At 40.4% G+C, this 72,089-nt stretch overlaps 1 protein-coding gene and 1 pseudogene across 2 annotated transcripts; one reads left to right on the top strand and one right to left on the bottom strand.

Moving 5' to 3' along the window:
* Positions 1–11,819: 11,819 nt before the first annotated feature.
* Positions 11,820–41,987, bottom strand: ERCC4 (ERCC excision repair 4, endonuclease catalytic subunit). 2 transcript variants are annotated; one of them, XR_004952559.1, is made up of 12 exons: positions 41,753–41,961; positions 40,283–40,463; positions 36,829–37,024; positions 35,709–35,916; positions 33,501–33,681; positions 32,400–32,528; positions 30,857–30,967; positions 28,441–29,038; positions 26,580–26,672; positions 20,214–20,326; positions 16,833–17,832; positions 11,820–12,427 (listed from the first exon to the last, which is right to left on the bottom strand). XR_004952559.1 is itself a non-coding variant. In XM_016129789.2 (11 exons), the coding sequence occupies exons 1-11, from the start codon at positions 41,957–41,959 to the stop codon at positions 17,099–17,101; spliced, it is 2,751 nt and encodes a 916-aa protein (XP_015985275.2). In that variant the 5' UTR covers positions 41,960–41,987; the 3' UTR covers positions 13,554–17,098. The 2 variants fall into 2 exon arrangements, 1 of the variants encoding a protein (XP_015985275.2); XM_016129789.2 differs by lacking the exon at positions 11,820–12,427 and having other exon boundaries at positions 13,554–17,832; positions 41,753–41,987.
* Positions 30,114–30,232, top strand: LOC118607389 (annotated as a pseudogene).
* Positions 41,988–72,089: the final 30,102 nt, after the last annotated feature.

Here is a 72,089-nt window from a genome sequence, read left to right as displayed (position 1 = left end):
ACTCACACAGGAGGGAACGGAGCCTCGGGGGGTCCGATGCTGGAGCCTGTGCCGCCGACCGCTGCGCCGCACCCGGCACTCTGCCGTGGAACGCCACAGCCACCCTCCTTTCGTGGCGCCCGGCCTGCCGGGGGTTATCGGGGTTATCTGCCGCCGTGCCCTAGGCAATAAAAAGGACCTTCTCCCAGTGCTTTTGTTGGTTTCCAATGGCGGACTTGATTTTATCAGACCCAATCACACAGGGCTCTCGGGCTTTGAGTTTTGAGACCAAAAACGTCGTATGTGTAGGGGATGGGCAGAGAAACACAATTTGTAGGAACCAAGGGTCTTCTCTCCCTTTAGGAGACGATCACACGGGCCGCAGTCTACGGCAAGCACCGGCATGCAGAAGCGTTTGGTGACGCGATGACGATCTCTCTAGACCTGTGACCGCTCCACTGTGGGATCAAGCGAAGCCTATGCCCAAGTTTTCGCCTACTCCCCCAATGTGGATGTCTCAAAAATCCATCTATAATCAGTGGTATGCTGACGAAAATGTCAATGTAGTGAGAGTCGGACTGCCTTGGTTCATTTTATTAGCTATAGACCCTTCATTGGGGCACTTGGGCTCTGAGCTTGAGAGTCCGAATCCGCAAAACAGTGACAGTCTATCTTCCTTTTAGTATTTATGAAAGTCGTTAGTCTAGTTACAAATATTTTGATTCCCCTTTCCCTCTATGCATATGATAAATTATTACTATACTTTTCGTCCCCTTGAAAGTTCATCGTGACCATATGACTGGCCAGCGAAATATGAGGAAAAGTGATTTTTTGCTACCAGGTGGAAGCTTTAAGAGTTGGTATGCAAGTTGCCTTTTAAATTCAGGAGTTTCCAGCAGCCTGGGGCTCTGAGTGTCTTTGATAGCCCTCCTCTCTCTCCTGGTTCTAATCCTTGCTGGGCAGGTAGCGTGAGAAATAAACCTGTTTTGTTTTAAGCTAATAAGGTTTAGGGGTTGTGTCTTACCACAGCATAACCTAGCCTTTCCTAATATAAAACTGAGCACAACAAAGATATTTCTATATATGTACAGGAATGGCTACAATCAAAAGGACAGACAATAGCAAGTGTTAGCAAAGAAACTAGAACCCTCGCATATTGTTGGTGGGAATGTAAAATGGTACAGCCACTTTGGAAAACAGTTTGATAGTTTCTTCAAAAGTTAAGCATACGTTTACGATACAACCCGGAAATTCCACTCTTAGGTATTTATCCAAAAGAAATGAAAACATATGTCCACACGAAGACAGGTGAGTGAATGTTCGCAGCAGGGTTATTCATAATAGCTAACAAGCTGAAATGATGCAAACGTCTGTCAGCTGGTCAACAGATACATAAAATGTATATCCATACAATGGAATCCTGACACATGTTACCACATAAACCTCAAAAACGTGATACTAAGTGAAAGAAGCCGGATGCAAAGACTGCACATTGCACAATTCGATTTCTATGAAATGTGCAGAAAAAAAACAAATCTGTAGAAACAGAAAGCAGTTCAGTGAGAATGGGAATGCAGGCTGACTGCCTGAAGGGAGTGTTGGCAAGTAACGGAATATTCTGAAACTGGATTGCGATAATGATGGCTGTGCGGCCCTATTAATTTTCTGAACATCACTGAATCGTACACTCACAACATGTCAAGCCTTTGGAGTGTAAATTCTATCCCTATAAAGTTGTTTTAAAAAAAATAATAAAAACCTAAGCACAATGTCTGGCACATAGGGAAAGCTCAGCCTATTATTACTCATCTTTTAAGGAAGGAAATGCTAGCACTCAGACTCCACAAAGAATTAATTAGGGAGTGAAGATCTGCTTTCAGTGAGGAAGGGAGGTCTGGCAAATTGGGGCTTGGAAGACGGCCCCATTTTTATGCCCTTAAATTTTGTATTTCCTCTGTGCTGACCACCACCTGCAAAAGGCCAGTGGTTATTTACATTGTCCTGCACCAAGTTCTGCTTAGAGACTGGGGATCAGGGGCAGGTATCCTAGCCCTAGGCCATTGCCGAGGTTCCAGGAGGTTCTGGGAGGCCTTCAAACAGCCTTTACAAGGCGTTACAAGGAGACTCAGCCTGGTCTGGCTGACAAGTACGTTTCACTCCTCACTGGATCCTGTCTTTAAACCTATATGGACAACAACAATTCATATTTTCAATCACCTGTCCTCACAGGCTCCCTGTGATCTATATCTCAATGCTTCTCCACAAGTCCTTGCATAAGTCTCTCCAGAGCCAGAAGGAGAGGAGACTGTTAAGAAGGGGAAGGTTGGGGTCGGGGGAGGCTGTCTGTCGTGCAGCCCTAGCCTTCTCGGGCTGGCTGATGCAACTCCAGATGATCCGCACGGAGGCCCCAGGGCCTCCCCCAGATAAGACAAAACTGACTTGGCGAGGCCTTGAATCCCCCGGGATAAAGTCTGAAGGGTCACGGTTACAGCGTCACTGCTGGAGAGATGGAGTCCAGCCCGTCACTGTGGCCCCGTCCTTCCGGGCTGCTACAACAGAACATCACAGGCTGGTGGGCGGCTTACAAGCAATAGGAATGTATTGCTCACAGGTCTGGAGGCTGGAAGTCCAAGACCAAGGAGCTGGCGGATTTGGTGTCTGGTGAGGACACTGCTTCCTGGTTCATAGATGGTCATCTTCTCACTGTCCTCACATGGCAGAAGGGGCAAGGGAGCTCTCTGGGGCCTCTTTTATAAGGACAATCATCTTTGAATCTTTTATAAGGCTCCACCTTCACGACCTCATCACCTCCCAAAGGCCTCATCTCCTAACACCAATGCCTTGAAGGGTAGGTTTCACCATGTGAATTAGGCGGGGGCAGTGGGCGGGGGGGCGGGGGGGGGGTGCACCAACATCCGGTCTCTAGCAACTTAAATGTTCATCCGGAAGACCAAATGCTTGAGGACGGCCAGCTAGCCAATAAAAATTTCATAACAGGGAGGCATCTGTCCAGCAAATTATTAAAATTTATTATAAAATGATCATTAAACTTATAAGATGATTATAGGAACAGTCAAAATAATAGAAACAGAATTGAGAGCACAGAAACCTATCCAAGTATAAACATAAATACAACATAAGACAAAGGCACTAATTCAAACCAATAGGTAAAGAAAATATTTTTTAGTAAATGGTGTTAAGCAACCAGCTAACTGTTTTTGAACAACATCGGCAACATACCTCACATGACAAATTGACATAAGTTTTCAATGGAAGAGAGATTTAAAAAAAAAAAAAGGAAACAAGAATACCAGAAGTAACTTTAGGTGGAATTTATATATTCTCGAACAAAAAAAAAAAAAAGAAAGGATTTTTTAAAATACGGGAAGATTTGACAACATATAAAATTTAAAAAATCCAAAAGGCAAAAGCTTGGGAAAAAGATAAATTTGACAAAAAACAAATTCAGAAAAATGTGATGTTTATAAAACTCGTTAAACCCCTCAACAGATATAATTCTTAAACACAAACAAAAAGTATTTGCTAGATAAAATGGGTAATGATTCCAATAGGCAACACACACACACACACACACACACACACACACACACACACACACACATTTTAAGAGAGAGAGAGAGAGAGAGAGAAACAAGAATGGCCAAGAAAAACAAATGGCCAAGACACATATGAAAAAATTTAATCTCGGTTGTGCCTGAAGAAATACAATTAAAACGGTGAAATGGCATTTGAACTTAGTGTACTAATGACAAAATCCCAACGACCCGCTTCTTAGTAAGGGCAGATAGGCTCTCCTACACCCTGCTAATGGGAATATAAACTGATAAGAACCTTTTTGGAGAGCAATTCAGCTGTATGTATCAAAATTTAAGCCGTGTTTTTACCCTTCGAATAGGAGTTCCCACTTATCAGAATTTACACTGAGAACATTATCATGGATATCCCCGGAGGTTTAGTGTAAAAGACATTCATGCCATCACTGCTTCTAATAAGAAACAATTGGAAACGTAAAGGTCCTCAGTAGAGAAACGGTTTCATAAAGTTCAGGGCTGATATGAGTGTATGACAGCTTGAACCAGCATCCGTTCTGATTGTAGCTGTGATACACACTTATAAATATTTTAGATTTCACCCAGGCAAGGAAGTACTCTCTACCACTCAAATAATAATGGAGAACATTTATCACATTGAAAAAATATACAATGCTAGGCAAAAAAAAAAAAAAAAAAATCTCTTACGAAATAGTATATATAGGAAGATTATTAAACAAAATAAATTATGTACGTAAAGACAGAAAAAAAATGCTAGAAATATACCTCTGGCTAGTACTACTAGATATAGTTTTTTGCCTATTCTTATTTTCTAATAGTTGCATGAGATTCTAAGTATAATTTCTTTACCAGAAGTTCATTGCTTTTTACGGTTATGACCAACGCTGGAAGAGGCTACCCCTGGGTCAGGGAAGGTAATGCCTGGAACATGTCAATGTCCAGAGAACTGGAGGCCAGACGAAGGGTTATGGCCTTTCAGGAGAACGAGATGTGTGCGTACCAGGAGACTTGCATGTGAATAAGAAAAACCTGAATGATGAGACTGTGGTCATTTCCTTTGCTTTTCTACATTCTTCTCCATAATCCAAATATGAGGAGATTATGTTACGGGGGAAAACACAGTATAGTTGACTCTTGAACAACATGGGCTTAAGCTGTGTCAGTCCACTTATACGTGGCTTTTTTTCAATAAATACTGTAAGTATGTTTTTACTCTAGCTTACTTTACTGTAAGAATACAGTATACAATACACATAACATACAAAACATGTATTAATCCACTGTTTATATTATCCGTAGAAGAGCACAAATAATTGCAAAAAAAAAAAAAAAAAAATGAACCAAAAGCACGAACAGACGTCTCTCAGAAGACAGGAGACCGGTCAGGCCAGTCACATACAAGGAGATGCTCGGCATCACAGGTCAAAATGCAAATCAGGACCGTAAGGAGGTGCTCACTTATACACAACCAATCAGCACAAACGAAAAAGTCTGACGTCAGCCAGTGTCGGAGAGTGAGCGGCTGCATCGGTTCTCACACACGGCGCTGATGCCCGTGCGAGCTGGCGCAGCCCCTTTGGAAAACGGTTTGGCGTGGGCCCCTAACGTCAAACATACACGTATACCATCTAACTCAACAATTTCACTCCCGGGTACGCACTCAAGAGGAACGTCTGCACGTGTGTAAGACCAGGTACAAGAATGTTCATAAAAGTGCTGTTTACACTATCAAGAATCTGCGAATGACCTAAATGACTAGTAAAGAGAGGGCTGCTGAATAAACTGTGGTGTGTTCACGTAATAAAATATTAGAGAGAAGCCAAAACGAATGAATGATGGCAACGCGTGGCAATAGATGAATCTAAACAATATTAGTTAACGAGACACACACACTTTTTAGAATATGTGTAATACATTAAAAAACAATGAGACTAGATAAAAAAAAGAAAGCAAGAAAATCATAAATCAGGATGAGGGTTCACCTTGGCTTGGGAGAAGCAGAGAAACAGGACGGGGGTGAATCTATATACTTACATGTAAATTATAATCTTACTGGCAAATCTCTAGCTTTTTCTGTGGGGGTGGTAACTTCATGAGTACTTTCTGGATTATTAAAAATAACAAGCTAAATAAATAAAAACAGGCCATGTGCGGATCAAGTGTGATTGTGTTTCTTAAACCAAGGATTATGATTACTCCAATTCTGTTCACCAGCGGTCCAATAAGAAAAAAAAAAAAACATGTTAAAAGAAAGTTAGAATATGATATGGAAACAAGATAATTAATTAGAGGAAACCTAGGAAGCTTGAATCTAGATGACAGATTGAAGATTCAGTTTGAAGGGACAGATCCAAGGTCTGGAGCTCCAGCTAAAAGCCACATACAAAGGTGTCGCCTAAACAACTCTAAGATAAGAAGCTCAAACAGACCTACCTGGAGAGTGTCTTTCCTCTTAGAAAGATTCTCTTCCGTTTCAAAAGCACTCTCTGACATCACTTAGCGAAACCCGTGAAGAGCCCAAAGACCTTGAACAGCTGAGGATATGGGTTCTGCGGCTTTTCAAGATAACTAAGCTCTCTCATCTGCTCGAGAGACTTCTCTCGTGCTATCTTATTCCTACGAGGCATTAAATGTGAAATAAGGCCTTGCTGGGCAGTTTGCCATGAAGTATACTTTTACAACTTCTGTAACCTATGCTCATAGCACCCCAGAACTCGGTAATGCATATCACAGCTTTGAAGGTCTGGTCATTTCCAGGCAGTGAGTGTCTTTCTTTATTTATTTGTCATTTAAAATATAAGTAATCCTTTCCTGTAATTCCATTATTACAGATACAAAAGCTGGCTCTGCTTTGCAGACTAAGATCTGGATAAAACGACAACCTGTAAACAACGCCAACCTCTGGGCCATGTTCTAACTATCCTGGCACGAAGCGGGCGCTTCATAATGTTTGTTGAGTGAACTGGCATTGTTTTCCAAATCATAATTTTGAAGATCCTAAATTGCAAGAGGAAACACTTGTCCGGTGGTACATCCTTTTCTACAGATTGTGTTTTATATAGCAAAAAGTGACCTAAAATAGCATGAACATTTTTATGGGGGCATGTCGAAAGGATAGCTGGGGGGTATGTCGAAATGATAGCTGAAATTTGGGACTGTCTCTGGAAATCAAGGACTCGGCCATTCTTGCTGTGGCAAGCACATACCTTCCAAGTATTATACAGGTTCCAGGGAATCAGAGAACAACATGCATTCACCCCTCCACCAACCCCCGCTGACACAAAGATTTACCAACAGTGAGTGACCCAGAGATTACGACAAAACCCTCCTACATTGATGACCCTCTCGTTAAGATAACGGTCCAATTCTTCAAATCACTTTGATGTGTACATTGAATCTGTTCATCAAAAGACAGTAGCAGGAACAGACATGTGGAAAAATTAAAGAAATAATTAAGACCTTTCCATAAGGCCAGCAGTCAGAGCGGGTATTAGAGAATTTCTACAGCAAGAGGAAGAGTCACATTTCCTGTCCACTAAGGGCCTATTATCTGAAAGGAGAAAATGCTCACGTACTTTTCAGAAGATCATAAGCAAGTCCATGCTTAAATACATGTTCATGTTCTCACGAGTGAGAGTTTAATTTAAAAAAATCTGGGCCACCCCTACCCTCACAGCTGTTCTTTCTTCGATTAGCCCTACATGCCAAACGACTTCATTCTTTTTGCCATCTAAGCACATATGTGATCATTTCCCTCTAAATCAGCTTGCTTGCTGGGGTGCTGGGTTTTGAGTGTTAACTCATTTCACGTGTGTGGGTTCTGAGGGCACAGCCCATTGGCCCAGCTCTGGAGTGCAGTCCTGCCGTTGGCTTGACCTGACTTGTATTTGCTGCAATACGAAGACACCTGAGGCATAAACAGACTTCTCCAGTCTCCTGGCTGCCGGGGACGGGGCGGGCGCAGGCACAGTGAAGGTGCTTCTTTTGTCCTTTGCTCCCCGATATCTCCTCCAGCTCCACATGTGTTGCCAACCTTTGCCTTATATGCCTGTCCACACTGTCTCCATTTAGTAAAAAATAAACAACGCACTACCAACACACACTCTGGGAGGCTGGGATCAGCATATCAGCGTTAGATGACACGACATCGTGAGCCCTTCGAGCATGCCTCCTTTGTCTGTGTTGGCACCCCAAAACAAAGCAACAGGTATGGGGGTGAGGAGGTGTGCAGAGCTTCATGATAAATCACAACAAAAATGGGCCGGCTGGGTTTCTTCTCCCCACTAAACGGTTAGCTGTGTTTACTTCCTTATTACAAGTCTTTGAGGTATAATCTACTTATAACAAATGACCCGCACTTAAAGTGTACACCTTGGTGACTGGTGGCATCTGTGTGTGTGATGAAATGGTCACTGCACGATTCCTAACATTTCTATCGACTCCAAAAAAGTGACCTTGTGGGGATGGCCGGTTTTTATCTTCAACTTGGAAGTGCTTTGTGAGGCTGTGAGTGAATTGGCCCTCACTCACAAGTCCGGGTCTTACCATGGCTTCGCGGAGAGCATTTAAGAAACCAGAGCGCTCCCCCACCCCCAGCCCACTCCACCTCTTCCGCAGAAGGGGGAGGAAATCCCTGCAACAAAAGACTTGCGACTTGCAGTCTGACTCACCCCGTCCTAGGGCGCACACTCGGGCTCTGATAAGAGGCAGTCACTCTGTCCTCCCTTTGTTTATAATGAGTCACGCTGGAAATCAGACAGCTACTTTTTTTCTCTCCCATGTCATGGTTAGGCAAGAATCAGAGGCAGATACACCCCCATTCAAAGCGCACTCATCCTTAAAGTGTCCGGTGACTCCGCAGCTAGGTTAGGACCGGTGACTCAATGGGGACCCCTACCGGTGAAGACAAGGAGCGCCACGCCTCGGAGTTGAGATCTGCCTTTCTTTTCCACACCTCAAGGACAGATCTCAGAGTCACAGACTTGCAAGAAGAATGAGAAGCAGCAGCTGACTTTTCTGTACATCCTGTCCCCCCTTCCCCCAATTATTAGTGACAGAATGGGGCGTGAGTCACAACTTTCAGACTATGCCCACACTGGAGCAATTAACCACATAATCGCTTCAATAATGAACCTTCTCCCAGCTGCGTCCCGCCCCCGTGGTAGAGCTCTGGGCTGTGAGCCAACAGTCTTCAGTGGCAGAAATTGTGAAGGCCCAGGTTTTAAAAGCCGAAGTTGCAACTCTTTTAGCCAGTACCTTCCTGGCCCCGATCTGAGAGTCCCACACAGAAGTCCTGAGGGGAGCGTGGGGGATGTTTCAACTAGCATTAATGTCATGATCAAGTCAACATAAAGTAGATTCATCTGCTGTTTCAATGTATCGCAGCAAAGGGCTGTTTTGAGAACAAATCACCATAGCAACTCAGCTGCCCCAGTTACAGTAAGCTCGGTAGGACCAAAATAAAAATCATTATTACCAAGTCTTGGGATTGGCTAGTGAGAGCGGTGGACAGAGACTTTCAGTTTCCAGATATTAGTCGGCACATATTTTGGTTTTATAAAGTACTGAGGGGGATGCTTTAAATAATAAATAAAACTATACAGCGAGGTTACAAACCTGGGGATCATTCCACCTGCCAGTTTAAACGCAAGCAGACCTCACTGCAAAACAGCAGCATTTTGTTGTTAAAATAGAAGGCTTTAGAAAAGGGCTCAGTGTTACTTACTGCGACTTACCGGTTCCATTCCAAGGTGGGGGTACTTGGTACTATAAATGCTGATTTTTAAGAAGAGGCAAATCAAGACGAAAACAGTATTTTTTGCTGGTATGAAGAGGAAAGTAAAACCAGTCTTTTCCCCCTCTACCCCCAGCACCCCCAACACTGGATTTTGGTTTCATAATTATCTGTTCTCTCTCTAGCATCTTCCTTCTCTCTGAGCAGACTCCGTTCCATCCTCTGATAACCAACAAAGTCACCCTCGACGAGCTGGTCCCCTATTCTTTCCCTGCACCCCTCCCTGTCCCATGGCTTCCCCAGCCTCTCAATCGAACGTGTGCTCCTGGGCTTCCTAAACCGTCATCCAGGATGACCAAAGCTCTCTGCATCGCTGTACCCTGAGGCCAGCAGCGTTCACTCTGCTCAACTCCTGACCCTGTGAGTCACTCCCTTAAAATTCTCTCCAGCTCTTGATTCCAGTGGCTGCATGATTCAGAATCTGTTTCCCTTATCTTCTCACCTCCTAAATTTAGGCACTTTCTAAAGTTCTGTCTGTTTCTTATTCCTTTGCTTTAGCCACTTATCTGATGTCTTCAATTCTCACTTCCGTTCAGACACCTGCTACATCTTAAACGGAGACTGTCCGCCTATTGGCTATCCCAAATCGGCTTGATCAAAACTGAATTTAATCTTCCTCCCGACACAATCAGGTCCCTTCCCAGACTGTTTCTGTGAACGGCATCATCATTTCCTGAGCCTAGACTTAAAGGCTCGGCGTTATTTAGACCCTGCCTAGGTATCTGTTTTCTTTGCCACATCCTGTAGGCTGTCCTTTAACGCTTCTTCCATTTATGGTCTCCTTTCCATTTCCAAAGCCGTAATCTTTGTTCTGGCCTATCATTACCTATTGCGTAGAGATCGTTACAAAAGATTCTGTAATGGTCTTTTCACTTCCAGTCCCGCTTCTAGGCAGCAAGGTATGGTAGAAAGAAAGTAGGCTTTGGAGCTTGGACCCCATCTTGGTCATGTACTTCCACGGTGGCTTTAACGTCTTCACCTCTCTGAGTCTCGGTCTCCTCATCTATAAAGCAGGGTTAATCCCCACTTTGGCATGTGAAGATGTAATGAGGGAACTCACATAAAATATAGGGCACACTGTAAGCGCTCGATCAGCATCAGGTCCTTTCCATTTCGAACTCACTACTGCCAGATCGAAGTTTTAAAACAGACTTCTTGATCGTGTCCTTCCCTTTCTCAAACATTCACTTTTCTACTAAAATAAAGCCTTGCACCTGAGACCCCCACCGTATGGCCCAGGGTGCTACCTCAATCCCACCGTTCACGGCCCTTTCTTTAAACACCACCAATCGATTTCCCATTCATTTCTTTGCTGATACTGTGGACGTGGACTGAAGTACCCCGCCTGCATCTCCGATAAAATCCTAGCTGTTCTTTAAGACGCATCTTGAATTCTACCTTCTCCCCAAGGCCATTCAACTGGATATGACATCTTCCTCTGACCTCCAGAGCACTTACACACCTCTCTTGTAGTATATTTATTATTTTAATTGCTCATGTTCTTTGTGCGACTTGTCTTCACTGCAAGACTGAACGCCCCTTGATGGCAGGGACTATTATAGCATCGGTCAAGAGAGAGCCCTCTGGCCTATGCAATAAATTTCTTATGCCCAAAACAAACCTGCCTGGTCACACTTCCCTTAGTCTACTAAACCGTCTTCTTCCTGAAGCTTCTGTTGGGTGTAGCTCTTCCCAGAAACTGAGTTGCACAGGGAAGCAAATCTCTTAGTGAGGGGCCTTCTCTCACTGACACCACAATTTGGAGCTTATAATTACAGAAAAAGTGTCTCTGAATACCATCATCTCAAATATACTGTGCCATCATTTCATTACATCTGGTTTATTTACTATTTTCGAGAATCACAGAAAACTCCCTTGGTTGAAATGACAATTTGGCTTTGTTTACCTGTCTCTAGGCCCTCAGGGAGCAGTGTTCTTTTGATGTAGAAATATCTTCCTTGGGCAAATGGATCCCTGGGAAGGTTTAAATCCCTCTTCTTTCTCATTCATCAGTCTCTTTAACACTGATAGTCATGGCTACACAGAAAAAAAAAACTTCATTAAATATTCAGTGGAGTTTTTGTAAACAAAATGAGAAACAGGGGTCCACTGAGTTAGCTTCTTAAAACGAGTCCATAGTTCTTAAATATTTGATCGATTTATAGCTTTTAATATTATTAAGATCTGAGTATCAAAGTACAGTTCTTAAATATATATACAGACAGATACAGACACACGCAGATAGAGTGTAGTGTTCCTACGAAACTTTTCATGAGCCGAGATGGAGTAAAGCAAAGAAGCAACTGCCCTTAAGTTCTATGGAAACATTGTGTATTGTCTGTCTTCTAGTTAACAGGCTTAACGTGAGGATGAATGAGGCCGGACACATGGTTTCGTCATTATATGAGAACTCATGTCAACACCATTTGCAAAGTACAATTTTCAGAACATCGCAAACATGACTCTTGCACAAATAGAAAAAAAAATCAAAGATTTTATTTGATTCGATAAATGAGGAAACCAGTAATGTGTTAAGACTGATTCGAAAGAAAATTCAGGGACCCAGAGATTGGTAGGTGGTCAGTCAGTCAAAAGAAAGCAGAAAAAAAAAAATGCAAAACTGACTAGTGTCCCACTGGGCCACAACCTTTGCGATGCTACTGGACGAGAATCACCTGCACAGGTTTCCCCCTCCATCTGAAGGTGGTGTTCCTACGAAACCTTTCGTGAGCCGAGATGGCATAAAGCAAAGCAGCAACTGCCCTTACGTTCTATGGAAACATTTTTGAGTGTCCCCAGGTCCACGGACGTCTTTATTTTGTTCCGTGTGAGTTAAACGCTCAATGGCATCCAGTTTTACACTGAGCGGTACACCCTTATGAGCAATCTCGGGCTTTTCCGATACCTTCGGACACATCTTGCTGACGGACGCACAAAACAGATTCCGATGAAGCGCAGGTGCTCACCAAGGGGGTGCAGAGCGATGGCGGCTGGAGGCTGGAGCCTAAGTGCAGTCCCCTGGGAAGCGGCCTGGCGGGGCCCCTCTCGCTGCTCGGGCACCTGCTGCCTCTACGACAGCTCGCTGCAAAACAAACACTGAACGCTATTTTTGCGTTTCGCTTCATTTTTGTAAAAGTGAAAGCCCTCTTTAGATTTCTTTCACTTAACGAAAATAGGTACTAATGTAGGGGCTTTCATAAAAGCGACGTGGCATAAGGTAAACTTTTGAAAATTGGGGTAAACCTGTATTGTTATCAGGTTTCTACTAGTAAACCTGTCTGGTCTAATAAAGTTGCAAAATAGCCTTCCTAATTAGTCAGCAAAAGGTTCACAGCCCTAGAAAATCAGATAATCCCCAGGCAGCACAGGCTACTAGACAATAGCCAACTCTACACGGTACTCTTTGACCTCTTTCCAAGTTTTGCATACTTGCTCTGGACAATTTTAATTAACTCAGAGATGCGTTAGGACAAAACCACTTTGCTGTTTCTGTGACATACCTGAATTGAGATACACGAAGGTAGACACTAACCAGTCCCCCGCTCTCCTCCCCCCGCTCACTACCAGTGTTCCAGACTGCTTAAGTTCAAATTATGGTTCCACCATTTACCACTGGGTGACATGACGCAAATTACTTAACCTCTCTGAGCCTCATTGTCACCACAGTAAAAGAGGATTTTAAATGATAGTGCCTTTATAGCTTCGTTATGAGGATTATATGAGATAATGCACGAGCGAATTAGATCACTACTAGTAAGAAAGAGTTAATTATTCTACTAGTTTTTATCCTGACATTAAAACGTTGTGAAAAATAACCTGCCCTGTGCCTTGTTAAAAAGGGATTTGGTTCTACACTTTAAAGCAGAAGCAAAAATAATTAAGTCATAGAAATGAACCGATTTGTTAATGATTAAACTTGTTTAAGAGATTACAATAAATTCCAGATGTGTCAAAAGGATAAATTCACTTCTTCTAACTTTGACGTTAAAGGAACAAAAATACATGAGTCAGGGGTGGCAGGAAATTAATCTCTGTTAAGATGTCCCAGGCATTGTGCTCACCACGTATTCATTACATGTCAACGAATGAGCATTTTCAGAAGGAAAGTTTTTCCCCTGCTCCTTAAAGAGATATGCTACAAAATAAAAACACTGAAAATATACTGACGCTTCAGAAAGTAGGTTTACCGAGCACGTCAAACACAATAGCAGTTTCTAAGAGCAGTTCAGCTTTAATTGTTTGTTCTATACAACAAAAAATAAACCAAATTAAATATTCTCTGAAGTTTAAATTATATTTACCAACACGCTGGTAAATATAATGCACTGGGAATCTATGCTTGTTCACTATACGCTATTATTTTTACTTTGCCCACGAAATGTTGAGGAAAATACTGAATAAACAATATTTTATTAAAAACAAACACACGAACTCTGTTACAAACTTATGTTCTGTTTCCCTCTTGTCCAAATCTTGGCTTACAAACTCTTAAAAAACAACAGTGGTGTAGGCTATCAAAAACCTGTGGATAAAGATGGCAAATTAAGCACTGAAGTTGAGAATTGAACAGGAAAGAGCCATAAACCAAAATAGAAAGCGAAATAATGAAGAAAAATGACAACTCATGTCGAGGATTGGATAAATTTTCATGTACCCACGTTTGAGAAAAGAATTTTCCTGAAACGTTGGTTTTTAAGAGGACATTTCTAGGTTACGCTGAACACCAAAGAGAAGGGAATTTCCCTAAAGAATTTTCTGAGCCAAAGGAAAATCAAATTATGCTCGAAAAACAAAAGCAAAGACTAATAACGTCTGCGTCCTTCCCCCCAACCACTTCAGTGTAGGTTTTCCTGCCCAAGGCCATTTTTTAATTCCATACTCTGTTATCTCAACACAACCAAACCTAGACTTAACCCTCTGTGTTCCAATAGGTTGATACATAGGACAATTATTTTCAGTCCCTTGTGAGCTGGGACCCTACACTCTGGAAGTATTCAAACATATGGAGATGTAGTCTCCTAAGCCTCAGATTGAAAAAACAGCAACTTATTTCCAAAAGGATATTATTTATGGCCACTATTAAAAATGATTTCTTTTTCTGTAATTTAAGGAAATATCGAGAGGCACTACCATGTAAACAAAACTGAAAATTATTTCTTGCAATATTTCATATGCTCAAATTTATATGCAAAAAAAATGTAAAATAGAATGTTGATCTCAAGTTTTTAAAAAAGATTTTAAAAAAGCTAAGTATGAGTTCATAAGTAAACTGGATATTTACACTCTTGAAAGAAAAAGGCAAAAAAGATGATGCTAGAAAATAAAATGATCTAGTAAATTTGCAACTGTGCACCAAAAGTTCTTTGTCAAAAATTCTTAGATTGCAAAAATGTCCAAAAGAAAATATCTGATAAAAGTAAATATATGATGGTTGTATTGAAGGCTTTCCACAACTGGGGACACACTGGGCTATATTTATTTCATTGGCAGAGGAAGTGGCAGTGAGAGCCTTCCACCTATGATGACCACGTCAGAGCTCGTGATTCCAATACACAGGAGACCACGCGTCTGTCTTCTAATGTCCAGCGTGTCCGACGGCAGTAGCAGCATCTGAGAGTCAGAGGACACTGGCTCTCTAAATGCAATTGACGCTGATCTCTGTTGTACTAGATAATAAGGACTGTCAAAAGGGTTGCTCTAAAAAGAGCCATTTTTGAAAACTTGGAGTGAAACTCTTATCAAAGAATGTGCTATGTTAGGATTTTCCTTTTATGTAATGAAAGAACAATAAAAGGCTGGGGGAATTATACAAGAGAAAAACAGAAATTACACAACTCCAGCAGAAGTGTTAGAATAGCGTGAAGAAAAATTATAATAATCATGACTAGTTGAGGTGGCATGTCTACTTTAATGTACTTTCAACTCTGACTAAACTCTTAAATAACACATATATACAAAAGTGAAAGCTAATATATGTATAGCGGACATTTTTGTTTTTTATCTGCAAAGGTATATTCTTACCCCTGGGACAAAATCATAGCCCAAATCTTTATTCTTCCTTCCTTAAACTAATTTTTATTTCTTCTCCTCTTCTCTACTGTCCAAAATCACTGTAGAGAGTTCTACGATTACCAGTATGGTCCCCTCAATTCATTCTTGTAGCACCCCTTGAATAGAGTTCAAAACCCACATATACTTTAACAGTATTAACATGTTAACATACCAAGAAATCAAGATGTCGGTATGAAAGGTTTAGTTCGGAAAGGATGGTTAAAAGAACATTGGTTAAAGTTGTGTTACACGATCCTCTGAGTTCAAACAGTGTGACAAATAAAAACATGGCTGACATTGATGAAACATTAAACTACGTGATATGGCTAGCAGAACTGATGTCTATATCAGCTCTTGAGGTAGAAAATTTACTACTCATTAGTAAATATGTGAGCAATATCTAATATAATAATGTTTAAATATAAAAGCTTAAAAACGGCACAATGATGCTATGAATGCCCTGTATGTACACCCCAGTAAAAAGCTAAACTAAATCAGAAGGTTTAGAATGAGATCATTTTCCTTACGATTTTTTAACTATATTTCTTTAGACTTTTTATATAATCTCTGCATTGATTTCCATTTACTTACTGTCCTTGTATCTCAACTCAAGGAAGGAAAACCAAATGTTATATTTTGGGCCACTCATTTGCTCGTCCTCACACAGAGATGCAAGGAGGTACTCTGGCACAGGAACGCGAGAAGTAGCGAATCAAAGAGAGGATGAGCTTACTTTGCGTTTCAAGATGATATAGTGCTGGTGGTCTTAGGATGTGTGAAGAGAGTCTGGGGAAAGAGGAAGTCTTAAGACAGGGGTCCTCAACCCTGGGGCCGTGGAACGGTACCATTCTGTGGCCTGTTAGGAACTGGGCTGCAGAGCAGGAGGTGACCAGTACGCAAGCAAGCGAAATGGTCCCTTGTCCCAAAATGTTGGGGACTGCTATCTTAAGAGACTCTGTAACTAGCCATTTGGGCTCCTAGAGATCTCCAGGATTTAAGAGGTTCAGTATCTATCTGTAAAAACAGAATTTTAAGGGTTCCTCACTTACACCATTAAATTCTATAAATATGTAATTCATGTTATGTTTTAAAAATACTAGTTTTGAACAACTGAGATCTACATCTACTCAGGTGGCTAGAAAATTAATCGGCCAGTTTTAGGGGTGGCTGTCTTAAATTGGCAGGCAGAAGTTCCCATGAACTTTTCGTAGAGGCAGACGGGCGGGAGAAGTGTGCGGCTGGGGAAGATGTAGTAAAGACATCTGGTCCGGAAGGGCAGAGCTGTCTCCCCCGTGTTCCAGGGGGCCCCTCCACAGAGAGGGGGTGAACACACAATTGTGTGTGTTATCTGTCTGTGTAGGAAACATAAATTTCAGCTTGTCTCAAACGTGGCCTTCTATAAACACTTGTAGAAACTTTACCTGATCCTGACATACCTCGTTGAAAAATGGAACGCATGAACCCTGGCCGGGGCAGCGCAGGAGAGGAGGAGAGCGGCAGGGGCAAGGTAAAGGGCGCCTGAAAGCAAAGTTCAGGGAGGAATCCTGGCTTCTGGTCCACTGACCTAGGAGACAGATAGCGCGATCATTAAAAACATGGGAAGGGAATGAAATACCGAGCTAGTGATTAATAATGACCTAGTACGGCTGGCAAAGAGCAGCTGAAAAGCGCAGTCATAGGATAAAAAAACAGCCACTGTTGTTCATTTTTTCATTTTCCCTTTGGAGAGAATCTCTGCGTACGAGGTGTGAATGAAGTCGTAGAGCTGCTTAGCGTTTGCGGCGTTCCCCAGAATACTCGCGAGCTTGTCTTGTGACAGGCCCGCTAGTTCTGCAATGTTCTTAACGTGGCTCATCAAGGAGCGGCAGTTTTTGGCGTTGACCCCTGGCATTTTTAACAAGAAGTCTTGGGGACCGGGATTATATTTTTCTGACTCGGGGAGGGTTTCGGAATCTGCTGTCACAGCCATGGCTGTCGCCGCGTCAGGCTGTGGCTTGTTCTGCTTCAGCTCCTCGAACAGCTCGGCGGTCGTGTGAGGAGAGGGGCACCAGAGGATCCGGAGCCGGGGGAAGTGCAGGGTGAGGAGGGTGAGTTTGGAGCTGATGTCGTTGCTGGAGATCTCCGGATGGAAGGCGCCGCGGGCCATGAGAGAGAAGGGCTTGCTGGGGTCAAACTCGATCAGAAGCACCGGCCGCTTGTAGAAGCGGGACATGGAGACGCACTGGCTGTAGAGGCGGCCGTTGTTTAAAGAGCCGATCAAATCACTGACACTCTTGCGCTCCACACACATTTCTGGGGTCAGAATGTAATCTCCAACCTCTAAGGTCACTGGTTCGATGTCGATGCCTCGACGATGGATCAGAGATGGGAGCTCACTTCGAAACTCACGCATATCCACGACTATAGTTTGCTGTGTGCCCTTCTGTTCCTGGCCACCTATTAAGAAAAAGTGGCATTGGAAGTGATGTCACTGAGGACGAACTCTCGGAGATGGAATATAACAATTAAAGTTTAAAATCTGTTTCTGCCGTTAACCTCTGATGTACAGTTGCATAATATTATGTGTTACTGTTCCACATCTTTTCTACATTTTCAAAAAGGTTTATGCACAGAGTACATAAAGGCACAAACTGAGCTCATAGGAAGGTTAGGCTCTATGGGCATTCCTTACTTAGGGTGATTCACAAACACCAGCAGGTGCTCTCGCCCTCCCTCGGCAGTCTCCCCTTTTGTCCCTTGTCACTGCATTGGCCGTAGTCCACTGGTCACTTACTCCCCAATTCGAGGACACAGCCTCACACATAGCAGATGCCTAAGAACGCTTGCTGAATAAGCTGCCTTATGAGCTGTTGTGAACGCTTTTGGAGTTTCGAGCGCTTTTATAGATAAGTCCGGAGATGGGAAAATGGAAGGAAGCGAGGGAAAACAAGAGCGCTTTGGAACGCAGCTCCTCACACTCCAACGTGCATGTCAATCACCTGGGATGATGTCAAAGAGCGAATTCTTCTTTTTCTGTTCCTACCACCCAGATTTACTCTTTTTTTTTTTTTTTAAATAAATTTATTGGGGGGACATTGGTTAATAACATTACATAAGTTTCAGGTGCACAGTCCTATAATACGTCATCTGTATATTGCATTGTGTGCTCACGCCTGAAGCCTAGTCCCCTTCCATCCACAAGTATTCGACCCCCCTTTACCCTTCCTACCTCCCCCTCACCTCCCTTCCCTCTGGTAACCACCCTGCTATTGTCTGTATGAGTTTTTGTTTGTTTGTCTTGTTTGTTTGCGACTTTCAGTTTTATATGCCACACATGAGTGAAATCATGTCGTAAAGAACACTTTCTATATTTGGTCTGGGACAGGGTCTAAGACTCTGCATTTCTAACAAGCTCCCAGGTTATGCTAATAAGCTGGTTTAAGGACTATACAAGGGCTGTTGCAGGCAGAATAATGGGCCCCAAAGATGTCCATTTCCTAATCCCCGGGGCCTATAAATATGTGACTTTAGGTGGCAAAGGGACTTCGCAAGTGTGATTAAATATGGATCTCAAGACTGGGAGGTTATTCTGGATTCTCCAGGAAAGCCAAGGGTCTTATATGTGAAAGAGGGAAGCAGGAGGGTCAGAGCGGGTCTGGTTGTGATGGAGGAGGAGGGGGCCATGAGCCAGGGAACGCAAGTGGCCTCTAGAACCTAGAACGAAAGGGATTCTCCCTTAGAGCCTCCAGGAGGAACACAGCTCTGCTGACACCTTCATTTTGGCCCAGTGAAACCCATTTGGACTTTGGAATTATAAGATAATAAATGTGTATTGTGTCAAGCCACTAAATGTGTGGTAATTTGTTACAGTAGCAATAGGAAACTAACACAGGGCTTAGAGAACTAAACTCGAAAGGACAGACGTCTGTAAATAGCTTTCTGTGTGATACCCATACCTCAAATCTATCTTCCTCACACTGCTTTACATTCTGAAGTTCTGCATGAAATGTCACCGACCTACTTGAATTAGTAAGAATCTTCTTCACACAGACCTATATGCTCTGAGGCAGTGTTTCCTAAAGGATGATCCAAGGACCATTGCCATCAGAAGCCCCTGAGATGCTGATTCTATTTCAGATCCATTGAGTCAGACTGTCTATGGACTGAGGCCTGTGAATCTACAGTTTTAACAAGCATCTGAGGTTATTCTTAAATATTCTGAGACCCACTGCTCTAACTGTGCTTGACCCCACCAAAGGTTAGAATATTGCTTTTCTCATGCTACGTGGCTCATTTCAGCTGCAGTTTCAGGGAAATGGGGACGTGGGGAGTGGGAAATGGTTGTTCCTGGATCGTGGCGCACTCGAATCCAGCAGGTCTAGGTGAACGCCACAGTTCGGACACTGGGCAGCAACGAGAGGACCACACACGTGGGATCTGGAGAAGTGCGAAGAAGCAAGAAACAAATCCAGAAAGAGAAGTAGGGATGCACCTCAAACAATTTCTATTTATCTATGAGTTAAACTGGCTTCTTCCAGTTAAGAACCACTCACCATTTACAAGTTTCTTTGCAAACGTACATTCTGAGCCTCACCAACCACAGTTAAAGGCGACACTCGACCGTAACTAATTTCCAAGCTGGGGTAGACGGAACACAACCCCACTAATGTCACAGATGAGGAGCCTCAGATTCAGGAAGGACACATGGTTAATAAATGGCAGTTCTAAGACCAGGGTATGGAGCAGATATCCATTTTTAAGTTTCTTGAGAAAAAACAAGTTTCTGCAGAAACTGTAGAACCTCACAGGCTCCTTGGCAGGCGGAGGGCGGGACTCACCTGCCTTGCGGGTGTCTGCGGGAACACCTGCAGACTCGGAGCCTCTCATCAGGTCTAGGTTTGTTTCGTTTCTGCCTTCTCTTTCTTCAGGGACAACCATGCTAGCTTTTTCCCTGGGGGAGAAAGACGGTCTAAACATTTTTCTGAACAAATTTCAAAACTCCAGATTTTAATCTTTTCTAAATTACTTACATGACTGCAATGGTAAAAGAGAGTACAAGAAATACATTAGAAGTAATTATACACACGTGATGAGTAAAGGAAGAAAAAAGAATTTCTTGGCTGGGTGTTACTTCTGAGCTCCCAGAGTTAAAAAGCTGTTGGTTATTTTCTATTCTATATGTCCTTTAAACAATTTCAGACATGAAATAAGTATATTAAAATGCCAGAGAGAGATTACTGAGACTTTTAATAAAAACATGCTAATATGTTATTATTACAAATAATTTAAATTACTTATAGTCCTATGTTTTCAGAGTAATCATAAATAGGGATGGTTAAAAAATATCAATGATTAAGAAAATGAAAATACATACGTAGAACTTTGATTTTAAAAGTTCCAGGAGAGAGGCCCCATTAGACATTCTCAATTTTAATACACGAAAACAAATTTCCAACAGAGATTTAAACAAACAAACAGAAATCAACATCTCAGGTCATGCGGTACAGCAGCGTTGATTCACTCACTGGCGCGCTTATTTAAAAACCTTCACAGCGGGCCACTGTGTGCTGTGCCAGGTGCTTTGGATATAAATATGGCTACATGAAAACTCCTGTCTTCAGGTAGTTCAGTACCTTATACCTGGTAGGTGGACAGGACTGTGCTGTCATAACTAAGATTTGTAATCAGGAACTACGATCATGACAAGATCCTCAATAACCAAAGAAAAGTAAGCAGGTTTGCTATTGTCTTATCTTTGCTATTGTCTTATTTTTTAAAACAAGTATAGTATGCTATACTTGGTCTCTTCCTTTGTAGGGCTTGCAACAGAGTTGAGAAAACAAAGCAACCATGAAAAAACAAGTAGAACTGACAAACTGCAACAAAAGAAACTAAGGTAAGGTGAAACAGAAGAGGGATCTTCACTATTAACTAATAATTCCAACAAGGATTAAAACCACAAAGATTTTCCAGTTGAAGGCAATGAAACTAGATGGACGAATTTTCTAATCACTCTGGATGATAAAGGTAGTTTTAGAGAAGGGTACCACCACCAAACTATAACTGCTCAAGAATAGAAATCATAAATTTAAAGGTGATACTATTTGAAACGATAACAAATGCGAAGTCACAACATTTTATACATAGGTTATAAGGGGACACACAATAGTTCCAGCTCCCCTCTTCCTCCTTATTTTCAGTGCCAGTGCCAAGTGTTGTCTGCTGAAGACTTCTTTGCAATGACAATGACTCTGGCAGCCACTCATGACTGCTAGACTCTTTATTTCCATTTACGTTATCGGCTGTACTACATAGCACAAATGGGGCAGCCCAATTTCCTGATTAATTTCTAATCTGTGAGTAGCTATAGAGCACAGCAGGTTGGTTACAACACAGACTCTAGATGTTCCACGCTTCCTGGATTTGAAATCATTTACTGGCTGTGTGGCCTTAGGCAAGACATTTAATTGTTCTGTGCCTCAATTTCATCCATTAAATGGGGATAATAAATCCTAGCTCAAAAGACTGTTATAAGAATTATATAATTTATGTAAGGCTCTCAAAACAGTGCCTGGCATGTAATCAGCACTGCATAAATGTTAGTTGTTATTATAAATGTACTTTTCTTATAATGTGGTGACCTCATCCCCTCATCATCCCTGATTATGCTAAAAACTGAACAGTTATTTTCAAATAATTCTACAACCGTTTCAATGAATATTGTTAAATAAAACTGCTAACTTACCATAAAATGTTATAACTACAAAATGAATCTATAAAAAAAAATAGTCTTGAAATGAAACCACAGCTGTGAAGAAAATATTGTCTTCCTAACCAGCAACTCAAATTATTTAACAGAATTAACCATAATTATAAATATTTGGTCCCTTGTTTTCAACATTTAGCATAATTATTCAAGTAACCCTATGTGAGAGGCACAAAATAATTTTTAAATATTCAGATTCCTATTTCCGCTTAATCCGAAGTACTGAGGTTTCCTATTTCTGCTTTGACATCTTCGATGAGGTCTGAGTGGCTTGTACAACAGGACATTATAGGGAGGAGGCCCTGAACTCAAAGTCTTCTAATGGGCCTTGATTCAAGCCCTGATGCTGATCCATTTTGTGATCGTATTTTCTAACTGTGACATTTCAAATAACCTTCCCCTTCCTTTGAAAAACAGTGAGCTCTCCAAAACTATGTATATTCAGAATGTAATTCTAATTTTTCTACCCAGGTAGCGTTTTATTATCAATACTTAGAAGTGTAATCTTTTTTTCTCTTGTCATTCGTAATCTACTGATCTTTAGTCCCATCAAAAGACCCTTTCACTGCCAGCTAGTTTAATTCATTCTTCTCTATTTAAATAGTCGCATTGTCTTGTTCCTACACCATCACGCAGGGAGGTCCTGGCAAAAGCACCTTATCTTACTCTCAAATTAAATTTTTCTGTAAGTACGGGCTCAGTGCAAATGCTCTCACAGCGATGCACTTCACATATATATTGCTTTTCAAAACAAACACTTTTCAAATTCCCCAGGTTTCCTGGAAAAGGAAATATCTTAACATTCTCAATAATGTAACTATCTCATCTCTGTGTAATATGGGAAGATCTGACTTATAATAAGTAGGCAATTAGCACTGAGAGAGTTTAGAAAATTATGCCAGACCATGAATAAAATCACACTAAAATCTGGTATGGAAATTACTACATAGATTGAAAAGTAGGAGACAGTCCGTGTTCCAGGTTCTGCCGAGTGAGCTTTCCAGTGCAAGCCGGGCTTATCCACACCTCGCAACTGAGCCCTTTGATGTGTAGAATCACTTTGTACAAACCAGGGAGAACATGGTCCCCGACACCTTGCTACAATCTCCTACATGTACTCTTTTGGGGGCTGGGTTCCCTGATGTCCTGGAGAAGAGGCAGCCTTGTCTCCTTTGGGGGCTGGGTTCCCTGATGTCCTGGAGAAGAGGCAGCCTTGTGAAGGAAGGCTGGGGCCTACTCAGCCTTTCAGGTGTCCTCCTCCTCACCTTAGACTAGGTGCCTTCGGCTGGGGTGACTCAGCATGCCTGGGCTGCTCAAACCCTGCACATTGCCCAGAAAGGCCTGTCTCCTCCTGACTGGGCCTTGGCCAGCCTCTGAGAAATGAGCTCTGATCCGCTAGAATATTCTGCCTGATAAGAGGGTTTTTGTGTGCCCGAGGCCTGGGGCCACACAGCACCAGCTGGAGCAGATGCTTTATGCCAACGATGTGATTTATGGTGAATACCTGTTTATGCACGGGGGGGCAGAGGGTGGGGTGGAGCCTGTCATGTAGGTACTCGGTGTCTAAGTGACTGAACCCCATTAAAAACGCTGCACATCATTGCTCGGATGAGCTTCTTTCCCTGTTGACAACACTTCGTGTGTGGTGTCACACACTGCTGCTGGGAAAATAAAGCACATCTGTGACTCCATTAGGAGAGGACCTCCGGAAGCTTATGCCTGGCTTTTCCTGGACTGCCCTTGGCTGATTTTAACCTGTATCCTATTGCTGTAATAAACCGTAACTGTGGGTATACATGTTTTTCTGATTCTCATGGGTCCTTCTAAACTTAGGGTAGTCTTGGGGACCCTCAAGGTGAACACCAATAACAAAATCTGAGTATTTTAGCTGTAGGTGCTCATTTTTAACTGGTGACAATTACTTTAATCAGAGATGCCTTAGGCAGAGGACGTTTTAAAAAGGGTGAGGGAATGATTAGGAGGTTCTGGCCCACATCCAGTATCACCAATTCTTCCATTCCACCTCCTAACTATCTCTTATATCTGTTGCCTCCTCTCCATCGACGGGGTCTTGGCTTCCACATCTTACCAGACAACTGCAACAGCCTCCTTACTAGTTTCGCTGCTCCATCCGTCCATGTTTTGATGCCAGAGAGAGCCTTTACTTTTAAAATTTTTTAATATTTGTATTTATTTCAATTATAGTTGACATACGATCAGAACGAACCTTTAAAAATATACTTATGTCACTTTCCTGCTTAGAACTCTTTGATGCTGTCTTACTGCCTTTATAAGGCCTAAATCCTTCAAAAATTGAAAAAAGTTTTTTCCATTATGCTTGACATTGAATATAGTAGTTTCAGGTGTACAGCTTAGGGATTAGACATTTATATAGCTTGTGAAGTGATCTCCCTGATAAATCTAGTCCCCATCTGACACCATACATAGTTATTACAGTTATTGCTATTATTACATACAGTTATTACATAGTTATTAGTGACTAGATTCTCTGTGCTGTACTTTACGTCCCCAGGATTATTTTGTAACTGCTGATTTGTACATCTTGATCTCTTCACCTTTTCCACCCAGCTTCCCTCCTCCCACTCCTCTCCCACCTGGCATCCCTCAATTTGTCCTTTGTATTTACGAGTTTGTTTCTGTTTTGTTTGTTCGAAGTCCTCAAACCTTCACAGGCCTCTTGCTCTTCTGAGCCTTCACACACACCCTTGTTCAACACAACACCCTTGTCCACCTCGTCTGCCTAGTAACTAGCACACATTCTTCCTTTATCGGCTTAAACATCACCTTTTCAGGGAAGCCGTCCCTGATCCCCACACTGGGTTGGGTCTCTTTGACACACTTTCTTATCACAGTCATCTCTTTTACCTTTGTAGCCAGCAGCCCTCTGCATGTCTACTTATTAGAATATTCACAATCATTTAAGCTTTGTCTTTTCCACTAGAAGGTAAGCTGTAGGAAGGCAGAGACTTCTTCTGCTTCCTGTAACTTCAGCACTTTACTATTCGCTCAGGGCTTGCCCCATAATAGATGCTTAATAAATATCTGTTGCCTGAGCTTGAAAGAGTGAGGGTCTGGAAGACACAGAGAGGCACTAAAAGGTAGCCTGGTTGGTTATAACGCTTTCTGAAATATTTTTTCAAAAAACATGTATACACACATGTGCCATATAAACCATTCCATAGAACACGTTAATACAAAATATATTTTCATAGGTTGAAAGGACCGACCAATAATTGTACGACTAGTAGCTGGAAGAATCCACGGCCAAGGCATGTCACAGTCACAGAGGGAGGGAAGGGAAGGGAAAGGTGATGCCCATGTACTGTGCTGAGCCCCTCCAAAAGGACTCAATGGCACCGATTCAGTAAATACCCCAATTTCCAGGAATGCACGTCCTGGACAAACTGGGAAATGGGCATATTTTATGCATATACAGCCAAATGACTGTCCATTTTGAAATCCTGTCGAGGGCCCTGGCAGGCTAACTGTCACTAAAAATGATTCCTGCCTTCTCATTGCCATTGATACATTGCCACTGTCTGAAGCTTGGAAGATGGGTCTGGTCTGGTCACATCCAGTCAGGCCATGGTCTCCTCTGGTCTAATTTTTTCTGGCTCAACTCAAGGATGCCCCACCTGGCCTTTGCCCTGGCTTCTGAGGCCCCTTAGAGATCATCTGCTCCATCTTTCCTCCCCAAGCTGCAATCCCCTTGACAGCATCCCTGGTCGGAGGTTGTCAGATTTCTCAAACACTTGCAGAGGAGAGAGGTAGCCATCTAGCTTGCGAACGTCTCACTTAGAAACATCTTCCTTATGTTAAACTGAAAAGCCTTTTCTATTTGGATTTGGAACATTCAAGGGCACTCATTCTCAAAAATGCACATATATTCTCACAAATGTTACACCTTTTCAAAAATACTTTCCCAGAGTGAGTCTATTGATCTGGACTGACCTGGGTTATAAAAGTACTTCCCAGTAAATGGCCAAGCAGCTCTGGCCACCCACAGAAAATGGAACTTGTACAAGGAGAAAAAAAAAAAAAAAAAAACATAATCTAAGGGATGGGAAAAATTTTGCTCTAAGAATGTATTTCTTAGAAAAGTCGTGTTTAGGTTACATTTCTCACGTTCAATGTTATACTTCTTTATAAACGGTAAAGCAGCTCTCATCGCATTTCTAATATTTTGTTAGACCACCGGAAAGCAAGCGGAGAAGATGGAGAAGAGAGAGAAGAGGTAAAGGGCACAGGTGCTGCTGACGCACGTCCTGGTTTGTCTGGACATGATCCGCCCCAGCTGCTTCCCCGCCCCCTTCCCAGAGGGCTGTTAGATACCCCACCCCGCCCCCTCCCACAGAGAGGCCTCTGGATCTCCAAAGGCCTTCGGTGTATTTTGTGCTTTCACACTGATCTCTGTTACCTTATGAGTTTTTCAAAAGCTTCTTTTTCCTTCCGCAAAGCAGTGAGATAGCGTTGCTCCTCAGTTGAACCTCCATATATGAGAAAGTAAACCCTGTAAGTTAAGACAGAATTCTTTCAGGCTGCAGAATATAACTTTTAATCCCTGAAAAGAAGAGCATGGCATTTGAAATTAGCAACCTGAAGTGTTCAAATAATAAATATTTGACTTAAGGATGAAAGGTTCCATTAATCACATACTTACTGAAATTAAGCTGCCCAAACCCCACCTGTTAAAGGTCTTATTACCACATGGATTTTTTTTTTTCTTTCACCAAAAGGAGGAACAGAGTTTAGATAAACACTGAAATATAACTATGGGGATAGAATAATTCTTTTCTCATAACTATAAAAAAATAAGGAAACACAAAATCTTACTGGGTTCTCTTTTTTCAATTTTTCTTTACATCTCTGCCAAAGAAGCATTAAAACAGTTGGATGGTAGTTATAAGAACCAGTTTATGAAAGTTCATGTTAGTGAAAAACAAACAAATGAAATAAATCTATATGACCTTTATCTTTGCAAATAATTTCTCAGTTCTTTTTTATTTGTGTCTTAACAGAAATGAGTCATCACACATTTTACATAAACATGCAGACACTGAAGACATACGACTTATATCAGGCTCCTCAAAAAATAATTTGATATATGCTTTTCTATTAGAAAAGTTCTGCTTTTTTGTTCTGTTTATTGCTAAGAAGATGAATTAAGCACCTCTTCTACCCCTTTTCTTCATCTTCAATCAGATATGTTCCCTTTTTAGCCCTCGGGTGTTCTTTTAGACTCCATTTCCCTAGATTACATTTCTTCCAAGTGTGAACAGGGAAGAGACCATTGGACAATGAGTCCAGAGACCTGAGGTCTTCCCCGAATGTGCCATGTGGCCGAGGGCAAGTCACTCACCATTTCTGGGCCTCACTTTCCCACTGACAGAGCAAGCGGTTGAACTCCCAGGTCCCTTCTGATTCTGATACTTTGTTTGCAAATATCACACTAGCGTATTCTCAGGCAACAAAGAACGCACACGTTATCTACAAAGCTGATCATCAGCAAAGTATGAAGAATTTGCCAGCCTATAATTATTTTACCAGCTTCATCTAATCTCTTCGTCCTGCAATATTCTCGATCCACCTCCTCCATTCATCTCCACTAGGAAAGGCTGCATTAGTTTAAGTGCTAGAAAAAATTTCTTTTGGCTCTGTTTTTGGTTCAGACTGAGTTCAGGATATTAATTTTGCTGTTTATTCCCCTCAAATAACTGGCGAGCCGGAACATTATATTCTTTGCAAGGCATCATTTTCTCATCTGACATTTCTGTAGATTTTTCTCCTGATATTTCTTGAAACTCAGGAAAACTTAGTACAATAATTCCCCTAATACTTTAGGTTTACGTGAATGTAACTTAGAGTCACTTCTTAAAATGTGTAAGAAAGACATTTTAGAATGCTGAAATTACTTAGCTGAGTCATGTTAATTGTGAGGAGAAGTTAGGATATTATATATTTCCTGGATTTCTTCGGATATATCGCCCCAGAAGCTACAAAGCAATAGAAAAGAACACAGTGCACACGCAGAGCAGCAAGGACCGAGAGCACGAGCAGGCCTTGGGTTCGCTGTGATGCCAGACTGGACTTCCTTCCTGTGCGAACTGGCCAGGTTCATCAGAAAGCATAACAAGGTTTCGTAAACTTAACCAACATCAAAACAACAGAATGTTAACTATTAGAAAACCCACATGCAACTGGTATAGTTTCTGTGTTAAATCCTAAAGAACAGTGACAGCGAAGCCTTCAAGACACAGTGCATTCTCTTTAGAACTTGCCTCAGAGGTTTACCGGGCCGACTCGCCCTGTAAATTTCAAGCTGACGAACGAACGTTAGCTCGGCGTCATACAGGACCACGTATCTCGGCTCTACTTCATGCAGTACCCTGGTCAGAGCATAGGGGTCACCACAACCCAGAAGCGGGTGGATGATGGTGAGGGGGTCTTTCAGGATTCCATAAGCGGCATCAGATGACAAGTTGAGATCAAATTCCTCGTGCTTAATTTCTTGCAAGCAGCTTTCCGGGCTACTGCTTAAGTCTCTGGGACATCCTTCCTGGCTGTCCCCTTCCTCCCCCAGTTCTTCAGATTTCCCCATCATCTGAGTTAAAGTTAACCTTTGTTTTTTCTTTTTGAGACTCCTTTCTTTGGCAGAAGACCTTTCTTTGTTTTGGGGGTCTTTGGGTCTTTTGTTAGATTTCATAACCCTCTTTGAGCTGTCCTCCTTCCTGAATTGCATCCACACTTCTTCAGCTTTGCTGTCCTTCTCAAAGGTTTTCCTGTAGAGTCTCAGCAAGAAGGCCTCTGCCCCGACAGCGATATACTCTCTCAGCTGGGAACATGTTCGGTCATCGCTTGCACAAATAAGTACTTGACCTAAAATTAGAAAACAATGTTGTGTTACTATTACCTCACTTTTCTTATTACCTATAGGTCCCTTTGCCCCTTCCCCCAGGAGGAAGACACATCTTACCCTTTGGCGTTAAAGATACAGCATTTATAATTTATTTAAAAAGGGTCTTAGATGCTTACCGAATGCTTTTTCCTCTTTGGCAGGATTACTTGAATCTTTTGAGCAAAGTTGAAACCAGAAATATTTAGAGTCTTATGAAAGTAGAGCCATCGTATAACGGAGGATTTAAAGAGCTCTTTTTAATGAATAATTTTCCAGAGGATCTTATACACCAAAATAAATTTCAAATGGATTACAGAGTCAAATGTTAAATATTAACTTATAAAAAAAGGTGACTATTCTTCATTTTTCTTGCTAGAGGTGATTTTCTAAGCTTAAGCAATGAAAGGAATCTAGAGAAGATTTAAATCTATAAGCTAGGATTGATTCTTTAAGAATAAAAACTGTGCCTAAAAAAACTAAAGACAAAAAACAACTTTCTGCGACAGTTCTGATAAATGTTAGCATCTCTGATATATAGAAAGCTGATACAAACTGAAGACTCAACCTAAATTGGCAAAGGAAACTAAATTCACAAAAGAGGAAATGCACTTGAGAAAATATCAAGCTCACCAAACATTAAGATTTAAAACGAGATAATATTTTTCTCCAATCAAATTATTAAAATTGTTATACATATATGTACATGCACACATGCAAACTGACTAGTCATGGTTAGCTAAGTGAAAAAGAGATAAGGTCTTATACTGCTAGAAAGAAAGTTGATAAAAACTTTCTGTAAAACAATGTGATAATAGGTCTTGAGAGCTTTAAAAATATTAGTATCATTTGACTCATTAAATTCTATATCCGGAAATTATATCTACCTATGACTTTACCAATGTGAAATAGAAAATACATGTAAAAGAAATAGGAAGGAATTATGCCAATGTAAACAGTGGCTACTAGTCATCATTTTTTTCCTTCTCTTTTTTCTTTATTTTTTAAAAATTTTTTCAGATGAGCATGTATGACTTTGGGTCTTAAATCATAGCAACAGTCTATGGCCACGCTACCCTGACTGTGCCTGATCTCGTCTGATCTCAGAAGCTAAGCAAGGTTGGGCCTAGTTAGTACTTGGATGGGAGACCACCTAAGAATACTGAGCGCTGTAGGTGTTAAAAAAAATCATAGCACCATAAGTTCTGGAATGATATCCCCTGTATATTTTTTAACATAAGGATTATGCTTGCCTCTACTGCTTTGTGATAGTTCAGACTCAATAGATATTTAAAAACTATATTTTCTTTTATTTTTTATCTGGCTTGATTTTTTAAATTTAATTCAGGTTTAGTCTACTGTGCTAATTTATTGGTATACTCATATTTAAATGGAGTAGCCTTATAACTTGCAATTATTTTAGGACTGAGCCAATGTCACTCCACAGAGTAGTTTGGGCTTCTTTAGAAGGTCACTAGCTGAGAATATAAAACATAAGACTCTAGCTTTCTCCTTGGGGATTCCAGATTTTAAACCTGGTGAATACGTATGTGGAGATTAGCTACGTCTTTAAATAGAAGTTCCAAGAATGCGACTAGTAAAAAAATCTGCTTTCAAGGATATACGATGATTCAACCCGGAGATCACACCAAATAAATAAAAAGGGGGTTGCCGCTAGGATTTCTGTGTTCATTTGGCATTTATCCATCTATAATAAAATAGTAAGTTATTTTTAAAGAGCCAATCAAAAAGACTCCTTTGCTTGGTTTTGAAAGCGGATGTCATCATCCCCTTTTTCCTACCTGGACCACCAAGGGCTTCACTCTCCGCATTTTCTGCCTCAATTTCTTTCAGTACTTCGGTCAGCGCTTCCCACTTTGGGCTGCTTTCTAGGACCAGTTCCTTTTTTGTTTCTGTATAGAAATAAAGGATGATCTCATTCTATGAGATAATCTTTATCCATAAAGTATTGCAAAGGCTTTTAAAACAACAGATGACACAGCATCATTCCATAAGCTCATTCCTTTGAGCTTCCTTCATAATGCCACATAGAATTTGCTTCCTTGAAAAAGGTATCCTTATGGTCGAAATGAAAGAAAGAGAAAAGACACTTCAAACTAACAGTAATGTGGGTTTCATAATGCCGTGATAGAAACTGATATTCATAGCCGCTAAGAGATGATTTTGTGTTAGCTGTCAACTGCGATGTTATATACAACTTCCTATACAAAATAAAGGAATCAGTAGAAAACAACAGTATTTTTTTCTAAAATCCCCATTTTTTTGACAATCTTGAACATGAAATAGCTGTAGACAGCAATTAAACTTTTATTTACATCACTAATATATTTAATTAAATTTTGAAATAGACCTTTGAATTAGAATGTAAACACTAACCATATCCTATGCCTTAAAAAACCAATGATATTTTTGTTGTTGGGTTGTATGAGGTCTTTATAGTTTTTGGATATTAGCCCTTTATCGGAGGTATCATTTGCAAATATCTTCTCCCATTTAGTTGGTTGTCTTTTGTTTTGTTGACAGTTTCTTTTGCTGTGCAGAAGCCTTTAGGTTTGATTTGGCTTGAGAATACCATGATAAGTGAACTAAGTCAGACGGAAAAGGACAGAACCATATGATTTCACTCATATGTGGGTTATAAACAGAAAGCAACGAAAAAATGAATAAAACGAACGAACAAACTGATAGACACAGACAACAGTATGGTGGCTACCAGCAGGGAAGTGGGGTGGGGAGAGGACCAGGAGGGTAAAGGGAGTCAAATACGTGGTGATGGGGAGACTTGACTTTGGGTGCTAAAGTGCACAATGCAATATGCAGATGATGTATTACAGAACTCTACTGCTAAAACTTACGTAATGTTATTAACCAATGTCATCCCAATAAATTTAATTAAAAAACAATGATATTTATTATATCTAGTAGATGAGTGTTGGAATAAAAATGTGTATTTGCTTCATTTTAGCATACTCATGTTCTTTAAAAGCTAAAGGGATGTTCCACTGAGACTTTAAGTGCCCCAAATAGTAATTACTCTTAAGTTAAAAAAACAAAAACAAAAACAAAAACTACAGTTCTTATGTAGCAATAAGAATATCTTGATTGATACTTGGCACTTGTTATTTGGAATCTTTTGGTAATGAATTCTAAGACTTCATATGGTAAAACTTTCTAACGTACATTACGTGTATTACATATAACCTACAGGCACACACTTTTCACATGGCCAAAAAAATATTTAAAATTATACTGTAACTTCATAAGCAATTCCACAACAAATACTTAAATAAAAAAAACTTTTAAAGACGTAAGCCCATAAAATACCTTGCTCTTCTTTAATCTCCACTTTTTCAGACATTTTGCCTTTTTTACTTATTTTGGCATCTGGAACACGATAAACCCTTGCTCGAGCATTTACAAACATCGAGGTACTAGAGTCGAGAAATAGCCAACCTAATGTGAAAAGTTGAAAAAAAAACAATTAATTTTCAAGACTCTCTGATGGTCACATGAGCTCTGTATATACTTGGCCGCCATCTTGTTCTCCTCCGAGCCATACCTTCTCCCTTACTGTGGCCTCTGTCACTGTTGGGCTAGATTGGTGGTTTTCGAAGTGTGGGCTACAGATCCTTGGTCTCAAAATATTTTCAGGGGGGTCTGTGACCTCAAAACTATTCTCGTAATAATACTAACTCATTGTGTGACTTTTCCCCACTGTGCTGACATTTCCTTTGATGGCGCAGAAGCAGTGGGTGACTGCTGGTGGCTGAGCACAATCAGGTAGTGGAGCCAAAGCGTACCAGCAGTCGACGTATGCTTCATTTCTACGCATCTGTAGTTTATTATTCAAGAATGTCCCTGCCGAAGCAGTTAAAATTATTAGTCACCTTAAATCTTGGCCTCAGGGGCTCATGGACCACACTTTGAAAATCACTGGCCCAGCCAAACACCGAGAGAGGCCACAACAGTGGGAGGTGGATGTTACTGTAGGGAAAGTAAGATGGTGGCCAGTTACATGTGCATGTTTCCCCACAAACCTCTTCTCTTTAGTCTTCACGCTCTAGCTTATGAAATCCCATGCCAACTTGTTGTTTCTTAGGGGAAAATGAATTTTAAGTTCTTAACAACTAAACTTGTGGCACACGACTTATTTGGGGAATGCCTGCAATATAGTCAGTCTTTTCTAGAAATAAAACTGCCCAGAATGGATGTGAATATTTATTATTATATATAAGTTAAGTAGGCAGAAACATTAGCTATCAATAGAATCTTAATCCTTGTGCTATGAATGTAAAATGTCATTTTAAATCTTAGTATAACATGTAGGTGAATATAGCACTTCCCACACCTGATTCCCCAACAAAACTAGAACTTTATTCAAATCAGCTCCTAGGATAAAATAACATTAGTATTTTTGTCTCCCACCTGAGTTTTGACCAAAAGCCTTCTCTGTTGCTCTCAGAGATTCTAGAAGATTAAGAAATGTGATGCAATCATACTGAGAGAGATATTGCAGCAAAGTACGTAATATCTTCAAATCTTGAACCAAGGATTTCGTCTTGGCTCCAAGCTGGTGCCACAAAGGATCCAGATAATGGCGGATTGTCTAAAACAAGAATAAAATCGAGTATTGCCAAAATATGTTCAATGTAGTATTAATACTATAGATTATACTTTCAACAAAAATTGTCCCCTGTATACCTAAAAATTGGTTAACGTGGTATATTTTACGTTATGCATATTTTACTACAATAAAAAAAAACCAAAACATTATCTTCCAAGAAAGGGGATAGAAAATTTCAGTTCATAAGGTTCTAATAAGGATGTTTAATTTTTCAAATACAAAGAATATCTTATCACTATAATCTTCATGATCAGGTAGAGTCAATTCATAATTATCCATATTTACATTATTAGTCAGAAGAGAAAAGGCCTGATAAACATCAGAGATAATCAAATATTTGTTTTTAGGAAGAATCAAAGCATGTAGCTCAGACACATTCAGTTTCTGCCAAGTTTGGCTGTGACCCTATCCTAGACAGATGAAGTTGTGGGACCCACTTGGATGATTCAGCAGAAAACCAGGGAAACTACATGACATCAAATTAAATAACAATATATCTTAACTTGTTGGCATGTAAAAGATCTATTTAGTTTTTATAAAGGTGTTACTCACGGATGAAAAAATATTGGTTGAATTAACAGTTAATCGACTAAACTGTTAACAAATTGACTAACTTTGAATATTTTTTATGATCCTAAAATGTCGCCTAAAACGCAGAACAACTTTATTTATATACTACGTAAGTATCCACATATCCACAGCTATATACACGCATTTACTTCACAAACTGATTCTGTAACTAAAAAGGATATTATCTGTAGCATGATATGGAAGCATTATTGCTATATGGCATCTTACCTAACAAATTTAATACTGAGCAGAAGTAAATATTTGGATGACTGTATAATTTATTGTCTAAACCAGGAATCTTGTGAAAATGAAATGATACTATTAATAATTACTCCAGGACAATAGGCAGATTGTCAACAGGCAGACTGTCCTGAGACAAACTGGAACATACAACTACATGCCTCTTTTGTAAAATCATCTGCAAAAGTTCTATTTTCTAAAAAGATATAAATTACATCTATATTTAGATTTGGTTACTAAGAGAATACTTAAATCAATACTTGGACTTTTACTATGCAGGGGATGATAAACAGAGAGATTCATTACAAAACATATTAGGCTAGCTATATTTTGTTTCTCTGGGGACATACACATTCTATTAAAAGAACGTGAAGTTTTTTGTTTTTTTGTTTTTTCTTTTTTGGCTTCACCATGCATTAAATTACAATAAACTTTATTTTAGGAATGAGGAGTGTAACACATGAAATTAGTTTTATGCATCATTATTTCATAGTAAAATGACTTTTTGGAAGAATCAGAGAAATGACGAGCTAAAGTTTTCCTTTATAATCACTTGTATTATTTCTGGTGACAAAAAGATTGATTCAGAGGTTAAAAGACAGCAACTTATTCTAACAAAATATGAAAGAAACAAAAAAGCTGCCTGGAATTCTTAAAAAGTCAGCATTTTCTGGGTCTATAATTCAATCTTAGACATTTTATGTATCTGTATTAATATTAATTTTTGATAAAAAAAATTAGAATAAAAATTCCTTGAACTAAAGTCTTACCATTTTCTCAATTCAGAAAGTAATTTTAAGACAGAACAAGTTTCACATTCCTCAGTAATGAAAACTCGTCCAAATTATTTTTATTCCAAATAAGAGATCATAAATTCTGAAGCATTCTTATGTAAAAATCTTCTACCTGTAGATATCCAAATGTCATTTCAGAGCAAAAAGGTTATTTATCCTCTTTTTAAATCATACTTAAGAAGTAATCACTGTAAAAATCAGAGTTGCATTATATGCCAATCCACATATTTCACTACAAATTATTACTCTCCAGTAATCCAAACAAACTATACTTTAAATCATCTCCAATATAAATATAAATAACAGCAAATTCCTTTTAAGAACACTGTACATATTAAAATACCTTGCATTCTTAAAAATTATAACATAACAAATCGTGCTTAAAAAGGAGGAGAAATAGAGTACCTTGTCAAAGGGTTTTCCAATCGCATTTTCTAAAGATAAATCTTCGACTTCAAGCGATGGGTTATGGCATTTCAGCTCCTTTAGACATGCATTTAAAATGTCCAGTATAGCAGTCTGTATGGCAAGCATGGCAGGTGTCATAGAAACATGAATTTCTACAACTTCAGGTTTGTGCTGTTCTAAAAATGAGTTTACTGCTACATGGAACCTAAAGAGACAAATAGTTTTCAAATATTTTCTAGAGTTTCAACGGGTATGTATTTTTGATCTTGGCTTAATACTCTAATAGTTTTTTGTAAATGAATTAAGAAACGGAAAGCAAAATGACAGTTTTCAGGAATACTTTTAACCTCAATGAGTGGAAATTATTCAAATAAGGCAGGGGTCAGCCAGTGATGGTCTGGGCCAAACCCAGTGCCTGTTTTTAGGAACAGATTATTGGAACACGGCCACACCCATTGTTCAGGTAGTGTGTATGGCTGCTTTCATGCTATAACAGCAAAGTTGAGTTAACTGTGACCACACGGCCTGCAAAGCCTATATCTTCACAATCGGGACCTTTCCAAGAAAAGTATGTTGATTCCCGAAATAAGGTATAATCAAGAAAAGAAAAAGATCATCACAACAGCTCTTAAATACCATATAGTCTAACCACAATACCTATTAGCGTAGGTTGCTAAATGTTTGAAAATGGAAACCTCCTCTTTTTCCTAGAAATTTACAGAAATTCTTCAAAATCTTTGTGCTTTATTTCCCTAACGGGTAATTTTCAAAGTGGAAGTGAGCATCTTAGCCAATAAATCTGCAGTCCACCTACAGCTGCTATGCATGTGAGTCGCTAGATAGATCCCTGGGGGTTTCGCTAAGTGGACAAGAAAGGACATACTGGCTGCATTTGGATGGATTTAATGGGCTACTAGAAAGATAACAATCAAATTTCTCTCCTTTTAAATGAATCACAAATGTGGTGACCATACGGTATTTATATTTGGATGTACTTGTTATGAACCTGACTAGCATGCATCAAGTCCAATTATAGTAAAATTTTACATTACATTAAAGTGCAAAATTAAATAACAGCAGATCCGCTTTCAGAAATTTATCACATGATGCTATTTACCTTGGCCACAGATATAGCTTCCTTACAAAAAGATTTCTCATCACTCTTTCCACATGACAAAACCCGGTATCAAAGGCAACGGCATTGTCTGTAAAAGCTTTAATAAAACCACGTTTGTTTTTCTGGCGAAAGAGGCGCAGGATGAATGCTTCTTGACAAGACTCGATTATTCTGTGAGCTCTATACACCAAGATGCCTGAGGGAGGAAATTATAATTTCGATTACAAAATAGACATGGAATTTTCAGGTTCCCTTTCATTTACTTACCACAGTTTTCTTAGTGCCTACTTGAGCATGGGTGAGCACTGGTCTGGGCTGCGGATATAGCCTTAAAGAACACGTATGAGTCCCTGTCCTCATGGCACTTTCAATAAACAATATAAGTGAGTAAAATATTTAGTAGGTTATAAGATGGTAAGTGCTAAGGAGAAAAAAAATGAATCAGAGAAAGAGAGGGAGCATATGTGGGGATAGTGTTTTGCTATCTTTGAATAGACTGACGGAGGTGAGGAGGTGAGCTCTGTGACCATGTTCAACGCAGAGGGAGTGATTTGAGCAAAGGTCCTGAGGTGGGATGTGTCTGGCACAGTGGAGGACGTATTTCTGAAAGCTAAGTGGATCACTAATTCTTATATATATGAATCAGATGTAGACGACATAAAATTGTTGCTTTTTAGAAGTTTGGGCACCATTTCATCTATTTCGCCTATTATAAGAATTCACTTTTCAGAATCAGAGTATATTCAATTGAGAGGTAAATCAGTCCATTTAAAATAAAAACCTTTAATGGATATGTTTAGTACATATGTTTTTTTTTGGCAGGAGTGTGATAATGATAACTGTGAATCACAGAAACAAGGACAATTATTTTGAAAAGTTTATTTATAAATAAACTTTCATACGTGTACGCTGTTTTGAGGCAATGTGATTACTGATAAATTAGGCAGTGACATGAGATGGCTTGAGTGTACAGATGTCATTTCTAGATCTGAAACTTTATTCTATGATGATTCTCGGTCTTTTAGACCTAAATCAAGCCAGTTACCTTATATATAAATCATATTTTTGTTATAAATGTACTTGCCTGTTTTTGCTTCAGTTCTCATTACTCTGTGTCCAGAACATGACACTAATAGTAATTTATGACCCCTTTTAGTAGGTCAATAAACTCAATTCAGATTCTACTATTTTTGGTATTTAAATTTTGAATTGTGGTGGATGGAGCAAAAATATATTCTACCTAAGCAAATTATTTTTCAAATACAGTAAAAATTAATAGTGTTATTCTGAAGTTTGTAGACAAAGAATTTTTAATCACTCCAACATATGTATATAACTAATTTGCCACTTGGAAGAGATTCTGTACCTAGTAGGCAGGTTTTTACAAATGCTCTACTGGGCCACACTTAATGGCCTAGATTGAAATATTACATACAAATAAAAATAATAAAAATGGACCTCTAAAGGTAAATCTCAATTTAAGAAAATGTGCTCCAAAAGGTCATTTCTTTGGAACCCAGAAGGAAGAAAGAGAAAAGAACTAATATTACATCCCCGGCACTGGGGTTGGGTACTTTTATAGGTTTTTTTAAATTTCATTTCATCCTCACAATAATTCTAAGGGGTAGGTATTATTATGAGACCAGGAAAGGGAAGCAACTTGATCGAGGTCATCCAGCAAGTAATAGGAGACCAAAGGTTCCAAGTCATGTGTGTCTGAGGCCCGCTCTTCCTTTAATAAAAAATCAAAACAAACAGCAGGTCATATTTCTTGGGGGATAATCTAGTCCCACAAAAACCTACTTAAACTTTTATGCTCCCTTAATGTTTCGTACCTCATATTGTACTGTAGTTACTTCTTTACATCTGTCTTTTCCACTAAACTAACACAGAAATGCTTACCTCGTGCCATGTATGATGCTAAGAATGTCACATACATCATCGCATTTCACACTCACGATAACCCATGAGGATGTTACCATCTCCAATTTACAGATGAGTAAACCGAGTCAGACAGAAATTAACTTTTAATTAGGAATTACTCATAAACTCTACCTTGGACATCTCTCTGATTCGGGTTGCTCTGTCTGAGCTGGTTGAATTGTTACTGAAAGAGCAGTACTGACATCTAGCGGTAGGTTCAAGACATATTTTTTTTCATTTTATCGACTTAAAAATAAAACTAAACATAAAAAAGCAGCAAATAGTAAAAAACGTTCTGATGTATCAAGACTTCTGGTTATAAAAATCCAATAGCTCTTTTGCTATTATCTGTTTATTATGTACCAGGCACTATATTAAACAAATTATTTTGTCTTACTTCACCTTTACTATAACTCTAGGAGGGATTATTTCCTCAATTTAAGAAATAAGAAAACTGGGGCTTGTGAAAAAAACCATTGAAAAATTAAGTAACTTTCTTGTAAGCAGTGGCATTACCATTCAAAGTCAGGTGATTCTGACTGCACGGTCTGTGGCAGTACTTATAACAATGATAAATGTTATGAAACTACAACAATACAAATACAGAATCATTATGTTGTACACCTGAAACTAATATGTTATATGCTGATATCTCAGTAAAAAAATTAATGAGTGTAAAAATAGTATAATAAAACTTTTCTCAATCAGTTCGTCATGAACTATATAAAGTATTCATTAACACATTTATTCATTAACTATTTCTTGAAGGTCTTTTAGGTTCAGGGCAATATGATAGACACAGTGGGAAGCACAATTATGAATTCTCTAAGTCCCTCCGCCCTCCAAAAGTTCACTACAGGTCACAGTATATCCGTGCATCATTCATCCTACGATTCCCAGTTACTTAGCTTGGGATGACAAGTTATTCCTTGTGCCTATGAAGCTGGTTTTTAATGAGTGAGAGCGATCAAAACTTCGGCAAATATAATGTGTTCTGAGTGCGATGAGAAGCAGAGGGTAACCTGAGGGCACCTAACTGGCTTTGGGGAAATCAGAAAAAGTTTTACAAAAAAAACCAAAAACAAATAGTAATAATAATAATTCCTTTTCTCTATTAATTCTAGCAAAAATTAAACTATTCTCCTCAAAATAATTAAGCAACTTGGTTTAATTTCAGATTATGAAATTAAATGTTCCCTGAAGAGGAAAACCGAATATTTTAGGAAATATTTAGAGTATTTATAAACATTTCAAATTTGAGTAGGTTCTAGAAGCAAATGCCACTCAATTACCATGTATTTACTAAATAGGAGTTTAGAAAACAAAGCCAATCTTACATTTATTTACTTATTCAGGCCACGAATATTTATTGAGCATCTAAAATGTGTCAGATACTGTCCTAATGGCTAGAGGCACAATGTTGAGCAAAAACATCCAGTATCACCCATGAGAAGGTTCTAGTTGAGTTTAGCAGATGGGGCAGACAAAAAAAAGGTGCAAAATTATACATAATAAGATTTCAAAATCTTACCAGTGATTAAATCTGAAGGTATTCTATCAGTCAAGAAATCAACCACAAGTATTCGACTTGTTGCAAATATCACACCTCCTTGGGTGTAAACCTCATAGCGACTGTTGCTGGCGATTTCATTTGTCACACGGCGAGGGAGGTGTTCCACCCCTTCTATCTTCAGCTGATTGATAAAATACTCCTAAATGAAACCAAAATTGATTAGTAGGCAGTTGAATACAAGGCAATTCTTAATAGGTTGCAGGTATTTGTATTTAAAATGATATGCTGTCTTTCTCAGAGCTACACAAACTTTACTACTTTATGGTGATCAACCAGCCAATTTACATTCAACTAAGGCTTTCTTGTTTTGGGGTTTATACTGAAAAATCACTGCACTTGAGCTGTCACAGCATTTAAACAACAGGAAAAAAAGGATTTTTAAATCTTGAGTTAAAAGACTTCTGCAACCTAGAAAATATTTCCCAGCATCGTACTGTGTGAGAAGGTAACACGAGGACCCTTTGCTCAGGCAACGGTTAGCTTATTAGTTCCGTCTCCATCCACCCTAGAGGGGCTTTCTTCATGTCAATGGAGCCCTTGGCCCTTTACTCCTTCCACTCGATACCACCTTTACTGGGGAGCTGTGTTGTGCTAAGCCCCATGTCACCAAGTCTCAGAGATACCTAGACGAATTGGACAGGGTCCCTGCCCTCAAGGAGACTGTGGTCGCCCTTCTCGGCCCACATTTTCCTCCTGGCCACCCGCTCTATCTAGGGGCTCACCAAACTTGTCAGACCAGGCTGTGCTGCCTCTCGACACCCCCAGCACAGGTGTAATTTCCCTCTGTCTTCCTCAGTGTCCTCCCTCCTCCTTAACCCCAGGTACCTGCCCCAGCGTCACTTCCAGCTCCCTTCCCTTCGGATCCTATATCCCTTCTTCCGCAGCCCTGGTGAACTCCCCGGCCCCCGCCCCCCGCATTCTCCTTTTGCCCACACGGTTCTTTCCAGCCTCCGCACCTCCTTTCACGTCCCCACCCCATTACCCTGAGATTCCGCCATCCCCTCCTCCACCCCTTGGACTCCAGCAAGTCCTTTATATAAACTTTGGGACTCCCTCACTATTCCTACCTTTCACCATACGTCCCCCCTCTCGGTCCCATCCTCCTCGAATGACTCCCCTACAACTCCGAGTCCCTCCATTCCTCCCACTGTCTCTGTACTCAAGTCAGGGACCTGCGTCTTCCTCGGAACCCCTTCCACCCCTCCCAGTGTCCTCACACCCCTGTCAAGGACCCGCATCCCCCACGGGACCTCTCGCATCCGTGCCGGGGACCTGCATCTGCCTCAGGGACCCCCATTTCACGCCCTCCCCACCGCGTCAGGGAGCTGCACCGCTCTCAGAGGCTGCGCATCCGCGCCGGGGCCTGCATCCGCTCGGGAAGCCCCCAGCGCTCCCGCGGTCCCCTCATTCCCGCGCGGCCGGCCGCACCTCCTCGGCCGGCTGCGTGTTGAGCACCAGCACCAGGCACGCCGGGTGGCAATGCAGCCGGAGGAAGTGGTAGAGGAGTCTGTCGGCGCCGAGCCCGCGGGCGCACACTACCAGCCCGTCCGTGTCCAGTAGTTCCAGCACCAGCTGCCGTTCATACTCCAGCAGCGGCGCCATAGCTGTCAGTCGAGCCGACGGTCCCGGCTCCATGGGCGCCCTTCCGGGGCCGCGGCCGAACGTAGCCGAGGAGAGCCGAGGCCGAGACGAGCGCCGGCCGAGCTCCGCCGAAGGGAGGCCGAGCGCGAGAGCAGCGTCGTCCGAAGGAAGCCGAGGATAGCCGAGAGGAGCGTGGGCCGAACGTAGCCGAAAAGAGCCGAGCCCGAGAGGGCGAGAGTAGGCGGAGCTTAGCCGAATAGAGCCGACGGAGAAGGAGCGCGTAGGCCGAACGTAGCCGAACAGAGCCGAGGCCAAGAAGCTGCGCGCTCACCGAACTGAGCCGAAGAGGAGCCGAGTAGGGCCGAAGATTCGTAGTCACTGGAAGGTGCTAGCGCTCTAGACAGGTGTCCCCTTCACGCCTCAGATTCTACCCGCAAGCCCTCAGTTATTCCATCCTGTCTGGTAGCATCGATCTGAGTCGGGCTGCCGGGACCTGGACCTACCAAAATGTTACCAAAAAGCAGGAGAGGAGAATTAAACCCAAGGAGCTTAGTTCCCTGATCTTGACAATTTTAAGAGTTTTGTCACACCTCTAAGTACTACTAGAATTAAAATGCTTTGAACAAGCAGAATAGTTTACTAATTTCAGGGCTCTTGGTTTTCTTTAAAGGTTTTAAATACAATAAGCTATTTAAAATAAAGTCACAACCAGGTGTCCCCACAGCAGCTGCGATCCGCCTTCCACTAGAGGGCCACCTTGGATAGGTAGTATTTGTTATTTGTTCTACACCTAGAAACGCCTGTCAATCTAAGGAGAAGGACTGTTCTGCGTCAAAAACCCTTTTCCCCAACCTTCATTATTAGAAAATAGAGAAAATAAGCCAAAATAGAAATCACTTATACTTATTCCATTTCTCATAAATAACCACTGTAAACATCATGAAATCTATACTTTTAGTATGTATACGAATACACACACACACACACACACACACACACACACACACACTTTTTCCAACAGTTCTTTTACTGATATAAGTAACCCTGATTTAAACCTCAAATTTGTCACTAACATTGACAAACTTCTGAAAATGGTGTTTAATATCCTTTCATGAAATCTTTTTATATGGTGAGATTTTTGTAATGAGGGTGTACTGTACTTGTTTACCTAATCCTTTATCAGTGGACACTCAGTTTGTTTTGTCAACTAATGGTCGTTTCTGTGAACTCAGGGCCAATAGGAACCCCCAACCTGGGGTGCTGTGAAGAAGACACTTTTATTCAATGCCAGGTGGCCCTCTGGCCAGGGCCTTCCATGGCTCCTCAACACTGGTGTTTCAGCCCCAGCAGATGAAACACATCCTTCAGTGCAAAAGAAAACTGAATTTGGGGGGACCTCAATGTTTGATTAGTCCAAAAAGCACTGTCCTGATTGATCAGAATGGAGCTGCTCTGATTGGCCAGTGAAGGTGCTAATGAAGATACAACTCTGTGGCTCTGATTGGCCAAGGACAGTCTTAGTCCTATTGGTGGAAGTATGATTCCAGGAATTCTTTTATAAGGGTTGGCTCAGGCAGCAGGAGCACAGTGCAGACAAATAGTTCCGGTGCTTTAGAGCAGGCTTTTCCCTGAAGCCAGGCTTGTGTGAGAGGCCCCTGTTTAGAAACTACTGATGCTTAGTTTAGTTTAGTTTTGTTTTGTTTTATAGTTTCATTTTTTATGTATATAAGAGAAAATAGTGACTTTTATTTATGTTGGTATTTAAGGTCTTTAAATTAGTTCATTTAACTCTCACAATAACTCATTGAGGTAGATATTTTATTTCACTCGTACTTATTAAGAAAAAATGAGACTCAGTGAGGTCAAGTATGACAGAGGGGAAAGATGATGTGCTTTGGACATAGATCAAGTTGAGTTTGAAGTCTAGCTTTGATAATACTTAAGAGTGTGAAGGGCAAAAAATTACCTAGTTTCTAAATAAAATAGGATTAAAATATTTTAGGCTTTGTTTTTAAATTTGAGCCTAGTCACCTACTAAGCTCTTCTTAGTAGGTATCTTCTTTCTTAGGGTTGACAGTTTCTACTAACCCCTCCCCTAGGATTATGGATAATATTTCACTGAAGATCTTTGTACATAAATTTAACCATGCCCCTCAGACATACTTTAGAAATGGATAATTACTGGGGTAAAGAGAACGTTTATAAGGCTTTTCATTTCATTCATAGTGGCACACTGTCCTCTAGAATGCCTGTACCAATTTACATTTACACCAGCAGTCTACAAGAGCATCTGTTTCTCTATCTCATTACTGTTTAATTTAGTATTTTATTTAGATTTTGTCAAGATTAAAACAGCATATAATAATTCCTGCGTGTTGGCTAATGCAAAGAGATTTCTGCAGACATTCTACTCACAGCATTTCCTATGAGACAGGCATTACTCTCCCCAGTTTGCAAGTGAGAGAATCGAGGCTCAGGGAGGTTATGGAACTGGTGCTAGAATGCCAAGCTAGTTAATGTACTTCTTAGATCATGGTCAGTAGGAACTCAATACCTAGTTAGGGTGTATCTATTAAAGTGACAGTCCTGAAATGCAGCGCTGATTCCCAAGCTGTGGTATGCAGAATAATGGCTCCCCAAAGATGACTCCATCCTACTCCTTGGAACTTGTGACGATGTTCCTTATGTGGCAGACGGGACTTTGAGGACGCGATTAAGTTAGAGATTTCAGGGTGAGGACGTTATTTTGGGTTATCAAGATGCGTCCCATGTCATCATAGGAAAAGAGGGAGACAAGGGGGTCAGAGTAAGAGAAGGAAATGTGACGAGGAAGCAGAAGTTGGAATAATGTGGAAGGGGCCAGGAGCCAAGCATGCAGCCTTTAGAAGCTGGAAAAGGCAAGGAAATGAATTCTCCCCTAAAGCCTCCAGAAGGAACACAACCCTACCGACCCATGTTGGAACTCTGACCTCCAGAACCAAAAGATAATCTGTGCTGTTTTAAGCCACTAAACTTGCAGTAACTTGTTACAGCAGCAACAAGAAACTAAGACACAAGTATTCACTGTGCTACACTGAGCTCTAAAGATGAAGGCCTCGGCTGATCAAAATGAAACAGATGGGAGTAGATAGTGAAGCGATCATTTTGGAGGGTGACTGGTCAATATGTATACATAGAATTTTAAAATATCTGTATAGATGCATAAATACATGAAGAAATAATCACTCAACAGATGTTTACCGAGCATCAGCTATGAGTCAGACACCAAACTAAGTGCTGGGGGATCATCAGTAAACAAAGCACATAAAACCTTTGCCACCAGAGGTCTTATATTCTAGCGCGGAACTTGTATACAAAGATGTTTATTTATCATATCATTTTGTGAGTTATCATTTCTCGGGAATTTCTACGAAATGTTAATTACTAGGAGACTTGTCAAAATTTCTTTATGCATCCTAAATAAGTGAACGATCATACAACTACTAAAAACTATAGATGGCGAGATATCCAGTATATGTTATAATAAACTGAAAAAAGCAATTGCAAAACAATAATGTATAGTGTCATCCTATTTATTTAAAAACATCAGCAGACAATGTTTTCTTGTGACTTCACAGAAAAGCAATTGTTTCGGAGGAGCTGAAATGAGTGTTCGGCATCAGAGTAAGACCTTTACATTTCAATTTATTCCCTTGCGTTTGACTTTCTTACTCTGAACTTACATTGCTTTATGATAAAAACAAAAGAAAAAACTTCCTAGGTACTATATAAATGCTTCATCATCTATAAATATTAACTTGTGAATTCTAGATTTACTGTGTGTGTGTCTGTTGGGTTAATACTTAATGTCAAAAGTTAGTATCTGGGGAAACGGACTTTTGTAGATTCTAACAGACTGTGTTTAAACAGTTTAGTTTTGTCCCTGGAGGAAGATTTTTGGCTCAAAGTGTATTCCCACCCCCATGTTGCTGTCACAATAATTCTCCTTAATTTTAAACCTTTCCTTAGTTTTTCAATATTCTGTTAACCAGAGTTATTTCCCCTCCAGGTTACTTTGCAAGTTTCAGTTTTGCCCACAAGGACAGAGGGCAGACTGCCATTCTTAGGCCTTTGGCGTTGGGTTGGAAGTGAGATGAAGCATCATTTTTCTCCTGACCCAAGGCAGACCGCAGCATACCTCAGCTACCCTTAGCTGGACTGCCATAGGTAGGCCACTGTAATTTCTCTTAGCAACCGGCTGCCTCGCGTGACCTCATGCAAGTTACTTAACCTCTCTGTGCTTGAGTTGCCCCATCTTTAAAATGAGGCTGATAATAGAACTGACCTCATAGGGTCGAGATGAAGAATATAGCAGGGTGCAGATATCCAATCAATTTTAATTCAGAAACATCATGACAACTGCTTTAACATGGTCAACCCATTCTGGGACATGAGGCACCTCTAAGGGTAGAAACCAAACACTGTCCCTTACTTCTGAGGAGCGCTTAATGCCTGGGTCCTCTTTGCCCTCAATGAAGACAAAACTGGATTGTGGTTGCGAATCAGTTGAGCTGGTTTTAAAAATGTCTTAAAGATGATTTAGAGGAAAGGAGGAAATTAGAGGTTTTTATGTGGAGGAATGAAAAGAATTTGGGTTAAGAACTTGAGGGAAGATGTGGGTTACAATAAACGAGGAAGGAGCAAGGAGATTTCTAGGTGGGGCTGAATGTCCGGCCCTGCCTGGAAGGGCAGGACTGAGAGAAGAGGCCTCAAGAGGCCACGTGTCACGGTCTCACTTGCCTAAGAACCTCTCATCTGGAGCCTAAAACCCCTTCGCCCTCCAGTCTGTATGTCAGGGGTAGGGTTTACAACTCTGACACCTCATGACCCAGTCAAGTCTATGTGTGAAATTAATCATCACAAATAGAATTACAATATATCCGTGGTAATAAAATTTCAGGGGGGAAGGCAATTAGGAAAAATAATGTCTTAAAAGATAATGAGTAGAAAGATTGAGAAACACTGGGCCAGAGTGTGCTTTTCAATGATCACAGGTTAGGACAGCTAACCAGCTAGGGACAGATGGGCAAGTGACTTAACCATTGTAGGAATAACTAAGTAGTACTTACTGCAGACGTACAATGTGCAGACACCATGGTTAGTCTTTTACATGCATGTGCAGGGCACATTGCTCACCACTGTCCCAGAGCCAGCTTGCTCTGCTCAGCATCTTCCTCCCCCTCTATGGGGTGAAGAATCCTCTACTGCCAGGATCCCTTCCTTTGTGATCAAGGTGTCCTGGGGTATAATGGGGTGATGTCCACTGAGATGATAAGGTAGGTACTGTTATTCTCCTTATTTTACAAGTGAAGAGACTAAGACTTAGAGAAGTTAAGTCGCTTGTCCAAGGCTAACCAGCTAAGTGTGGAGCACAGAGCACAGTCCGTCTGACTTCTGAACCTGTGTCCTTCACTCCTACCATGACTGCCTTCTCAGTCGCCTGATTCTGCAAAGCCTTGAATGCCATCCTGAATCAATCAGGCTTGAAGATGTGGCTCGGATGGTCCCCATCCTTTAACATAAACTCAAAATACTCTTGAATCAGTCCCTCATGGTGGAAGTTGGAGTTTTGTGTCTGTTGTTTGCAACAACAGTAAAAGGTCACTATGAATTAGGCAATATTTTCATATAGATTTGTGACTTATTTATTCCACAGCATCTACAAACATTTGAAAAGCTTTAGCATATGACCTCGAAAGGTCTCTTGCTGATCTCTCTGTAGGCAGTGGTTGGTCACACAGGACCGGAGAAGTAGTTGCATAACCTGCAGAGTTCCTCCTGGAATCTCGGGTCCACAGCAGATCTGCTGGTGTGTATCACTCACATTGCTTCTTTAAAAATGAAGTCGCCTGCATTCTAATGCTGTGTCATAACTCCACTGAGAGAAGACTTAGTATTTGGTTAACTAATTATTACTCACGGTGGCAGAGGGAATTTAATTATTAAACTAATCTTTTCTCTTGAAAATAAGGACTTTTGATGACTATAATTAAAATAAAAATATTTTTACTGTTTGACATGCTAGTCATCATTAACAGAAAAAGAAAAAAGTAAGACCAAAGCTGAACACAAAAACCAATTATGTGCCTCTCTGCAACGACAAGTAGGCTTTTCTGAAAATGACAGTGGATCTTAATGGATTAGGCAATTAATCTTTTGTAGGGATTTATGAGGAGCCCATGGAGGCTCTCCCATGGGGAAAATAATACTCAAGCCAGGCAAGCTTTGTGAACTATGTTCTTATTTTTGGAGACGTTTCTTTCCCTTACTGCATCCCTTCTCTTAGAGTGTCTTCTAAGGAGGGGAAGAGGACAGGACCAGCTACATAATTTGTGGGGCCCTGTGCAAAATGAAAATGCAGGGCACCTTTTTTCAAACAGTGATGGAGAATTTCCAGATAGGGACTGCAGAGCTGTCAGTCAGGCTTGGGGCCCTTCTGAGCATGGGGCCCTGTGTGACTGCACAGGCCTGGAAGCTGGTCCTGACAAAGGGCTTGGACCTTGCAAATTACAGTGTTCTCAGAGTTGTCCGTCTTTGTCAGTAGGCATGGATGATGCTGTTGCTATAAACGTTTGCCTGATTTGGAATTAGAGGCTCGTGTTGGGGAGGGAAAAGTTGGAGTGGCGATAGCAGGCTATTTCCCTGAGCATCTTATTTACAAGGGGACTTAAATGTAGACATTTGACGTTTTCCCCTAATTTGGTTCTCCTATAGTCTCAAAGAAGCACAGGTGGAAGAAGACATTAAATTTGGGTCTGGTTATTGGACCACATTGCTTGTTGTGACCTGTTACTTACTATTAAATGGAAACAAATCATATAATTTTAATTGTAAGGCCCTGTCATTGGGGTGGAGCATGTATGCAGAATTAAAGCTGTAAATTATAAATAATAAATCGTTATCATCCCAAACATTATATGCAATAATACTATGATTACCCCAAAAAATCGTAATAATATTTTGTTGCAATCCTCACCCCCCAAACCCTGTGGTTTCTCATTAATCAGAAACATTTGATTTTGTTGAGTGAAAAAAGCAAAGTGTAGAACAACATGTAAGATACTTTTTTATGAGTAGAGATTTATGCTTGAATATTCATAAAGAATATCTGGTAGGAGATATAAGAAGCTTTGACTCTTGGTTTTCTATTGGAAAAAATTGAACAGATGAGAATAAAGATGAGAGAGATAGTTTTAAAATTTTTTCCCCTTTAATTATTTTTTGAACCATATCATTAAAAATATTAAATATTAAATAAAATTAACATACATAGAATTCAATAAAAAAGTTATTATAGATTGCACTAAAGTTTTTAGTTCAATGTATTAATTTTTTAAATAAATGAATCTAAATTATAGCCTATTTGAAAACGAGAATCCTATCTCATCATTTTTTTCATGGCCTGGTCCTTTCTTGACCTCTAAGATGCTTGATTTGGAGTTTGCTACTTATATTTTTCCAAGAAATGCCCTGGGTTGGGGTGAATACTTCCTCAAAAAAAAAAAATAGGTTTAGAAAATTCAAAGTTGGCTCATTTTCAAAAGTTGAATTGATTATTATTTAATGTAGACCTAATCGTTGCCTGGTTTTATTTTCACAGGGAGATATGATATATAGCACTGATATTTAGAACAGGAATTTATGGTTAGGAGTCAAGAGAAGTGCTTGGGATGAGAGAAAGGAGAAAATAGTATGAAAGTTTGTGTATCGTTTCTGCGGGAAGAATGAGGTTGTGGAATAGCTTATTCATGGGCCTTACTCTGTAAGATAAACGAATCGAAAGCTTGGTTCTTTAACTAATCTGGAGAAAAGAAAGTAAATGGCATTCTTTCTCCTTTTCTCTCCTCAGCTACTTCCATATACATCCTTGATTTTTAACTATGAATGGCATCAAAGCACATGGGGATCAGTCCGTGTGGTGGGCGCTGTGGTGTACCCACCTGGATGCCCTCTCCCCACATGCCACTCAAAACAGAAACACTCACTCCCCATCTGCTGGAAGTGCTGGAGGCCATGGCTTCTTATCTGAGCCTCTCTGTAAGACTGGCTCTCAGCTGAATGGAGCTGCCTTGCCCAAGGTCACTTCTTCTCAGGCCTAGCCACGTATCGTGGGATGGACCGATTTGGCGGTTGGCAGAACCCCACATTGGTTCCTTGGCGCCTCTCTCTCTCTTAGTAGGGGCTCCCCTCCTGCAGGTGGGTGCTCTCCCCTCCTTGGAAGGGGCATCTCTCTCTCTCCTGAGGGTTTTTCATCATAGTGGGAGCAGGTCGACAGCAAGTGTCTGAAACTGCCCCTCTCCTGCTCCAGCCATCTAGTAAATAAAAACTAGCACTGCCATCCCCATCATATCCTTACTTAGTTCACTGCTCCATTGCCTACAAAGTCAGATGAATCTTGGTGGATGACAGTGAATACCGCATGCTCTACAAAGCAGTAGCTCCAGGTGCAGTGTGCGGCACTTTTGAAACCTACCTGCAGGTTCTTTGTCTCTCTGTTATCAAGAGGTGTTGTCCAGATCCCTTGTCCTTAAATCTGGATGGGATTTTGTAACAACCCAGATAAGTAAAATGTGGCAGAAGTGATGATGCTTGGGGATCATAAACCTTGATTTTCAAGGTTTAGTAGAGCCCACACTGGTGTGTCTTGAGACACTCATTCTGCACGTCTTCAGTTGTTGTGCAATAAGTCTGGCTTCACCAAGGTCGCCATTTAGTGACCTTGGGGTGGGATGGGAAGGGAGGGAGAGGGAGAGGGAGAGAGAGAGAGAAAGAAAGAGAGATGGATGGACAGAGGGAGGGAGAGAGGGAGAGAAATAGAGAGGGAGAGAGAGAGATGGAGGGATGGGGAGAGAGAGAGAAAGAGAGGGAGAGAGAGAAAGAGAGAGGGAGAGAGAGGGAGAGAGAGAAAGAGAGAGGGAGAGAGAGAGAGGGAGAAGGAGAGGGAGAGGGAGAGGGAGGGAGAGAGAGAGAGAGAGAGAGAGAGAGAGAGAGAGAGAGAGAGAGAGAGAGAGAGAGAGAGAAAATATATGAACCGAGGCTTGCCTAAGGAACCCTAGATGTTTTAGCCCTTAGCCATTTGAGCCTGCCGAGCCCCGGGGGACGGACATGTGAATGAAAAGCCTTGGTGATAACCCCAGCACCAGTCACCAAATAACTGTAACCACATGAGAGACTCTGATCAAGAACTGCTTAGCTGAGCCCAGCTGACCTCCAAGATTGGAGCAAAATAAATGCTTCTTAGTTATTGTTTTAAGGCACACTTCATGGTTTGTTACGCAGCAATAGATGATAACGGGAACCCAGCTGCTAGGCCAGATGCGGTGTCTTTTTGCAAGTCTACAGCTGTGTATCTGTGGGGTGTACTCATGGTGGCCAAAGGAAGCCCCATTCCAAGGAGTTTCAGCCCAATGTACTGGCAATAGCACAGGCTCTGGAACCAGACAGCCATATCTTTGAGCCCTCCTTCTACATTTTGCCAACTACATGGCCATGGGCAAGTTTCTTGAGCTTCAGGCTTTTCACTTGTAAAATGGGAATACACAAATGAAAAGTAACTCATGGGAATGTTTTGAGGATTAACTGAGTTAACTTGATGCATAGTCAGAGCTCAAAAAATATTAGGGTAAGGATATTTTCGAATGAAGCGGATTCAGAAGCAGGAGTGGAGAAATTTGGTTATCACAGATGTCAAGAGATAGTATGTAAATAATTTTATTACTGTGAGCTATATCTTCTAAGAAATATACTTTATATCAAATTGTCAGACCTCTGCAAAAACACATATTTCTCTCACAAGCTTTCTAGTAAGCATTCAATTTATTCTGAACACCAGTTATATATTAAAATATATTATTAAAATTAAGTAAAGAAAATATAATTGAATGAAACTTTCCATCATTTCTTTCTCCATCAAAACAACTGTGGATTGAAAGAGAAAAGATTGCAATGAAATGAAAGAAAACTATTTGATACTAATTTTTTGGGTGAATTTATTTTTTGGGTGAATTTGAGTTAGCAATAAATCCAAAAAAAGGAACTGAAGAATAGATGTAGAGATACAATTTGGCTAAAATATACATGCAGTTTTAGAGTATCTATATATAGATATCTCAATGTAATAAAATAGCCCGAATATATATATTTATGTTTTTATGCCATTACTGTACTATTTTGCTGATCGTAGTTTTGTCGTCTAGTTTGAAATTTAGGAGTGTGATACCTCCTTCCTTCTTTCTTGATGATGTTAGCTGTATGTTTGTCCTGACACCAATACCAAAGAAACATCTTAGAAAAAAAGAAACCTTCAGGCCAATATTCTTGATGAACATGCATGCCGCATTTCTCAACAGAATATTGGCACACTGGATTCGACAATACATTATAGGATTGCGTTCTATGACCAAGTGAGATCTATGGCAGGAACATAAGGATGGTCCGACATCCATAAACCAATCAATGTGATACGTCCAAGAATGAAAGTGAAAAATCATAACTCAGAAAAAGCTCAATGTCTTTGACAGAAACCATCCTTTCATGATAGAAACGCTCAACAAAGTAGGTATAGAGGACATACCTTAACGTGATAAAGGCTATCTATGACAAACCCACGGCCAACATCTTCAATTGTGAACAGTTGACTTTCCCCCAAGATTATGAACAAGACATGTATGTCTACAATCACCTCTTCTATTTCATGTAGTACTGGGGGTCCTAGGCACAGCAGAAAACAAGTAATCGAAGGCACTGAAATCAGAAAAGAAGTACAGCTACTGTTTGCAGATGACGTGACACTACACAGAGGATGCCCTAAAGACTCCACTGAGAAAACTATTGGAACTGATCAACGAAAACACTAATTTGTAGTATACAAAGTCAACAGACAGAGATCTGTTGCATTTCACTACACCAATAAGAAACTATCAGAAGGGGGAAATTAAAACCATCTCATTTACAGTGGTATCAAAAAGCATAACATAATTAGGAATAAATTTAAACCAGTGAAAGACCTGAACCCTGAAAACTTTAAGACACTGAACACACTGAAGAGGATCCAAAGAAATGGAAGAGTATACCATGCTCGGCGATTGGAATGATTAATATTCTTGAAACGTCAAAGCCCTATACAGATTCAGTGCACTTCCTACAAAATAGTGATAGCCTTCTTCTCAGAACTGGAACCACTGAATCCTAAAATTCATATGGAACCACAAAAGGCCCTGAATAGCCAAAGAAACCTCAAGAAAGAAAGAAGGAGTAGGAGGTATCACACTCCGGAAGTTCAAACCACACGACAAATCTATGATCATCGAATAGTACGGTAATGGCGTAATAGCGTAATAGCCTATATATATATATATATATATATATATATATATATATATATATATGCTATTTTATTACTTTGAGATATCTATTTACACACACACACACACACACAGTATTGATCTCTGTGATAATTAGATCAATGAGTTGGTGCTTTGCCAATATATCACACAGAGTGTGTGAATACTGCTGCAAACAGTAAACCTTGATTTCTGTGCATATAATTACTATGCTTTATTATTTTTCTTCTAATGTACTTGCATGAATACAGATTTCCACTTTGATGAAATCAGCAATAAATCATGCAGACTTTGTCATTTTTTGTGTCCTATTCCTGAATATAATTCACAAATACATATGTTTACCATCTTTTTTGATGTGTGCAATTGCTTGTTTATTTTGGTGAAGGAAGTAATTTGCTTGTCTGTTCTAATAGCATGAGTCCTTAATCTCATCAGATAAAGAATATAAAAGATTCCAAAGCGATTTAAGACTAGTGAATAGAATCTTAATTATTTCATATCTTTTCAGGGAAAAGAAAATGTTCTCTGGGGTGTAGATTTGGTCTACAGGAATAATGAGGGTCTAGGGAATAGCTGGGTATTTATGTAGAAAATTCTTCAAAAACAACAACAACAACAACATACAGCTCAGGTCAGAGAGGTTGACTGGATCCTGGGATGGTGGCTTGTTGGAAGTGAGAGGGGAAACACCGATTATCAGGAGAAAAGGGACAGATGTTCGGGACAGTGGAAAAGGCCAGAGGATGAACTGGTTTCCTCTCAAATTCAATAAGAATTGACAGTTTAATAGGCGCTCATCACCACAGATGTACAAGTACACAAGAAAAATGAATTGACATAGGATTTCAAAAGAAATCCAGATTTCAAAAGAGTGGGATCAAACTCAGCAATCAGAACAAAAGTCGCCTGTGAACTAGAAGTGCCACGAGAAATAGGAGAATACTTAAAGTTTAGGACATTTCTATGTTTCAGCACAAATCTTTGAAGCATTGCATTCGTAAACATTACATACATGAATGATCTCAAAGAAGAAAGATGTGGAGAGTAGAAAGGATTGTCTGCAGAGAAAACACAAGAGAGATAAATGATAATCTACAGTGGGCACCATTGTCTATTGATAGATCATACTGCAGAAGATGGAATCAGTGAAGTGGGAGATGTGATCAAAATTTTAGTTTCTCCTAAAACTCAGAGGAAGAGGATACAGACATGAATGACAACTTAAGAAAAAAGAACTGCAGAACAGTGGGAGAAGAATGAGAATAATTTCAGAAGGAACAAACAGCATATTCTGGAGGAATAATTCAAAAGAATAATAGAAGATACCTTTTAGCTTCATAAGGACTTGGGTATTAAATTTATGGTTTACTGAGTGTGGGCAAAACGGACTAATGAAAATTGACAGAGTATAACTCATACAGCACCAAGGCTAAAAAGGTTTTATGCTTGATTTTTTTTCAGAGGTATTGATAGAAGGGGTTGGCAGAATGATGGCAATACTATTCAGACGAAATAAAATTTTTAAGAAGAAAAAGAATATAATGAGCATTCGGACAGATAAAAAAACTCCTTATTAAGAAAAAAATAAGACCGAGATTTTTCTTATCTGCAAAATCAATTATCAAAGACAACAGAACAACTTGTACAGAATTTGGAGAGGAAAAAAATATTGAATTAAGATTGTGATATCTGGAGGCTTTGCTGTTCAGGTGCGAATGCAACAGAAACACAATCTCAGGCATGATCCGGTGGTATTACCTTTAACACACTCTTCTTGAAAATACTTACCATCATTTTTCAGACAACTAAGAAGTACACCAAGTGAATTAAGAATGTGAAATTTGTGGTATAACTGCCTACATTAAATCTAAATAATTATTGCTAATATAGCTATAAGACAATTTTAATGTAAAAACATCTCTAAAGAGAAGCACATAATGTATAAATACATACTATATTTATATGTATTTATATATATACATATATATGTATATATGTGTATATATATGTATATATGTGTGTATATATGTATATACATATACATATATACACATATATATATGTATATGTATACGCACACACACACACACATACCCTAGTGGTTACCAGATGGTAGGGGGTGCGGGGAGGAGTGAGGTAGACGGGGTGTAGGAGGTCCAAGATGTGGAAACAGAAAGAAATCTAACTTTCTGTCGGGTGAACATACAGTGTAAATATATATATGCCTTACTGTTAAACTGTACAGATGAAACTTACTGGATTTCGTTAACCAATGTCACCATAAAAAGAAATAATAAATTTAAAAAATAAAAATAAAGACTACATTCTCACTGCAGACAAATTTAAAAATATATACAATATTCCAAAAATAATAACAATTATTCCATGTAAAAATTAAAGTAAATTGAAAAAAATGTTAATCCTACTAACAAAAATTCATCCTTTGGGTATTAACAAAAATACCCAACAATAATGTTTGACTAAATATCAATGTGCCCCAGGGGCCAGTGTAGCTGACACATAAAATTAAACACCACAATAAATAAAGTACTTTAATGATAATAACCAGAATCCAAAGGACAAATTATAACCATAAAACTGGGAGATTTGAGAGGTGGAGTGAAGGCAATAAGTACAGATAGTAGTGAGCTGGTCAACCAGCTCTCCAAAAACAACGTGATGTCACCAAATGTAGAGGTGGGAGGAGATGTGTACAGTCAGCTCTATGAGCCTGTACAGGATGCCTCCAGCACATCCTGTCCATGCACATGCGAATAGATGCTGAGTTCTCTCTTACTTTATCTCTCACCCATACTTCATTTGTTTTTCTTTGTATTTGCCTGATAGATATTCCTCTATTATCTTAATCTTCCTTTTCGGTATATATAGTTTAAGCAAAATCAAGTTTTATTTATTAAAACCTTATTTGAAATTCTTTGACAAGGAAAGTTAGCTTATTTATATTTATTGCTACAACAAACACGGTGGGTCTATACACTTGATAATTTGTTTTATGATTACTGCTTTTGTACTTGTATCTTTTAAAAAATAACTTTTGTTGCTTTTTTATTTCCTTCTCAATATTCTTGAGGGTTTTTCAAATTTGTTCTCTATCACACAGTTTTCTACGGTGTCCTTTCTGCTTTAAACTCTCTCTACTATGATTTTAATTCTTCTTTTAGAGGTTAGATTTCTTTGAATTCTTTTTTTTCATTTCATTTGGCTTTTATTTTTTTGCTTTTTTGTCTTCATCTCTGTTGCTTCCCAGTTTTATTTTATAGAGGATTCTCGATTATCTGTCTATCCATCCATCATATACCCATAGATATGAAATTACTTACTATTTATCAACAAGTATTTTAAAAAATTTTGTCCATTTATTTTAGAAAATTCTTTACAATTTATGCTTTTTCTCTGAGTCTTTAGAATGAATAATTCTTTTTCCTTATGCTTTAGTACCTTTTTATGGGTCTCCAATATGAGTAATTTTAAGGAAGCAAATCTTTGCATCATTTAGTAAACTATTCTACCAAAATATTGTCTATGAATAATAAGATCTGTAATATTTTATGACAATGGATTATGAGTCCCAAGTTATAAAGCACTCAAAAGAAAGTATGTTCTGTGTGTTTTTTGAAGTCTCAGAATAAAAGTAGTTTTAAAATAACTCATTATTTCTAAAACTTATTTCCATCTACTAAGAAAAAAGTCTAGATATAAGAAGACTTGTTAGAAATTTACATAAATAGAAAATATTTAGTATAACAAATTGCTTCATTTGGTAATGACACTTTATTAAATTGGAAAAATATTAAATTTTATTTGCGGTTTCCCAATATCCCACTTAAAGTTCGATATTTTAATCTTAATTCATAATATTTAAGGCGTTAATAACGTGAAGCAATTTGGATATTTAAACCTGCTTAGTGAAGAACTCTCAAAAAAAGCAATGTTTATTCACAGTTGTCCTTCCTCTTTCTGCCTTTCTCAGGAACAGTGCATTTCAAAAGCACCAGCACTAGAAATTTATGAATATACAAATATCTATGCTCGCACATCAGACTTAGCAAATCCCCTGTAAAAGTGGAACAGTTTCATATAAGACATATGCTGCTTCCCAAATGTTTGTTCCTAAGCACTCCTATAGAGAAATGTGAGAGGTGTCTATTTTTACAGTCTTAGGAGGCACATACATTTTGGGCATCAGGAGTGAGAAACACCTGCTGGTGTAGGAAGAGCCAGAGATACTCTATTTTGACTTCAGATCAGCTATCAATATTCGACTAGAACACCTGCGCTGAGAATTAGTCAGTTTCTGCTCTGACGCCCTGCTGCAAGATTCTCTGCAAAGATACCACCTTCTTATGGCTGGTGTACAGGTGGGCCATGCTTAATTAATGGACTTAAGTATTAAATATCGTTCTGATACCTCTGAAGGAGTTTCTGCCAATATGTACCAGGTGAGTGTGACCCGAAAGTTCCTCTAAATTCAAAGCTCTGAGAAAAGAACATGGACTTTGGTCATGTAGATCTGGACTGAGATCCAGCATTACCTTAGTTAACCACGTGGCCATGGTAAATCAGGTAGGCCATCATTTATTAAGCACTTTGTCTTAAATTAGAATCCCTAGAAGCAGACCCTGAGATGAGGATCCCTGTGTATATCAGCCAGGGTTTGATTATAGAAGCAGAACCACAGGCGTAATATGAAATAAGGGGTTTATTATAGGGCTGACAAGTAGAACGACTGAGGATTTACAACCAGGAGGGATTTCTCCTGAGTCTCTGTAAATTTGAGATAATAATACCTTTCCTCTTGCTGTTGTGAGGGAAGAATGAGGAAACATGCTAAATAGCACAGAGGGGGTGCTCAAAAAAGTAGATATTCTTATACAGCTAAAGGAAGCTCTAGGCGGTGGCTCCCAGAATTTCATTTTACAGATGAACATAGTTACTTACACAAAGGGGGAAAATTATGGGCAGTTGGCAACTTTTTATTTTGCCAAGTAAGGACATTAGATAAGCAATTACTAACTATGACCAACATCGATTTATCAAAGAAATGACATTTTAAAACCAAAAAATGTAGAAAGGTCCATCAAGATCATCAACTTAGCAATAACGAAGGACCATATTGTCGATTTAGCATTACAATGACATGTTCCTTGTTTTCCTCCTCCTACCACAGGTCAGTGAACTGTGTCATGGACAAGAATTGGAACACAGGTGCATTTTGAGGAACAACTGAACTGAGTAGCAAATGAATTCTGTCTCCTCTCCTACATTTGTTCTCATCCCTTACCTCTCTCTGCTTCCTCCTCATTGGCTTGCAAGAGATCTGTTGGCCTCCCTTTTCTTCCTTTTGGAAGTATCCCACTGCGCCAGTCACTATTTCCCATTCTCCCCATCTTCCTGGACACCTAAAAGACTACATTTCCCACCACCCTGCAGTTGATAAAATCATGTGACTACTTCTGGCCAATGGGCTGGGAGTAGAAGTGTCACCTGTTACTCTGGGGCGAAAGCATTTAAGAGCCAGTGTGTGTGACTCCCCACATTCTTCCTCCCTCTTGAGTGAAGCATCTGTTGAAGTGGAAGTGCCACAGATGAAAACAGCTACACTAGGGAGGGCGGCTTCCCCAGAAATATGCCGGACTCACAGAGAGGGCTTTGTAGGAACAAGGAACAAACTTGTGTAAAGCCTCTGAAATTTAGGTATTACTTATTATAGCAGTGTAACTTGGTCTGCTCTAACCAATACCAAGCACTAAGACCTATTTAACCCAAGCAAACTTGTATTTGTGTTTGTTAACAATTACTACACAGAAATGAGTATCAGTTTGAAAAGAAAATAATTTCTGATTTTCAATTTTTTAGACTCTAATATTTTCTTCCATTAAAACCATATTGGGAAACTACATTGAATTGTCCTGTTAATGATCGTGATTAAAATCTTATAACTTAGTTGGAGGAAAAAATTTAGCCAGCCCTGAATCTCCATGACTGATTAGAATTTTTTTTTTTTTTTAAGTTGCTTTGTTCCTGGGCATTCTCAGAGAATCAGGATAAATTACTTCCTTTTTGCATTTTCCTCAGGGTCTTGTTTTTCTTTTAAAGCTCCCATTACATAGGTGCCAAGTAAATACAGCATGATATGCTATTTGAGGTTGTTTTCAAACAGTGCAATTGAGCGCTCTCTAGTGAAGTTGATCCAAGCAAGCAGCCAAGACCATTCATTTAAATATTTTAGAAAATTAAATTGTTGATTATTGCTTATTTGTTCTAGAGTCATTATATGCATCTACTCGATTCTGGTCTCTGGTAAAAAGAGATGACAGGTGGCAGGTGTGTGCCTGAAATTCAGGATGCCTTGGAGACATGCAAAGGACTTTGGGTTTTATTCTGCAAACAACAGCTGCATCCTCACATTCTCATCACTATAGTCCACTGGAGAGAGTGTCTTTTCCTGTCAGTTTGGGGCCAGTTCTAAGAGTCACTCTAATTGGGTACTGAAACATTCTGGCTAGAGGCATAGAATCATGTTGAGTTGTTGGCCAGGCTTCAGTCACATGCTTATTCCTGAATCAATCATTTAGCACAGGAGCCAGCAAATCACAGTTTGAGGACAACTTGCCTGTTTTTGTTAATAATGTTTCATTGGGATATAGTCACATGCGCTCGTTTGGAGTGTTGTCTATGGCTGTTTTGAGGCTAAAATGGCAGAGTTGAATGGTTGCCACAGAGACTCTATGACTCACAAGGTCTAAACTATTTATTGTCTGGACTTTTACAGAAAAAAAGCTTGCCAACCCCAGGGCCCGAGGTGCATTAGTTTTCTCAGGCCGTCATAACATAAACCCCGGTCTGGGTGGATTAAGTGGCAGGGATTTATTGTGTTACTGCTCTGGGGTCTGGAAGCCTGAGATGGAAGTGTCGGTGGGCTGGCTTCTCCTGAGGCCTCTCTCCTTGGCTTGTACATGGCAGAGTCTCCCTGTGTCGTCCCGTGGTCTTCCCTCTTTACGTGTCTGTGTCTAACTTTCCCCCTCTTCTAGGGACACCAGTCAGATGGAATTAGGGCCACTGCAATGACGTCATTTTAAATTAATTACCTCTTTGAGGACCTTATTTCCACATACGATCACATTCTGAAGTTCTAAGGATTAGAACCCTCAAATGTGAATGGGGGGGGAGCACAATTTAACCCAAAACAAAGAGAATATGGGCTCTGATTGGCTACCTGTGCCACTGTGGGCGGGGGGGAGGTAATTTTTAGGGGAAACCAGGAAGTGATCACCAAAGTACAGGAGAGAGGATGCAGAGTGATAATGAAATTCTCGAGTGATATATTACTATTGTTTTGAATATTCTAGAAGAGAAAAAAAAAAAACATATGGGTCAACTGGAAAGAACTCTGAAGGAAAAAATGCATGTTTGGCCATGGAGTAAACTGACCTGCTCTAGATATAATGAGTCAAAATAATACATTAGAAGAAAAAAATATGTATAGCTATCTTCAAATGCAAAATAAAAGAACAAAACCAAAAGTCATAAAACACAAAACCTTTTGCAACACAATTTTGAGCCGTTGCCTGTGAAAAGTCTGGCATTTGAGATCAAAGGAAAAGAGAAAATGTACAAGATAAAGTGCTTTTAAGTTGTGGATTTACATTAATCGCATGGACCCCTGCCAGGACCAAAAGTCCATGTTAGCAAATTAGCAAGGTTTATTATAATGATGGTCATGGAGGGAACATGCTATCAAAAAAGAAAAAATTCAGGTGAAAGGTACAGTTTTATATGTCTGGGAAAGGAATTTTTGGTTCAAAAAGCCAGAAAAGGAAAAACAACGACTCGGTTCTCAGTCGCTTGTTTTCTTCACAGTCTGTAAAAAGAAAACGATCCAAATGAACTAAGAATGAGCCAGCATAGTGGTTCTCAAAGTATGGTCCCTGAAGCATCAACATGAGCATTCTTGGGACTTGTTAATAGTGCAGACACTCAGTTTACCTCAGAATGAACAAATCAGGGACTCTGAGGATGCAGCCCAGCAAGCCGTGTTTTAACAAGCCCTCCAGAGGCTCTGATGCATGCCAAGGTTTGATAACCACTGAGCTAGCGAATTCACTCACATTCAAAATGAAATCTTTAAGCTAAGTATCGCGGTATCAATTAGGATAAGGCTCAGCGGTTGCATATAATAAAAAATCAAAATAACAGTGGCTTAAATAAGTGTTTATTTTTCTTGTCCAGAGGTAGGAGTTGAGAACTGGTAGTGTGGCTCTATGGTAATCAAGGGCCTACACTCCTTACATTTTTTTTGCTCCGCCAAAACGAAGGTTTTCATAGGCAAAGTGCCTCATGGTTCAAAATGGCTCCTGAAACTCCTGCAATTACATCAGCTTTTCCAGGCAGGAAGCAGGAAGCAAGGGGGTAGGAAAAAAAGTATGTTTTTCAGATGAATTAAACTTCTTTAAGAAGGCTTCCTGGAAAACCATCCAACTTATTCCTACATAATATCGACTAGCTGGTGGTACGAGAAGCCAGGAAATAAGTGGGAGAGAAGTGTTTCAAAGCAGACGGACTCAAGAGTGACCAATGTGCACCCAGGTACTTGTGGCTCAAGTGTGAAACACATATTTCCCATGGTGCATGAGATAAGTTTTAGATGGTACCCAGAAATAACATCAATAGCATCCCCCAATTAACTCAGTTCAATCGGCTGAAATGCATACCCTTTGCCCATCTACATTTCCGCCTTGTTTCCGCCTGGTACATGAATGTAACATCTGGAGCTCTAGCAATCATTTTTTCACCCCGAGGCAATACTAGGGACGGAAGCCATATGCTTAGAATAACAGTGTTGAAAGAAAGCAGAAGCTTAATTTCATGATGTACATCCACTGCTCCTTCAATTTGGAGCCCTGGAGCAAATCTAAACCAAAGAAACCTACAGCTTGGAGCCAAGGCACCCAGCTGACTGTAGCCTAGCTCAGCCAAAGCACCCAATCAACAGACTCTTGAACATGAGAATGCTTGTTTTTAGAAGCAACTGAGATTTGGGGTATTTGTCACAGAACATTATCGTGGCAAGATTTGCCTGATACATCTGGGGTTCCCTCACAGTAGAGTCCTGCTTTCCGAAAGAATCAATTCCGCTTTTTAAATTTGGGTTGCTTTGCGACAGAATTAGCCAAGCTCCACTATAAACTCGACAGAATCATCATCTCTGAGGTAGAACCTGCCTTGTGGTATTTTAGCCTCTATTTCTAGCTATGGTTTGGATTCCTCTGGAGGCTGCCACTGATTAGATTGAAGTGAACTGTAATTTCATCAGGATGCTTAGGTGCTTTGTGCCTTTGCTGGTTTCCTATTTATCTGTGGATGTTTTAGTTCTTTCCTTGTTATTTGGTCTGGTTCCCATCTTTACTTGCTGTGAACAGGCTGTGAGGTGAACATCGGTCATTTGCCAGGGTGTGTTTTTCCTTTCTGTCTTCAAATATGTAACTACCCCAGGACTCAGCTTAGTGTAGACAAAACAATTTTGCTCCAGATGCTTTTCATGTCACATAGACACCACCACATTATAGCATCTTTGAAGAGTCAGTTTCAAGAAATTCTTCAAAAGAATCGCTGATGCATTGGTTTCAAAAAAGAGATACTATCTATTATAAGATTTTATGGCCTTAAAATATTTTGTGTGCAGTACAGAGAAATAGCACTACAATATATTATATTTAAGAATGCAATTAGTGAGTAGTCAAATGAACAAATGTGTTTAAACCCTAACCAATAAAACACAAGAGCATGATATACTGATTTTGCATTTTCCTTTGAGCATGATTATAACATAAAACAAAATTCTAAATTAAATTCAAAATCATAATAACTAGAATTTATGACTAGATCGTGTCATGGTAATAAAAGCATGGAGTCATAAAAGAAAATAATGGCATTTGCACCCAACCAATAATTTTTAAAGATAGAAATATAAAAACACAAATAAGCTTAACTTTATCTTCCTAAAGTTTTTATATAGTCAGGAGCCAAACTTTTCTCATTTCCTAAATGCTTCCCTTGCCAAGCAGCATTAGAGAACCTCATTTGTTTCTGAAGTCAGTTGATTGCGGTTTTCTATCCTGCGGGCTGGATATTTCCTCAGTTTCCCATCCTGCAGTCTCATTACCGTTCAACACCTGACTGTTAAAAGAATGGCCCATGGACCTGCAGCATCGGCCTCACATTGGAGCTTGATGGAAAAGCAAAATCTCGGGTCCTGCCCTGGGGTTTTTAAATCAGAATCTACATCTTAACATGATTCCCTGGGGGGATTCGTGTGCTCATTAAGTGAGAAGCATCAGAATCTACCTTAACCACCCTGGAGGTTCCTTCTAGGCTCCTAGGCACACCATCTGTATATAAAGGTATCTGGAAATGTCAGGTATGCTGAAACACATGCTCAGCCACATCCTTTGATTCCTTGGGCTCTTAAACAGGGAGGCAGAGAACTTCGACTTAGCCCTATTTCCCTTACGGCAGGCTGCTAGGTGGTGGAGAGAATGGCCCCCTGCCTGCAACTTACTTTGTGTAGAGGGAAGTTTTGTCTGAGTGCACTGCGCTCGAGGAGGCAGGGTCTGCACTGTAGCTACCACATGAGACTGGGCTGATGGTCCTGGGACCCACCTTCCCCTGCAGTATCTGCTCTCCTGGGGAGGGGGATTGGCGGAGGAGACATACAGGGTCTTTAGGACTGAGAAGCTCGTAAAGGACTGAACTTGAGCCTTTTGGCTTAAGACACCATGAAACAAGACTTAAAAAGTGTCTCATTTATTGAGCATCTGCTGTCTACCAGTCACCAATCTAGCTGCCTTACGCACATCATCTCCTTCAACTTGACTCCTTCTGAGAGGTAGTTCTTATTATTACCATTTTGTAGTTGAGGAAACTGAGGCTCAGAGAGGTTGAGTGGTTGGTTGTTCGAGAACCATTGGCCCCTAAGTGATAGAGTGGGATGTGTACTCAGGACTGTCTGACACCAAACCCAGGCTCTTCCTATGCCATGAAAAGAACTAAGTAAGTACCTGCTGTTTTCAAAGCAATGAGCTAGGGGTTAGGACTTTAGGGTTCGTGACGAAGGCTGACACCAACACGAGGACCACGGTCAAGAGGGAAGTGAAATGCAGGCTGCAGTAATGGTGGACACAGGGCCTGGTGCCTTCCTTCCTCTGTCCCACAGAAGTGGACTTCTCTTGGAAGCGTATCTAGTTGTGAAAGTCCAAGAGGGCTTCCTGAACTGTACTCCCTAGAACTCATAATGGCTGGGTGTGCGAGGCACTCTGGGCCCACAGACCCCACCGGCCACTGGAGGGGAAGCCGGGCACTGCTTTGTCTTCCTGCTTCATGACAAAGAAAGAGAGATAAAAAGTGGGAAGGGGACCCACCTGCGTGGACACAGAGTGGAAAGAGGAAGGATCTAGCTGGTTCCTGCCTTTACCATAGTACCCTGGCTAACTAGTCCGATGTGCCCCACTTACTGTCTCAAGCTGTCAACAATCAGAAGTCCTCCTCCCATTAGGCTGGCATGAACAGAAGGGACAGAACTGTTGGGGAGAGTGTCAAGTGACCTCCTTCCCTAAGTATTAAGGCTGCAACATCCCCTCCTCCCCAGGCAGGGCCCTTAGCGAAGGGAAGTATCAAAGAAGCTGAAGCCAGCTTCTCTACTGCAGTGAGAAATGTTGGTTTGAGCTGGAAAGCAGGCAGTGGGGTGGTAGAGCCAGCTGTTGTGGGCTCGTGAGAGCCAATTGCATGCGTCTTTTCCCAACTCTGCATTTGGGGATGTCATCTTGGTAGCCCGACATAGGCCACGGTGGGAATGTTTCCATCAAAGAAACTGGCGGGCGTCTTATTCCCTGAGAGCCATCTGGTAAACCCTCAGAGGCACATCTCTGCAAGCAGGTGTGTACAAACACAGAAGATGCACGGAGTGGCGCTAGGGAGGAATTCATCAATAAGTTATACCTAATATTCAAACTAAAGCCTCTCACAACCCATTCGTAGCAAGAGAAATTTCTCAAAGAGATTTCTATGCACTGACAACTGGTCTTCCTTTTTATTTTTCCTTCCCCCCCAAAATAATTCCAGTGACTCTAGAATGTGTGGTAAATGGTGCTGATGGGATGATCCATCAGGCACTAAAAGGGATGGGAGTCGTGGTAATCACTCTCGAGGTGGTCTGGGAATCTCTCGAGTCTCAGATTCCGTTGGTCCTGGCTGTGCCCGGAAGCTTGCATTTCCAGCGTGTCCTCAGGTGACACTGATACTGGGGCTGCATTTACACTTTGAGAACTGCTGGATTAAGGGACCCGTCCTGAAGCCTTTCAGGGAGAATGAGAGAGAGGCCAGGGTAAGGAGGAGGGGAGTGACATGAAGGGAAGGAAGCACCCCATTTATTAAGCACCTACAATGCATTAGGCACTAAATGCAATGTATTTTACATACATTGTTTCCTTTAACATTCTTTCATTAGTAAATGCACTCACACACAGGATGTCATGGAAACAAACAAACACGAAGGTTGGGGGTAATGTCTATTTAGTCCACTGTGGAGAACTGAGAGGAAAGGTGGAAGGGATAAGACAGGAGAAATTAGAGTTTCATCTTTCCCTTGATTCCTGAGCTTGGACAATTATGTCATACTCTGTTTGAGATGTGCAAAACACAGAGGAAAAACTGAGGAAATGTGCCCCGTCTTGAATGTCTGCCAAAGGAAGGGCATTAGTTACAATCTCCCAGCGGCTGCCTCATCCCAAGGCTATATAGTTTTGCTGCAAAGCGAATGCCAAGCAAAGAAGGGAGAGAGGGGGTGGGGTAGGAAAAGCAGCCCGCACTGGCATATTGACGAGCACCATTTTCAATCACCCCTGCACTCAAACCTATGCCATTCCTTTTAATTTTCTCAGTACCATAATTGTAAATGAAAAGCAATATTGCAACACATCCAATTATAACCAGATTCCTGTCCCCTAGGACTCATCGAAGAGAAAAAAATATATTTACGGCTGCAAGAGGCCATTTATCTCTGCATTTTACAGCTTCACATATGGTTGTCTGGCAGCTGCAAGGTTGGGACTCTCCCTCCATTTTCTTGCTCCAGTAACACACTTTATCAAGTCTTCGCGGGGCGTTTTATTATAAGTTAGGGCCCGAAATATTGGTTTCATAAGCACTTTAGTTAGGATCCACCGAATAAGATTTCTTCTTTGCTCTCGAACCCTGGGATCATCCATCTTTTCTAGTGGGATGTCTCATTTGCATGAAACTTCTCTTTGACAGTCAAAAGCAGTATTTGTTTGCGGAGAATGGGAAAGGAGGCAAATCGACCTTGGAAACTGGGGAAATGAAGCCTTTTGTGGTGTTTGTCTGTGTGACTGATTGCTGTTTCGGAATTATCAGAAATCGACTACGAGTCATTTTTCTTTTCTTATCTAGTCCACTTCTATATTCTTCCTGCTAGTTCATGTACATTAATACTTAATGTATTACCACTTAATACTTAATGTATTAATACTTAGTACATTAATACTTAATGTATTAGTTATATTTTGCTCCATAGCAAAATTACCATGAACTTAGCAGCTTAAAACAATTCCCATTTATTACCTCACAGTTCCACTGGGTTAGGAGTCTGGACACGGTGAAGCTGGGTCCTCTGCGAGGCTTGATAGTGTGGTATCGGCTGTGGCTGTGGTGTCATCTGCAGCCCAGAGGAAGAAGGTTCTGTTTTTAAGCTCACATGGCTGCTGGAAGAATTCAGGTCCCTGCTATGAGACTAAAGGCTTGAGCTTCTTGTCTTTGGTTCCTAGATGCCGCCTGTAATTCTTCCTGACATGGAGCAGCTGCTCAGTATTGTTGCTTGCTTCCTCGAAAGCAACAGATAAGAGAGACTCCAGCGGGACAGGTGCTACAAGCTTATGGCATGTGTCCATGGATAGCCTGTCACGTTGGCACTATTCCTTTGGTTAGAAGCAAGTTGTAGGTCATGTCTATACTTAAGGGAGGGGAACACCAGGAGGCAGGGATGATGGGGGTCACCCTAAGAATTTGTCTACCATGATAGTCATCTATAATGATAGTGATAAAAAAAAATAGCAATAACAACTATTACTGCTTGGTACCTAAAACATACATCAACCTTTGAAGTATGTTATTATCATGTTCACTTTAACAACTGAGAAAAAAGGAGGGTAAAAGACCTGGCTAAATTTACACATCTTTTACGTTTTAAGTTGTAAACTCAAAATCTGCTTGGTTCAGGTAGGAAGGGTCCATGAATGAAATGGAAAAGGTAGGACTTTAATAAACCAGAGAGTGTTTGATATATCTCAGGAGACAGCTTTTGGTCAGCCCTGGTTCACTGTCATTCTTTATATTTTAGTTAAAACTCTCTCTATTTTTTTTTTTAAGACTATATTTCTTGCAGGCAGTTTTAGGTTTACAACAAAATTAAGAGGAAGATACAGAAATTTCTCATATACCCCAATGCCCATATATTCATAGCCCCCATCAATATCAATATTAATCACTGGAGTAGGATTTTTTTTTTTTTTTTTACCAGAGATGAACCTACATTGACACATCATAATCACCCAAGATTCATAGTTTATTTACCTAAGGGTTCTCTCTCGGTGCTGTATATTTTATGCGTTTGGACAAAAGTATGATATAAATTTCATCTCTATTATATTACACAGAGTATTTTCACTGCTCTAAAAAAAACCTCCCTAATTTAAAAAATGTTGTCATTTGATTGAAAAAAAGGTTCTGACAGAAATAAACATAAACCACAGGAGCAATTCATTTTATGGGCCACTGTTTAAGTGGTAGACTGAATCCAGATTTGTTGCCCTGGACTTAGCTTGTTTGTCAGGACTTTTTGATTGTGAATGACAGAGACACATTGAATATGGTTGAATCAGAAAAGAAAATACATTGGCTCCTATAACTGACAAGGGTAAAACTTGAGGCATGCCTGGACCCAGAGCTCAAATGATGTCATCAAGAGTGTGTCTCTTTGCAAAGAACCCAATTTTTAAAAAATGGGCAAAAGACTTCAATAGATATTTCTCCAGGGAAGATATACGAATGGCTAAAAAGCACATGGAAAGATGCTCAATGGCATTAGTCATTAGGGAAATGCAAATCAAAAGTACAATGAGATGCAACCTCGTACTCACTGGGATGATAACAACAACAACAACTACAAAACAACAACAACAACAAATAGTGGTGAGGATGCAGAGAAATTGGGACCCTTGTGCACTGCTGGTGGGAATGGAAAATGGGGCAGTCACCATGAAAAACAGTTTAGTGGTTTCTCAGAAAACAGAATTACCATATGAACCGCAATATCTACTCCTAGGTACATACCCCCAAATTGAAAACAGGGAATTAAACAAATACTTGTACACCAATGTTCATAGCCAGAATGTGGAAACGACTCAAATGTTCATTAATAGATGAATGGATAAGCAAGATGTATCATATACATATAATAGAACATTATTTAGCCATGCAGTGAAAGTTCTGATACATGCTGCAACATGGATAACATTGAAAACGTTAAGGTAAGTGAAATAAGCGAGACATAAAAGGACAAAGAATGTATGATTCTGCTTGTATGCAAATTCACAGAAACAGAAAGCTGTTTAGCTGTCACAGGGGTCGGGGGTAGGGGAGTGGGGAGTGACTGCTGAATGAGTAGTAGGTTTCCTTTCGGGATAATAAAAAAATAAAAATCCTGGAACTAGTGATGTGGCCCAACATTGTGAGTGTGTACTAACTGTCACCGAACTGCATATTTTAAAAATGTTTAAAATGGTAACTTTTATGTTATGTGTATTTTACCACAACCACAACCACCACCACCACCACAGCAATAATAATAAAAGACAAATATATCTCATTCTCTCTCTTGGCTTTTTTCTGTGTTGGCCTCACTCAGTCAAGTTTCCTCCACTAGGGACAAGATGACTGTCGGTAAATCTAAGCCCACATTCTCTTCTCTTAGCAAATTTAGTGGAGAGAGAATAATTTCCCAACATTCTCAACAAGAGCGTTGGACCGGCCTCTCTTTGGCTCTGACCGTCTGGGCTTGCTTTCCCACCCTTCCCAGAGCCAACCCTGCAGCCAGTGTGAGGTGCCAAACCAAGGAGCGAGCACCACTCCACGGGAACCAGAGGGTGAAGGGACTAACGTTGCCGGGGGAAGGCATGAACAGGTTCACCAGATGGAGACATGAAGGAAGCCATTCAATCATGGGCATAAAACATGGCTGTTCTAGACATAGTGGCGAGTTTGCTGTGGGTGAGACTTGCTGCACCACTTAAGAAGTGTCATGCATGCCATGTTAATCCAAGGTCTGTCCTTTACCTATAGGCTAACAGACCGATTTAAAAGACAGTAGAGCAGGGTTTCTCTATTGCTGATGCAAATGTCCTGTCTCCTTCAAATTCTAAATAATACGTGTGTGGTGGCCTCTATTTGTTATTAATTTGAAACATTAATCACTGATTTTTTATTATTATAGATGAGAATTTGGGTCTCTTAAATGTTTTTGTCATCCTCCTCCCCAAACAGTTATTTTATAATTTCGTTAATACATCAGCAGTCAGGCTTTATGAAACAGCTACTACATAAAATTGTTCTCAGCTGAATTAGATTTGTGTGGGTCTATTCCCACTCCTCATTTCTAGCTCCTACAAAAACTAGCAGTAAGAGGGATTCAGGGCAGTGCATACCAGCAGTGGGGTTGGCTGCAAACGCCCTGCAGCTCCTGGAGCAATAGTCTCCTTGAAGTATAGGCTTCTGTCACTCTGCTCCCCAGGAAGCTGTGTATATCCAATCCGAGACTTCATATGGGGGTGGCAGACCGTGGAAAATGCCTTCATTTACCCATTCCATTCTTCAGAAAGAAAATCGTCAACTCCTCAGCTCCCATCTCTAAAAGTGGCACTTCAGGAAGGAGCTGCCACCTGTCCTCCCTTATCCCCTGCAAAGAGACTTTCGCGGGGGCTTATTCGCTCAAGAACGTTTGAGGCCAGCAGCTTCGTCAGCTCTCAGTGTGCCTTCCCTCCTTCTCGCCTTCCCTGTGTCTCAAATCACTGAGGCTGGCACTGTTGGACAGGCTTTCCTAACCACCAGGGACGCTATCTGCCTCTTGAGGAATAGCCCCCTTCAAATGGAGCAGCACAGGGGACGAATCCTGGCCATCGCTTCACCCCTGCCTGGTTTAATTGGCATGTGGGAAAGTCGGGGAGCTGAAAATGAGAAGAGGCTGGCAGAGCAGACAGGAGGGCGGGACATAGAAAACTTCGATTTCATAATTCTGTCTTGGCTCCCAGGACCCAGCCCTCTGTTGTGGCTACTGCACTCAGTGAAGACAAAGACCCCTGGGCTGAGAGAAGTAAAGTGATTGGTCTACTTATATAATCCGGACATTTGTGGTCACATGTTGAACCCAGAGCTGGGCCGGAAAGCTCACTCAGAGAGTCCGCATGCATTTGTTCACAAAGATTTATCTAAAACCCCGACATGACCATTCTCATAAAACCCCAAGCGTCTGTATGTCTTATTCCCCCACCAAGAAGAAACGAGAATAAAAGCAATACAGATAAATTTCCTGATAACAGTTGGTGTCTGGGAAGCACCCCTAGCTTAGGGAAACGAGGTAGATCTGCACATCAGGAGAGCTGAGACCTCAGCCCAGCTCTCAGGTCACAGAGTTGAGAGCAATGGGGTCAGATGCCACTGTGAATCTCACATTGCAGGCAGCCTTTTCCATGCATTGCTGAAAAACTGGACCTTTTTCATTAACGATGATGAAAACCCACATTGGCCCTGTACTTGATGCATTTCTTAGATTACGAGCACTTGTGGCAGTGGGGGCAGGGGATCGTTAAAGAGGTAGAGTCTTGTCAGAAGTGGGGGAAGTCTTGCACTCCCTGAATCATCCGGCAAGAACCCCTCATGGTTTTGGGAAGGATTTCAGCATTCCATGACATGGGGCTCAGGAAGTGCCCTGGCCTACACCTTATTTGGGGAGAGAGGCTGTTGCAAGACTTTGTAAGTTCCAAACTATCATAGCTTCCAAAGTCCTCTCCCATCAATCCTTCCCCCTTCCCAGCATAACACAGTAGTCTTCCATTCACTGTGGTCAGGGTTGAGGGTGGGGGAAGATGGAGGGACACTTAACAGAAGAGATTCTGACATTTTGGTGATCTGGTGTTGCAAATAATCCTACAATAAGATCCTCTGTCACCCTCGACAAATCTCAGAAGTTCTATTTCTAGATTTTAAGTATCAATGTATCTACTGGGAATGTGCCTGACTGCATGGAACAAATAGTTGCTTAAACATTATAACTTTTATTATGCAACAAGAAGCCCAGAGGTAAGCCCAGAATAGTTGTTTAAACATTATAACTTTTATCACGCAACAAGAAGCCCATAGTTGCTTAAATATTATAACTTTTATAGTTGCTTAAACATTATAACTTTTATCACGCAACAAGAAGCCCAGTCCAAAGAGGATAGAGTCAGTTCTACCATTAATAGGATACATCTACTAAAAATCACTGTGCTATGCAAAATTGTACTGTAGAAATCACAAGCTTACGGGGAAAATGGAGTTGGGGCACAACATTTAAAAACATCAGGGACACGTTAACAAAAGATAGAAACTTAATAAAAAACAGTAGCATATTTTTATATACATTAGGTGTTTAAGAAATCCATAAATAGTATAAT

Source organism: Rousettus aegyptiacus, unplaced genomic scaffold (assembly GCF_014176215.1).
Source record: "Rousettus aegyptiacus isolate mRouAeg1 unplaced genomic scaffold, mRouAeg1.p scaffold_m13_p_8, whole genome shotgun sequence".
Taxonomy (NCBI): Eukaryota; Metazoa; Chordata; class Mammalia; order Chiroptera; family Pteropodidae; genus Rousettus; species Rousettus aegyptiacus.
The sequence above is the reverse complement of the archived record's forward strand: the minus strand, read 5'-3'. Positions and strand labels throughout refer to the sequence as shown.

Coding starts and splice junctions, on each gene's coding strand:
- ERCC4 (XM_016129789.2), bottom strand. CDS start 41,959: ATGGAGCCGGGACCGTCGGCTCGACTGACAGCTATGGCGCCGCTGCTG. Junction 26,673..28,440: donor CGGCCCGGTAAACCTCTGAG/GCAAGTTCTAAA, acceptor CTTAACTTACAG/GGTTTACTTTCTCATATATG. Junction 20,327..26,579: donor GCTTTTGAAAAACTCATAAG/GTAACAGAGATC, acceptor TTTCTCCCCCAG/GGAAAAAGCTAGCATGGTTG.